The 60,948-nt window shown below is 33.2% G+C and overlaps 3 protein-coding genes and 1 non-coding gene across 5 annotated transcripts; 2 read left to right on the top strand and 2 right to left on the bottom strand.

Annotated features, from left to right (window-relative positions):
- Window positions 1-2,436: 2,436 nt before the first annotated feature.
- Window positions 2,437-14,673, bottom strand: LOC133187865 (zinc finger MYND domain-containing protein 10-like). The gene is made up of 13 exons (XM_061323258.1): window positions 14,503-14,673; window positions 13,089-13,197; window positions 12,778-12,891; window positions 12,141-12,274; window positions 8,351-8,432; window positions 7,460-7,548; window positions 7,230-7,330; window positions 6,957-7,039; window positions 6,647-6,736; window positions 5,082-5,207; window positions 4,769-4,890; window positions 3,033-3,158; window positions 2,437-2,825 (listed from the first exon to the last, which is right to left on the bottom strand). The coding sequence occupies exons 1-13, from the start codon at window positions 14,598-14,600 to the stop codon at window positions 2,738-2,740; spliced, it is 1,362 nt and encodes a 453-aa protein (XP_061179242.1). The 5' UTR covers window positions 14,601-14,673; the 3' UTR covers window positions 2,437-2,737.
- Window positions 14,674-14,964: 291 nt separating this feature from the next.
- Window positions 14,965-15,095, top strand: LOC133188097 (U11 spliceosomal RNA). The gene has a single exon (XR_009721279.1). It is a non-coding gene; the product is annotated as a U11 spliceosomal RNA (small nuclear RNA).
- A 2,288-nt stretch (window positions 15,096-17,383) lies between these two features.
- LOC133187864 (adipocyte plasma membrane-associated protein-like) lies at window positions 17,384-26,032 on the top strand. The gene is made up of 9 exons (XM_061323257.1): window positions 17,384-17,632; window positions 17,817-17,909; window positions 18,687-18,808; window positions 19,654-19,752; window positions 20,486-20,644; window positions 22,106-22,218; window positions 23,217-23,377; window positions 23,881-24,082; window positions 25,604-26,032. The coding sequence occupies exons 1-9, from the start codon at window positions 17,604-17,606 to the stop codon at window positions 25,814-25,816; spliced, it is 1,191 nt and encodes a 396-aa protein (XP_061179241.1). The 5' UTR covers window positions 17,384-17,603; the 3' UTR covers window positions 25,817-26,032.
- A 32-nt stretch (window positions 26,033-26,064) lies between these two features.
- Window positions 26,065-52,858, bottom strand: LOC133187517 (ras association domain-containing protein 1-like). Of its 2 annotated transcripts, XM_061322919.1 has the most exons (9): window positions 52,844-52,858; window positions 52,435-52,503; window positions 47,585-48,008; window positions 36,360-36,529; window positions 35,824-35,976; window positions 32,783-32,979; window positions 31,802-31,914; window positions 30,573-30,691; window positions 26,065-29,211 (listed from the first exon to the last, which is right to left on the bottom strand). In XM_061322919.1, the coding sequence occupies exons 3-9, from the start codon at window positions 47,967-47,969 to the stop codon at window positions 28,987-28,989; spliced, it is 1,362 nt and encodes a 453-aa protein (XP_061178903.1). In that variant the 5' UTR covers window positions 47,970-48,008; window positions 52,435-52,503; window positions 52,844-52,858; the 3' UTR covers window positions 26,065-28,986. The 2 variants fall into 2 exon arrangements, with proteins under 2 accessions (XP_061178903.1, XP_061178902.1); XM_061322918.1 differs by lacking the exons at window positions 47,585-48,008; window positions 52,435-52,503; window positions 52,844-52,858 and adding an exon at window positions 42,016-43,400.
- Between the last annotated feature and the right edge of the window lie 8,090 nt (window positions 52,859-60,948).

Below are 60,948 nucleotides of genomic sequence, written 5' to 3'. Positions count from 1 at the left end.
TTAGGAAAATCATTATATCATTGGTGATAATCTGTAGATGAACAATATAAGGTTTGAGAATTTTCATATTCACCCTTTAGGCAAGTGGATTTTTTTTCTTTCTGGTTGTTGTTGTTTAACAATAACATGATTTCCAGGACTCTTTTTACATTTTTTTCGCAGTTTAGAACATGATTAGATATGCAATAAATTTAATTGGGGACCGAGATTGTGCTACGTTCTTAACTTAACATTTTATTCTTAATTTGATACATAATGTTTATTAATGTGATTTATGGAATAATTATTTTTCTTCTTCACCATTTACTCTGGTACAAAAAAGAAGAAGATGGGAGAACAAAGTGTGGTAAATGCCTATGGCTTCAAACGTATAATCAAATTCAAATTGTGAACTAAGTATTTAGAACAAAATCTTATTAATATTATTCAAAGGTATGAAATTGGAAAAAAAGATTTAAGGATTTTTGAGAATTGAACCCAAATAATGAAAATTCTGAGTATCATTTTTTTTCTTAGAGACTGACACTTTTTTTCTTTTGTTGAAAAAGAGTTCTGGAAATCATGTCATAAAGTGTCCAAACTCGAAAATCCTAACTCCTGTGTGTGTGTGTGTGGGGGGGGGGGGGGCTTTCTCTTAATTATTTGGAACAATTTTTTTTAAATGCTGGAATTTCCCAGTGCTCGACCTTACAGCAACAGAAAGTGTGTGTGTGGGGGGGGGGGGGGGTGGGGGTACTAGCATCTAAATCAAAATTTACTACAACAAAAGACTTTACTCAGAAAAAATGGAAAGGGGGGGGGGGTGGCCGCCCTGCGTTCTACGGGCCTGGTAATTACTAAATGATGTATACTTGCTTCACAAACCCATCCAGAAGTAAGGACCCAGTTTGCTTATGAATAGTTTTACTTCATACCTCATTGGCATGGATTTTATGATATTTGTTAGGTCAAGTTTTCAAAGGACTATATTCAATAATGACAAGTATCTTCCCCCGAAATCAAACTTTGATGGAGAAATCTATCATTATGTTCTAAACCAGGGGGGTATCCCCAGGCTTGAAAGCATTGCTTATTTTCATCAGCCATGACACCATTTGATAGATATGACGTCAAGAAGTTGATGTAAATTCAAAATGTCAATGATTTTGAGAGAAAAAAGTGCATTTTAGGCCAAAATAAAAAATAACTTTGTTTCCCCTAACGCGACCGACCCAATTAAATCCGGCCGACTGAAAAGTTTTTTAAAGAAGATTATTCAAATATTTTTTTTTAAGTTTATCAACTTTTATAAAATACAATTTCAGCAAAACCCGTTCTTACCAGAAAATCAGAATGTATTTTCAAAGCTGCTGTCAGGAAAAAAAATTATTTACCTACCTACCTACCCAACTTCAGAATTTAGGGTCGGGTTAGGGGAAACAAAGATATTTTTAATGATGGCCTTACGTCGATGTTTTGATTAAAAGTCTTGTAGTATAAGGTGTAGAATAATATCAATAAAATATGTGAATATTGTTCTGGGGCAAGCTGCACTTTGTAAATTCTATATTTACAATTGAACAAATTTTGTCCATTTTGTCCTTTTCCTTAAAAATATCAGAAAATCTAAATAGTTTGTGATGTTACAGAAACAAGATTTAACGATGCTGTGAAATCACCAATTTTCGTGGGTGTTAATTTTCATTGTTTTCATAGTTTGAAGAGACCCACAAATTTATGTCCCCATGAAATATAAAATTTTCATCCTGCAGTATTATGTTTCTCCTGTAACCACAAAATTAATTCCCCTCGAACCAATAATTTGTCCTCAAACCATGAAAATTTGACTCCATGAAAATAAGTGATTTAACAGTAATTTAATTCCAAACTTTAACATTTTTTGCCAATTAAGATTTTTCATACAATATATACAATTGTGTACATTTCAATAGATTTTCAAAATTTTGCTATTACCAGGACAAAAATATGCTTTTACCGTATAGAGTTCTTTGTAAAAGAAAAAAAAAAGAAAAGAAAAAAAAGAAAGAAAAAAAGAAAAAAAAAGAAAAAAAAAAGAAGAAAATTTATCATGCAACTTGGGGTATTAAAAGAACCTCACCCCTCTAACAAAATAATAATGAAAAAAATAAAAATAAAAAAAGGAGGATATGCAATGTCAGGTACTTAAGTCTACAATACATGAATATCATCAGTACTGCATATAAATTTAACTAACTCTGAATTAGAAAATTGGATTAAAAACCTACTTTTACATTAAAAATAAAAAATAAAAAAAAATCCTTTCAACTGAAAGATGGATAGAATTTCATTCTTTGAATGGTTTCAATGAATGAACTTTTCCAATTATAACATGTAGGTTTATCAGTTTACAGGTATGGATTCACTAATTTTATTTTCAATAAATTAATACATATCAAATAACATTTCACAATCAACTTTACTCTGTAAGCATTAAAAAAAACAAACATCAGGTCTCTTATGATATGTCTCTCATTTGGGATTTATAAATAAATCTTTAATGAATGAAATTTAAAATATCCACATAAAATAATCAAATAAATGTTTACAAAATGGAGAGGTACACAGAGGTACATGTAGTCATAGGCTTCTCTGAAATGCTTTTAAATCAATGCAAGATGCTTGATTGTCAATCTGAAAGTAACATGACGGAAACATTAAGTTGCCTTCACAGAATGAGTTATCCCCCTTGTTTATGAAGTTTGGCCTCATAGTCCTATTATCCATTGGCCTTCACTGAATCATTAGCTTCTACAATCAGATCACAAGCTTTCTTGTGCTTTTTCCAATGAGAAACTTGACACTCCCTGAAATATGAAAGTTCAGTTTTAATGAAGAAACCACTTCCTTTCATATTGCCAATAAGCCAAATGCCTGCAGATTCAAATAATCAAATGTATCTAAAAAAATATATTCTATACATCAGGAAAACTGAAAAGGATGAAAATGTTCAAAAGACAAAAACAGATTTTGTACAAAACTATATAATAAAATTTTCACATATAATGGCTTACCTCCTGCAGTACCATTCGTTCTGACAGCGTGAACATCTTTTGGTGGCATCAGCTCCACATACAGCACATTTGGGAGGGTCTGTCAGTAATCCCTCCAACACATCAAAGTTATATGTGTCTGCCCATCTACAGGTGAAAGACAGATGTTTGATATACAATGGAATAGACATCACTCACATCTTTAAATACAGTCTCAAGTATAAAGGACTTATGCAAGGTATCAAGAAGCAAACTTAATTAATCCGATATTATGAATGAACTCACCAAATTTGCAAATAGTATATTAAACTTAACCTTTATCATGCATTTAAGGTTATTTTTAAAAATTTATCGATCTTATAAGAGTGCATGGTAACGTCAACATCTTTCAATAAATTTATTTTTTGGTTTTGGGGAGTCTTAACGAGGCCCAGTCTAATTATTTCTACCCTAGAGATTTTGATAAATTTTCTTAAATTAATTTTTAGTATTATATTTATTGTTTTATTTTAATAAGATTAAAAAAATCGAATGTTTACCATCTGGATTTCTTAGGGGGCCATCTCAAAAGTTGTCAAATTTTACTATTGGACCCTATGGGAATTTGTTGGAAAAGCACCAAATTATCACATTTTTCCATATTTTTTGTATTTCTGCCCTAGAGATTTCTTTTTGAGCCAAGTACATGAAAGTTATTGTAAAACGTCACCAAGGTGAGAAATTTCAAAAAAGTTGACAATCTAGGTTGGCGTAGGAATTATTACAAAGTTTATTTTTTCAATGCCCCTCTAAAATTGCCATATTGCGGTATATGTATAATTATATCAGTGCAGATGAATTATCGGCGCAGATGAATTATTTTGGTAAAAAATAGCAATGTTTAGATTGCTAGTATGTTTCTTTTGATGTTTTGTCAACAGTTTTTAGTAAAATATCCATGGACGTCTTGAATATGCAAGTGAGTCATGTGTCATTCTTCAGCGTCATCGATGCTTACAAAATCGGAAAACAGTTACGTCGTTAGAGCCATTTCAGCATTTTTTCCTAATTATCGTTGTAAAAGCACAATTTCAGACACATAGGTGTTACAGATAATGTTAATTTTGTATTAAAATCACAATGTTTGGGAAATGTGTAATGTCGCAAATATGACTGCGTGAAATTATAAAAGCTGCGCAAAGTCATCGCACTCGAATTAGACTAGGCCTCGTTAATATCACATGAAGGGTACCTGCTCATACTTCTCATTAGGGAATGAGCATCACTTCCAAAATAGCTCATTAATAAGCTCTTGACCTTTTGGTCATATGGCATAAATCAAAAGTTTTAATCTCTGTAATTCTTTTACCTTTGTCTCTACAAAACTGTTTTGTGTGTTAATTTGTAGATAAGTACTCATGACCTAAGTCCTCACATCACAGTTTTAAGTGTTATTGTGACCTATATTATTGCTGAAATCACTGACATCCAGACATCACTGTTATGTGTTAAATTATTGTTGTAGATAGATACTTGTGAACTAAGCCCCAACATTTACAGATATTGATTATGTTGAAAGGTACTTAGGACCTAAACTTTAACATCAAAATCTAAGGTGTTATTTTCAGATAGGTACCTACATAGTTTTGACTTGTTTTCTACTTAAATTAACATTTTTTGGCTGGAACTTTGACATCACTGCTTGAGTTTGTATTGTTGTATATACTGATGTCCTATTATCTGAGCCTTGGAATTGCTTTACTTTACCAGATAGTTACCTTTTGGCCTGGGCCCTGACATCACTGTCTGAAGGGTTAAAGAAAGTCTGGGACTGTTTCTTAGCAATCTTCTTCCATTTTCCTTTATTGTCATTCAATATTTTCTCTTTGATCTCTGGCACCTGTGATAAAATGCAGTCAATTTAAATGCATATAATAAAGAAAATACACATTGAAGACAATTTAAATCTGCTTTCTAGATAAAGTCAGACGAAGCATATGTATGCAGATAAACATAATGTCTGTTTTTCCATAACAAAATTCATTTAGTCACTAGGAACTGACCCATATGATGTATTAAGCATAACGATACCTGTTCCAGGATAAGTTCTCTAGCAGGGGCAGGAGGTTCCATCATGGACAGGTGCTCCAGATACCTCTGCATCTCAACCAAGATTGGAAGCTGGTCCAGCATCACCTCAGTCAAATGGGACCTTAACTTTTAACATAATTTATAACCTCAGTCAAATGGAATCTCAACTTTTAACATAAAATATAACCTCAGTCAAATGGGACCTCAACTTTTAACATAAAATATACCCTCATCAAATGAGACCTCAACTTTCTTAACCATCCTATCCTATTGTGTCCTATCTTGTGTGAACCCTATCCTATCATGTCCTATCTTGTGTGAACCCTATCCTAACATGTCCTATCTTGTGTGAACCCTATCCTATCATGTCCTATCTTGTGTGTGAACCCTATCCTAACATATCCTATCTTGTGTGTGAACCCTATCCTAACATGTTCTATCTTGTGTGTGAACCCTATCCTATCATGTCCTATCTTGTGTGAACCCTATCCTAACATTTCCTATCTTGTGTGAGCCCTATCCTAACATGCCCTATTTTGTGTTAACCCTATCCTATCATGTCCTATCTTGTGTGAACCCTAACATGTCCTATCTTGTGTGAACCCTATCCTAACATGTTCTATCTTGTGTGTGAACCCTATCCTATCATGTCCTATCTTGTGTGAACCCTATCCTAACATGACCTATCTTGTGTGAACCCTATCCTAACATTTCCTATCTTGTGTGAGCCCTATCCTAACATGCCTTATTTTGTGTTAACCCTATCCTATCATGTCCTATCTTGTGTGAACCCTAACATGTCCTATCTTGTGTGTGAACCCTATCCTATCATGTTCTATCTTGTGTGTGAACCCTAACCTAACATGTCCTATCTTATGTGAACCCTATCCTATTGTGTCTTATCTTGTGTGAACCCTATCCTATTGTGTGTGTATTCTATAATTTTTTCCATAAAATTTATCCTATCCTTGATCAGTATTTATTACATTTATCAGTTATCCAAGATATGTCTTTCATTTTTTATTGTTGTTGTGAAGGACCTCTCACACAGGTCTTCTTCTCTTTTCAGGAGAGGAAAGCATTGTCATCCTTGGCTAGCAAGGATGGGTTTAATTTTATGAAGTGAATGTATTCTTATTCTATCATCTCAAGAATAACATTGCGGGTACTGAATAAAAATGCGACAAGCATCAGTCATGTACACTTAAGATTTCTGATATAAACACATATAAAGGAAGGAGAACTGGGCCCCGTTTTACTAAAGAACTTACGACTAAGACCAAAATGTAATTTTGCAAATAAATCTCAGTTTTAAATTAATTTTGAAATCTTTATTATCTTTTTAAACAAATTTCTGGAGGATAAATTTATGCATACAATTTTAAAACAGAATTATGTATTTTGCAAGATTTGACAAGCACAACTAAAGTTTTTAGTCTTAGTCGTAAGTTCTTCTGTAAAACGAGCCCCTGGATTTGTGAATTTGTTTTGCATTTTGGAGGCTAATCAGTTCATATATTATTTACAATAGTTTAACAGATTTTGCCTTTCAGTTACAAGTGTACCTTGAGGATGGTGTTTTTCCTGTGGGTATTCAGGTCATACTTCTGTTGACATTTACCATTCATTAGCAGTGTGTACAAGGCCAACCAAATCTACAACAGGCAGAAAAAATATTTCAGTATTTCAGATCCAAGTCTGGGTAAAAAAATTGTATTTGTAGCAATTGTCTCTTTTCATATGCTTTTTTTTTTTTTTTTTTAAATTCAACGTTTTATACGTTAATTTGAATTTTTTTTTATAAACTTGGGCTCTGTTTAAAAATTATCAAAGTTGTTAATAAGTTGAGTGATGTCTCTAGGAAGACGACATTACCTGCCCTTCTATCTTTGTGATTTTCATGCTCTCTTCAAAGTTTAATTCCTGCCACTTACTGTCAATGAATTTGAAAATTTTTCCTACAGAGAAACGAAAAACCCATTCTTTTTATCAATTTCATCGTTTAATCAATTCTTAAAGTTTTAAAAGCATATGAATTTTAGAACTTCAAAAATGAAGTTATTTAATAAATTTTCCATACCCGATCAACCAAAGAGTTTGTCAAATAAAATTTATTATTTTATCCGATAACTTTGTACAATAGATTACCATTTTTCCTCCTTGTCCAAGGTGGGGATTCCGCTAGTTGAACTAACAGAATAGGAATGTCCAATGTATTTAACATCCTGGTCATTACACTTAATGGCAAGCTAAAAATAAATTATTACAATTGATTCATACATGTCTTTGATATGGTGAAGATTGACATCATTTTTCTTACACTGTGGCAGTAAAAGAACAGTTACACATTACTATAAATAATTAAGCTGTTTATTTACCTCTCTATACTGTCTGTTATGTACCGCAGAAGAGAAATCACTTTGATACAAATTTCAAAATTTAATTTCTTCTCCTGTTTCTGTAACTCCTGTAACACAAATGTTAACTGTGAATCCATACATGTTATATCAATTAGTTTTATTTAAAAAAAATCAAATTGTACAAATAATTTTCTGATTAAATACAATTGTACTGGCTTCAGTAATAAGCTGTGGAAAAGGAAACATTACTGCTGTGTACTCTAGTCCTTTATGCATACATTTACAAAGGTTATTTGTAAGGACTGGTCACATTATTAGTTGTTACCACCAAGTTTTTGAAGTCTTGCTGTCATTCTACCATGTTACCATTCTGTAACCACTTTGTATTTCTGAAGACTTACTGCTTCCTTACCACTGAGTTGCTCAGGACTTACTGCCACATAACCACTGTGACATTCTGAAGTATAACCACTCTCTTAACAATGATTTTCTAAGTACTACTGCCTAATTACCACTGTGAGTTTCTTAGGACTTACAACGATATTACCACTGTGAGTTTTTAGAACTAACCATTTAATTAATAAGTTTCTGAGGACTTACCACTATTACAACTGTGAGTTTCTGAGGACTGACCACTTTCTTAAAAAGGAGTTTCTGATAACTTACCACCTTGTTACCATTTTGAGTGTCTGAGGACTAACCACTTTTTAACAATTAGTTTCTGAGGACTAACACCATGTTACTTAACACTAAATGATTCTGGTGACATACCACTTTGTTTCCACTGTTAATTTCTGAGGACTTACCATGTTTTTAACAATGAGTTTCTAAAGAATTACACCATGTTACCATTATTAAGAGTTTCTGAGGACTAACTGCTTTATTAACAAGGAATTTCTGAAGACTTACTTCCATGTTACCACCATGAGTTTCTGCTGATAGTGTGGGATCATTAGGTTCATCCTCATCATCCTCTTCTGCACTCTCAGACCTAAATAGAATTAGAACATCAAAAACAAAAATAGAGATAGGTCTGTTGTACAAAAATGCCTCTCCCATGGCTACATAAACACAGAGTAAGAAAATGCAAAGGCAAGATCAGCAATAAGGTCAAGGCTAGAATTTTTTTTTTTTTGGGGGGGGGGGGGGCACCAAATTGTGTCTGTAAGTAAAGCTATATTTAGTTATTAGTTACTGTGAAATCACTAATTTCATGGGGGTTTAATTTTTCTTGTTTTGAGGTATGTATGAAGAGACCCATGAATTCATGTCCACCACGAAATGTAAATGTAAAATTTTATATACCGGTACACATTACTAAACAATTCTTCATCCAAAAAATCAAGTCCCCACATACGAATAATTTTTCTTCAAACCACAAAAATTTGACTTAACAAAAATATGTGATTTAACAGTATTCAACAAAAATTGATTCAATATATGGAAATATGAAATCAATGTCCATTGATTCAATCTGTATAGTAAATGAAGCTTGACAAACAGTGATTTTAGACTGCACAAAAAAAGTGATACATATGTACCTAGTGACTAGTATTTTAGCTTCTAGTTGATCAAATCAGGGATAAATACATGGCCATTAGTTATTTTAGCTTCTAGCTCATCAAATCAGGTATACATACCTGGCCACTAGTTGTGTGAGTCTCCTATAGCAGAAGTCAATCAAATCAGGTATATTTGAGCTTTATATAGCAGTAGTCAATTAGATCAGGTACATACGTACCTGGCCACCAGTTGTGTAAGTCTTCTATAGCAGTAGTCAATCAAATCAGGTATATATATACATACCTGGCCACTAGTTTTGTGAGCCTTCTATAGCAGAAGTCAATCAGATCAGGTATATACATAAGTGGCCACTAGTTGTGTGAGTCTTCTATAGCAGTATTCAATCAGGTCAGGTATACATACCTGGTCACTAGTTGTGTGAGTCTTCTATAGGGGTAGTCAGTCAGGTCAGGTATACATACCTTGCCACTAGTTGTGTGAGTCTTCTATAGGAGTATTCAATCAGATTAGGTATACATACCTGGTCACTAGTTGTGTGAGTCTTCTATAGGGGTAGTCAGTCAGGTCAGGTATACATACCTGGTCACTAGTTGTGTGAGTCTTCTATAGCAGTATTCAATCAGGTCAGGTATACATACCTGGCCACTAGTTGTGTGAGTCTTCTATAGGAGTATTCAATCAGATTAGGTATACATACCTGGTCACTAGTTGTGTGAGTCTTCTATAGGGGTAGTCAGTCAGGTCAGGTATACATACCTGGCCACTAGTTGTGTGAGTCTTCTATAGCAGTATTCAATCAGGTCAGGTATACATACCTGGCCACTAGTTGTGTGAGTCTTCTATAGGAGTATTCAATCAGATTGGGTATACATACCTGGTCACTAGTTGTGTGAGTCTTCTATAGGGGTAGTCAGTCAGGTCAGGTATACATACCTGGCCACTAGTTGTGTGAGTCTTCTATAGGAGTATTCAATCAGATTAGGTATACATACCTGGTCACTAGTTGTGTGAGTCTTCTATAGGGGTATCACATCAGGAGTATTCAATCAGATTAGGTATACATACCTGGTCACTAGTTGTGTGAGTCTTCTATAGGGGTAGTCAGTCAGGTCAGGTATACATACCTGGTCACTAGTTGTGTGAGTCTTCTATAGCAGTATTCAATCAGGTCAGGTATACATACCTGGCCACTAGTTGTGTGAGTCTTCTATAGGAGTATTCAATCAGATTAGGTATACATACCTGGTCACTAGTTGTGTGAGTCTTCTATAGGGGTAGTCAGTCAGGTCAGGTATACATACCTGGCCACTAGTTGTGTGAGTCTTCTATAGCAGTATTCAATCAGGTCAGGTATACATACCTGGCCACTAGTTGTGTGAGTCTTCTATAGGAGTAGTCAATCAGATCAGGTATACATACCTGGTCACTAGTTGTGTGAGTCTTCTATAGGGGTAGTCAGTCAGGTCAGGTATACATACCTGGTCACTAGTTGTGTGAGTCTTCTATAGGAGTATTCAATCAGATTAGGTATACATACCTGGTCACTAGTTGTGTGAGTCTTCTATAGGGGTAGTCAGTCAGGTCAGGTATACATACCTGGTCACTAGTTGTGCAAGTCTTCTATAGCAGTAGTCAATCAAGTCAGGTATACATACCTTGCCACTAGTTGTGTAAGTCTTCTATAGCAGTAGTACATCAGATCAGGTATACGTACCTGGCCACTAATTGTGTGAGTTTTCTATAGCAGTAGTACATCAGATCAGGTATACATACCTGGCCACTAGTTGTGTAAGTCTTGTATAGCAGTAGTCAATTAGATCAGGTATACATACCTGGCCACTAGTTGTGTGAGTCTTCTATAGGAGTAGTACATCAGATCAGATATACATACCTGGCCACTAGTTGTGTAAGTCTTCCATATCAGTAGTACATCAGATCAGGTATACATACCTGGCCACTAGTTGTGTGAGTCTTCTATAGGAGTAGTCAATCAGATTAGGTATACATACCTGGTCACTAGTTGTGTAAGTCTTCTATAGGGATAGTCAATCAGGTCAGGTATACATACCTGGCCACTAGTTGTGTGAGTCTTCTATAGGGATAGTCAATCAGGTCAGGTATACATACCTGGCCACTAGTTGTGTAAGTCTTCTATAGCAGTAGTCAATCAGGTCAGGTATACATACCTGGCCACTAGTTGTGTGAGTCTTCTATAGGAGTAGTCAATCAGATCAGGTATACATACCTGGTCACTAGTTGTGTGAGTCTTCTATAGGGGTAGTCAGTCAGGTCAGGTATACATACCTGGTCACTAGTTGTGCAAGTCTTCTATAGCAGTAGTCAATCAAGTCAGGTATACATACCTTGCCACTAGTTGTGTAAGTCTTCTATAGCAGTAGTCAATCAGGTCAGGTATACATACCTGGCCACTAGTTGTGTGAGTCTTCTATAGGAGTAGTCAATCAAGTCAGGTATACATACCTGGCCACTAGTTGTGTGAGTCTTCTATAGCAGTGGTCAATGAGGTCAGGTATACATACCTGGCCACTAGTTGTGTAAGTCTTCTATAGCAGTAGTCAATCGGGTCAGGTATACATACCTGGCCACTAGTTGTGTAAGTCTTCTATAGCAGTAATACGTCAGATCAGGTATACATACCTGGCCACTAGTTGTGTGAGTCTTCTATAGCAGTATTCAATCAGATTAGGTATACATACCTGGTCACTAGTTGTGTGAGTCTTCTATAGGGGTAGTCAATCAGGTCAGGTATACATACCTGGTCACTAGTTGTGTGAGTCATCTATAGGAGTAGTCAATCAAGTCAGGTATACATACCTGGTCACTAGTTGTGTGAGTCTTCTATAGCAGTATTCAATCAGGTCAGGTATACATACCTGGCCACTAGTTGTGTGAGTCTTCTATAGGAGTAGTCAATCAAGTCAGGTATACATACCTGGCCACTAGTTGTGTGAGTCTTCTATAGGGGTAGTCAGTCAGGTCAGGTATACATACCTGGCCACTAGTTGTGTGAGTCTTCTATAGGAGTAGTCAATCAAGTCAGGTATACATACCTAGTCACTAGTTGTGTAAGTCTTCTATAGCAGTAGTCAATCAGGTCAGGTATACGTACCTGGCCACTAATTGTGTGAGTCGTCTATAGCAATAGTCTACATACCTGGCCACTAGTTGTGTGAGTCTTCTATAGCAGTAGTCAATCAAGTCAGGTATACAGTCCTCTGCTGCTTCACAAGTCTCGCGGTAAAACATGGTGGTCTCCAAAAGATTCACAACTGTCGCTTCATGATAAAGCTACAAAAAATGCCTAATTTAGATTTTCTTGCTAACAAAGATAACCTTTATGACTTGTATGAATAGATACTAGGTTTAATATGAATGAATTTAAAAAATACAAGATGCATATACTGTATACAGGGAAATTTTTGCACCTGTTTTATTTTCGCCGCTTTCACCCTCTTCACAAGTGGGTGAATATAAAATGGGAAGGATTCATGGATGAAAGCAGTAACTGTGTATGTGGGAATTTAAAATCGGCAAAATGGTTTGTATGTCTGATGAGGCAAAAAATACACAGATTTAAAACAATCTTCAGTTATAATTTTTGAGGAATGAAAATTTCTTTAATTGAAAATGAGTTTCACTTAGTCCCTTAGACCTTTAACAATTAAAACTAGAAGCAAAGTATATATTTTCTATCATCCTTAATCCGTCAGAGTCCATTTCTAACGTCGAACAACAAATAACTTAAAAATTGTGTTCCACCCGACTGACAAAGAGTTTTACACTAGACATACCACCATATATAAGGGGAATGTTGTCCTTGGATTGAAGTTCATGTCGACAAGCTCTGGGAAAATCTTTTCTTTCCAAACTTCTGTTAATATCAGATCATGGACCACAACATCTACCTAACAAAACAAAATGTGTAAGATTAAGAAGAAAACAAAAGACCAAATGAAAATTTGATTTATCTTTCTTTCTATACTTCATAAAATTGAATTGTATACTTGTACACTTATAATTTTTTTTGGCCATGCTTATTAATTGTTCATTCATCTTTTCAGCCTGAATATCAGAATTGGTTTAGGATTTTTGATACACTTACTTTGCCACAAGAGATAAGAAAATCCTTAATGAATTCATCCTCCTGAGCTGTTGCATTAACTACAGCCTGCATGTTCAGTTTTTCCATGTTCTCATGTTGTCTACCCCATCTGTAAGATATGTACAATATTCATAATGCAGATTATCTTTGAACAGTCATCCCACTGGCACCTAATTTTTATCTTTTTATCAATGAGCCTAGTTGCAAAAAAAAAAAAAAAAAAAAAAAAAAAAAAAAAAAAAAAACCTACGTAGGATTTTTTTTTTATTTTTGTGATCTAGGGCTTGATTAGCAACTTATTGATAAAAAACCCAAATTGATAATCTCTGTGATATTCGCTGAAACTAAATATTTTGTATTGACGTTTTGAATTAACGTAGAAATGTCAGTACAATTTGTTTTAGTTTCACTGAAACTAAAAATTTTGAACTGAAGTTTCAAAGTAAAGTACAAAGGTCAGTACATTTGTATTTAGTTTCGACGAATCTCACGGAGATTAATTAAGAAGAACAGAAAATGCAAGTTATTACGAAAGGATCCAAGTCATGGCCCTTACATGTAAACAGGTCCAGCACAATCTCTTGATTTAGCTATATAGCTTGAAAAAGCTATATAGCTTTATTAAGCTATTCAGAATAGCTTGATTTAGCTATTTTATCACACTTTTTTCTTAAATGTGTTATTTTCTCAGCATGCACAAAAAGTCGCACCTTGGTGCAGTGATAATATTCAACCTTGAACTTTTCTGAAAATAATGCATGTAAAAATCACTCATCAAATTACGTCTCCTTAAGAGACTTTGTACTCAAAGTTCTAAAAGTTTTGGGGCTATATAAAGCAATTGATACAGTTACTTCTTCATTGAAATTAAAAAAGATGCCAATTATGGTCAACAAGATAATTGATTGGTAATAATTCAGTACAATGAGAAGCAATCATACTTATCCACACCTCAACGCACACAAGGTGGTCTACAGTTACTCAAACAATGGAAATTCATCTTTTGCTTAAAAGTATTCAAATGTTAGAACCATCTTTGAATTAGGTTGTTGTTTTGATAGCCCATAGTACATATATGAATAGTCAAATACTTGCGACTTTTTGTCTATTTCTTACAAAACACATTTTTCTGAAAAACTGCACATAAATAGCTTTATCAAGCTATTTTGAATAGGTTAATAAAGCTATATAGCTTTTTCAAGCTATATAGCTAAATCAAGAGATTGTGCTGGACCTGGTAAACCGATCCACATCAGTTCCAATGGAAAAGATAGTGCTAAATGTTACAGAATAGAAAGAATGTAACAGGCCAGAACATAGCTCACATCTAGACTCTCAGATTCATAGAGGTGTTCCAACACCTAGAAAAAAAATTATCAGCGTCTATGACAACGCCGAATTTTTTTTAACTTACTCTCTTCCTCCGACATCTTTTATCCCAAATTTCACAAGATGTTCTACGTAAGCTTCTGCTTCGACAGACAGTAGGACTTGTGTACCATCCGAATTCATGCTTAGTATCTAAAATTCTTGAACATTCCAACCTAAACAAATTCCAACAACCAACGTGCGAGTTCTTGTTGTAAACTTCCTGTCGAATTTGAATCTCGAACCCGAACTTTTTCAGAGTAAACACAAATATTTCTCTCCCTTATGTTTAGAAATGAAATATAATAAATTGAAATTTATATCATAACTGTTTTTATAATGTCAAATTTTAATTTTCGTTTAATATTATCATTCCGCTTAATATTTAATTAATGAATTTTATTTGATAATCATTTCAAGGAAGATAAAATTTTATAGTCTTTAAGAAAAATACTTGAAAGGTGTAAAATATAAATTTGGCCACGTCACATTTTGCTTTATTTATAAATAAAAGGGCCTTTGTCGTGAGTGACACATGGAGTCCGTGAGGATTTCGTGCGGAATCGCTATCAAGAGATTTCGGAGGCACAATTTGTGGCGCACGGTGGCAGTTAGTGCTCATACTGGCCTGACGCCCCACCGAACAATAAAACATGTAGTAGTTTTCTTATTCTCAGCATACAAATCCTACCAATGCGATTTGTATAAAAATAGTATATTTGGATTGAGAACATTGAATATATGACCCCACTTTTTTCCTAGTTTATTCTTTTTCTCTCGATTTGGTATGGGAATTTTCATTGAAAGACCGGTTGTCCTGCTCCTCACCACTTTTTACTGAAGTACGATGAAACCGTCACACGTTAATATATCATAAAACATTTTTTTTTAAAGAAAGGAAGGTTGCTTCCTAACACCCCCCCCCCAATAGGATTGTTGAGTTGGGCCAGTACCCCCTTTTTTCTTTCTTTCTTTCTTTTTTTTCTGAAATTCTTTGCTTGTCCATCATGTTCTGGCTAGACCCCCCCTTTTCTACTTAAAAAAGAAAAAGAAAAGATGTACGTCTTCTGGACACTGAAGTTAATGTTTTGAACACGATTTTCAAGAGAAAAATGAATAACCATACTTGACAATAATGCTTATGTGAAGAACAAATTCTCTATTTTTTTAACTTATTATTTACACGATTTTTACTTATTTCTTTCGTATTTTAGTTAGGTTTGGTGATGGTGTGGTTGTTGGAGCGTAATTTGGCTGAGGCACAAAACTGCAAGTGTTGACAAAGGTACAAAATTTTTTTTTTCCCAAAGAAAAATGCATCAATTTGCAATTAGCATCAATAATGCAATTTTTGTTCACATTCTCTCACACATTCACACTTCCCCTCATGAATAAAGTTTTTAAACAAGAATGAAATATTCAATAAAACGAACATAATCATAAAATATTCAATTTAGTAGGTAATTTTTGATGGCGCTTTATTTTTAAAATTAATACACACACACACACAAATCCAAACAATTAAAAAAAAAGCACACACACAACAAAACAACAATATAATGCAACAGGAACCAGTCTTATTGCAAGATGTATTTCACTTAGTTTAGCTAATACTGACTATACTCTAGTTGCTCTGAATTTGATCTTAATCATTTTTGAGAATTTGCTCTCCTAATTTGCTTTCTAATCTTCACCAATCAGGCTAACAGGAATGATTTTGAACGTTATGGGGGGGGGGGGTGTCAACACTTCCAATTTGGGGATTAATTAATTGTTATTTGGCCAAAAAGGTGATCTGTTCATATCTATATCAATTGTTTCAAAAAAAGTCGTGTGAGAATTGCATATTCATTTGCATATTTCCTCTGTTTTTGTATAAATTGTACAAATGATTTTCTAAGTCGAACAAAGGATTTTAAAAATCGTACAAACGAATTTCTAAATCGTATAAACGATTTTTTTTTTAAATTCGTACAAACGATTTTCTAAATCGTTCAAACGATTTTAAAAAAATCATACAAACATACAATTACAATTACAATTCGTTTATTGACCAATTAAGGGCCCTCATGGGGCAAAAAGAAAGTACATTGTTAAAATGTATATAATGATTATGATCATACACACGAAATACAATATACATATACAAACATATTTCTAAATCGTCCTGTGCTTGTTCTTATTTTACACAAGAGACGCGTATAATCTAAACTCTCATTAGTGAAAGAATTAAGTCTAATTTTCGCTTTTTGAAGGGGAAAAAAATTTACGGGGAAAGTACCCCTCCTTAAATCCACCACGGTGTACCGACATTTCTATAGTGTGCATGTATAAAATATACAATCGTGTGAAAAGGAAAATAGTATGTACAGACACTTATTTTAAAATCATTGGAGTATTGTGCATGTAATCAGTTTTTATAGAATAACTGGTCACCCTTAAATTATTTGCTAAAATTTGAGTTCACAATGCAGTCTGAAAATGGAACAAAGTTTACACAAATGTATGACAAAATATGCTCCAGTAACTTTTTGAACTCGAATAATGCGTTTATGAAAGTAATGACTTTATACATCTTTAGAAACGATTTACAGACGTCATATAATTATACATCTTTATCCGTATAATGTGATCATCGTCATTTTTTATGAAACACTTCTTAAACCCCCAAGGGACTGCGTATCACCAGAAATTGGAGTTGATATTCGATAGGCAAAGTGACCGAGTTCGAGATTGTGTGTATTGTGATTGCTGACATGGGACAAATCATGCCCTTAGGTGACCAGACGATCTGTTGGGCACCGAAGGGGGCGCAGACAGGCCGCTAAAGAAAATATTTTTAACCACAATTAGAGTGCATGCAGTCATATACACGTGCTTTTTATAAAGTTAACGTAGTTCATCGTTCACTGGGACATTACTTTAAGTGAGAAAAGAAGATGCTTGAAGTTCAGAAAACTGAGTTGAAATATACGTTTTCATGTCATGGCAGTTTTACGTTACATAAGTTTTAAAGGGGAGGGTTGACTCGCATACCTACATACCTACTGAATATGAATAACATCGGACAGGGTGTCATAAACATTGGCCAGAGGTAATGTAAACTGCAGAAGTGGAGAGGAGGCCTAAATCTGAACTGGCCAGAAAATGATGCATCGTCTTACTTCTACCATGGGGTGAGTCTCTCTCTCTCTCTCCATTCTCTCTCTCTCTGCTGTAGAAATCATACGTACATCTTTGTAAAATAGTACTTTAACGATTGATGCTCTTCTATGTAATGTAATTCAATTAGTTATCATGTGTTAGAACATTTATTTTAATTAAAATGACTAAAACTATTACTTTTTTTTTCCCCCTTAGATTTGGGAAGACCTGGATTTTACCCTTTTTAACATTATGGTTAGCTGTTTATATTTACAACATTCCTTCTCCTATTCACCCCCGGCCTTACAGGTAGGTAGAATACTTATCTGTGTTACATTTTTCATAAAATAAAGAGATTTTGAATGAATTGATGAATTTTATATACATGTATGCCGTCCACTTTCATAACAATTATATATATAACTGGGGACAATAGGTTGATTTTCAAGGGTTGGGAGGGGGTGGGGTGGGGGTGGGAGAATTTGGAAATGAATAATATGTCCTCAAAAATGTTGGAAATAATCTTTTCCTGACTGGTGCAACTATACCCCCTTCCCCTCAGTGAAATAGAGTTCTAGAGTTTGGAAGTTTTTCCCTTTCTCTCTTTCTCTCTATTTCTTTGCTTGTTAAACTTTTTCAGTGTAGATGAAATAGATGAAAATAAATAATCTGTTCATAAATCTGTCCTTTTAGTATTGGCATGAAAAAAGGTAATCGGACTTGAAAAAATTTGCCAGCCCCCCTTTCCCCAAATCATAGGAATGACATTGTATATGAATATATTTATGAAACTTTACCTGCTCACTTAAACATACATGTATAAGTATTATAAATATATTTCCAATAAATTATATTCACTGTAAAAATTAAGATTTTAGCATACATATATGTAGATAGGAAAAAAAATCATAATTTTTAATGCAAATGCAATCAATATTTCAGAACTGACATCTATCCATAATCCATAAAACAGAGACTATAAACAAATTACAAAATAAGTTTTGTTTAGTAGGTGTATGTTGTTTTTTCTTCAAATTGGTTTCTTTTATCAAATCTAAAAGTACATAACTTCTCTGTCTTTGATAGTTATCCCAAACCTTTGCCTGAGTTAGTGGGACCATTGACAATAAATTCCTACCTTAAGAATGCAACAAGGGCATTTGAAGGGGAGGTTACTGGCCCAGAGTCATTTGCAGTAGACCCTGATGGTAAGATAAATTATTTATTGATGTGTTTTTTTTTAGCCTTGATCAAAAACTTTTAACTTATTAAGGTTCATAAACCCTCTGATCCCCTAATATAAAATGTTGCTTTAACTTTTATGATTTTCCGAACGAAATGTATTTTATAAGTAAAATACAAACAATTGTATCATAGCTTGTGGGGCAAAATTGAAAAAAAAAAGACATTTCAATTTGACAAATCTATAAAGGATTAATAGACATTTATGTCATTAGAGTTATCTCTCTTATCAGAGTATCAATGAACCTTAAAATTTAATATTGTCTTTTCTTACAATTGTTCAACACATTTTAAAGCATTTGTCAAGTATTTAAAGGTTAAGAAAGGTAATAAATTATTGATCTTTAAGGCCAAATAAAAAAATATGTGTGGTTCTGGTTACCCGACCTTCCCTATTTTATACCCCCGACCCTAAACTTTTTTTTGGCAATTTTCATATTTTTTCCGGAATTTCACCCGATTTCCATCAATGGCTCCAGTTTAAGTTTCAGTTTCAGCAATGACGGCCTCCTTGCAAAACATATTGCAAGTGTTTAATAGTGTTAAATCCAAAGCAAGCTAGCATGTAGGTGTCCCCTACCAATATTGACTAGTATATTATCACACCACATCTAAATGCCATTTGCAAAGCAGTGATAGGTATTATTTAGAAAAAATTAAGAAAATCATTTTGTTAAAAAAAAAAAAAAAAAAAAAAAAAAGAAATCCCTACCTACCTACCCTAATTTTTTTGGAAGTGTAACCGGAACCACACATATTTTTTTGTTTGGCCTAATATAGTTTTTATATTTCTCTTGATTTCCTCAATAAGGAGTCCTATACACAGGATTAGCTGATGGCAGAATTGTGGGATTCAAAGGGGAACAACTCTGGCAGGTAACCAGGACAGGAGAGTTCCACCCACAATGTGGTATGTGAAAAGCAGAAATTGACTAAAAGATTTACTAAGGGAACAAAAAATATACCTTAATACTGCTGTACATCTTAAAGTAAATTTTCAAATTTCTGAACTTAATTATTATCCTTTTGACTTTTTGTCAATAAAATATGTTCAATTCATATTTTTCAAGATCATTATTACATCTGCCATAAAATTTCGAAGAGTTAGATTATGCTTTCTAGATGAATAGCAATGGAAAATCTGGAAACAGCTGGTGAATATATTAAGCTATAAAGGGCAATTGAAAGAGGAATCCATTATTTATTGATAATAAGTTTAGAGGCTGATCAATCTGGTTAAAGATATTAATACAAAAGTTTTCCTTTAACATTAAAAAATGACCAGGATATTTGAATAATCATTGCCATAGTTTGTTTAATTATTAGTCAACTATGTCATACATTTGAAATAAGTGTATTTTTTATGAAAAATTCTGTCTGATTGTCAGTTTTGCATATACATGTATTTACAACTTAAATTTTGCCACATTGAGGACATATAACTATTACTCGTTACTATACTATACAGGGTATTTTTTTAACACCTTTGGCCAGAGATGTTTCGTATAATTCTTTGTTTTATCTTTTGAAATTGCTAAAATCAACATTTGAAGTTTTCCGATTGAAATTTTATCACGGCTCTGATGAGATTACCACCATAGTAGCTAGCAAAATTTGAATTATCATGTAATGATCTTTTGAAGGTACGTTTGAGCTTGAGCCCATCTGTGGGCGGCCTAAAGGAATGAAGATCAATATGGCAGACCCATCCCTGCCCCTTATTGTGGTGGATTCCTACAAAGGACTTTTACAGGTGGACACAAAAACTGGTGACATACAAGTCCTAATTCCAAGTACCACAGGTTGTTAAAAAAATGTAGGATGAAAATACAGTAAAACACAATTACAGCAAAGTGCCAGGGACAAACAATTTTGATTCACCAGAAACGTAATTCATTATAATATTTGATGAGTAAAAAGAGGTTTTAATCTACAGGGAATGAAAATTACTTTGCTTTAGGTGTGAATTCATTATAAGTGCATGTGTTTGCTGCAACTGTGTTTTACTGTATAATATATTATATTTTGACCAATAAAAAGAATTTATTATATAATATTTCTATCATTTTTAGCTCACCTGAGTAGGAGTGAAACGGTTCACCGCGGTATCGATGCACCGCGGTATTTTTTCTCGGTTTGATACACGGTGCAAAATCTCTAATTTTCGGTTCGGTTCATTTTTCGGTCGGGATCGTTATTCAGTCGGGTTTGGCATAAGGTATAACACGTTACTCAGTATAAATAAGTATAGAAAACGTAAATTTTTGATGACTGATAGCTTGTAAAATAATTTTTGACAGTCAAATAATTTTAATCAATTTCTTCTAGTCAATTTGCAAATAAAATTCGTAAAATATGTGACTAGATTTAGAAAAAGAAAGCATAAAACAACGTAGAATTTGTTTCCTTCTATCAAAATGTATCGTATCGAAAATAACCAAACCGAGACAAAATTATACAATACGTATCGAACCGTGAAGGAGGTGTATCGTTTCACCCCTACACCTGAGCCAAAAGCTGAAATGAGCTTTTCTGATTGAAGTGTATCAGGTGTCTGTCTGTTGTTTGTGTGTGTTGTCTGTAAACTTTCAACATTTTCAATGTTTTCTCCAGAACCATTGAACATATGTGAATAGGTTGAGGCTACAATAGGGGATCAAAGTTTTACAAGGGAGTATATAGGAAGAAATGTTTTCAAGACAAGGCCACTCTAAATCATTATTAATAGGCAAAACCTGCCAAAGTTATGTGGAATCAGTTTTGTTTTTAATTATGATCCTGGGGTTAGGGGTAGGTGGGCCAAAATCAGAGATCCAGATTTTACACAATGCATGTTTACGTGGAAAAAATCTTTCTCCAGAACAGCAGGGTCATGTTAATTGTATTGATATTGAAGCATACATTTGTACTAATGTTGAGGGGATTATTTTTTATCAACTCATACTCTCTTAGGGCTAGATTTTGTTGTCAAAATTCCTATGAAATTGAAGGGCTAGGGACATTTAAAAAAAAAATGCTGATGAAGAACAGCAGGGCCAAAATGACTCAGGTGAGCATTGTGGCTCATAGGCCTATTGTTGTATTGATGACTTTAAATTACCTATTTAATTATATATAAAACAAAGTAATTTTAAAATTGTAAAAAGTATTTTTATTCTCTACTGAGTATCATCATATCATCACAAGCAAGTATTGTGAAACACTTGTTATTCCTTACTGAAATATATGGTATTGAGTGGAGATGTTTTTTTTTTTTTTACCAGGAGTAAATGGTGAGCCATTTAAGTTCCTGAATGCTTTAGACATTACAAAGGATGGTGTCGTATACTTCACAGACTCCAGCAAAAAATGGGATAGGAGGAATTATCGATATGAGGTACCATTGAGTTTGATGTAATGATGTGTTTATTTAAACAAAATGTTTGAAATACACACCAAACAATAATGTTAATATCAATAATTCGCTTTGAACTGAACATCATGCCAGTGTATTGATTTGCTTCAAAAATGATAATAAAAGGTATCAGGTTTAAGAATCATGAGTTATTGGCCCTAGAAAGGAATTTCTGTGATAAAACAATCTGTCAATTTTTTCCTGTACAGTTATAATTAACAGATGGTCATAATTTTTGATTTTATTACATCATGAACAGTGCAGAAGGAGCTCAGTACACATTTATATGATAAAAAAATGATAAAACTTTTTCGCTGCTCTTAAAACCCATTAAGTATTCCACAACAAGTATTTTATTGGAATGATCAATAAAATTAAAGCATAAGTTTACATGTTTATAATTAAAAAAGATGTATAGTCAGCTTATTCTCTAGCAAGCTGAATGGTAATGTCAATCATTTCTGTCCCATTTCTTTTAAGGTTCATTGATATTCCAATAAGAGAGATAACTCTTAATGACATAAATGTCTATTATTCCTTTATAGATTTGTCACGATAAAATGTCTTTTTTGTTCAATTTTGTCCCACAAGCTATGATATGATTGTTTGTATTTTACTTATAAAATACATTTCTTTTCGAAAAACATAAAAGTTGAAGCAACATTTTACATGAGTGATCAGAGGGTTTATGAACCTTAAGGCTAGTTTTGATGTCCGAACTGATCTAGTTCTCCAGTTGTGTTATTCTTTTTACTAATCAAATGCCTGCTGGAACTTCAGTAAACATTTTTTTTTTATGCAAGGGCATTGATCAGAATTGAAAATAAAAATAACGTGTTTGATGGGAATTTTATCTTGCCATCCTTTAGTGGAGTGTTTAAATACATGTACTTTATATACTTTTCAGAAAGTTAAAAATAGAGAGAGAGAGTGGGAGAGAGAGAGGATGAAACATTAAGCATGAATCAGATTTTTTCTAGGTTATAGAGGTCAACAGGCAAGGCAGACTGATTCAGTACAACACAATTACCAAGGAAATCAAACTGTTGCTAGACAACCTGTACCTGGCCAATGGAGTGGCTTTATCATCAGATGAGAGCATGCTGGTCATCGCTGAAATGAGTGCTTGTCAGATACGGAGGTCAGAAAAAGTTTTTGTGGCTCCTAATTAATAGTCCCATTCTCTATCGGAGATTTTTTTTGCTATGACACGATGAATTTCAAGTCATTGACATTATTTATTTATAATGAAACAATTCCTTTGTAATATAACACCCTTGGCTATTTTAGCTAGCAAAGGGATTTTGGTTCACTCTGCTCCCATATATGGAATAAGAAAAGGGGAGCAGAGAGACTATAAAAACCCTTGACTTATGAAAATGCATAATATGTAAGCCTAATACGAAATACTAATTTCCAAAGAGGAGGAGCCCAGCAAGTAAAAGTTGGGAGGGGCAAACCATTCTCTTGCCTGTAGCATTTTATAAGTATTTTGAAACCTCCATCTAGCGCTAGCAAACATTTCTGTTGGAGGGATAAGGAATTTTGACGAGCGCTCGCAAACGTTCGCTCTGTTGAACAGGCCTCAGATATATTGAGGTCAGTTCTAGCTTAAATTGTAGGTGTGATTATTTTTTCTTTTAGATATTTCTTAAAAGGTCCAAAAGCTGGCCAGTCGGAGGTATTAACACAGAATCTACCTGGATACCCAGACAACATAAAGCTGAACAGTCGGGGGAATTTTTATCTTGGATTGGGGTCAGTCCGGTACAAAGGGGTCAGCCTTCTGGGACCATTTTTAGACCTCATAGGACCTTATCCAGCCATCAAAATATTTCTTACAAAGGTAGTTCATGTACTGCACACTGTCTCTATATAAATGTACCAGTAGTTAAGAAACCACTTCACGCTGTATACTAAAAGAGTTGTAATTCTGTTATAGAGTGATCTGCCCTTTAATCTAAATAATTCAATTTGTAATCAGTAAAGGATTCCTAACATTTTATTCAGCCAAGAAAAAATAATTAAAGCCTTTATTTGTTTGTTTTTTCCCCGTGTTAGTAAGCAACAGTAATTGTTGTCCGGGCTTGAATTTTTCCTATACGGGTTAGGGACTAGTGCCATATACTGTAAATTACATTTTATTCCTGAGAACTTTATTTTGGTGTAATTTGCGAGCCGATCTGCTTGCAAAAATTTTATTCTCGCACCCGTTTTTATCTTTAAGATTATTTACAACTCTACCATAATAAGCATGAGTGAAAACTTTGTCTTGCTTGTAAATAGCAAATAACTACAAAAATAGGTGTCACGAAAATTTAGTAACCTACAGTATTTAAATGAAATAGATACACTCAATATTTACACCTTTATATGATATGACTTTCTTGATGTCAACCCCCCCCCCTCCTTTTTTTTTTTTTATTGAATGGAGGTTCCTTAATTTAATACTAACATAATTACATGGTGGCAGTAAGAATCAACAGCTATAGAGCATGTAATGATCTGCTTAAGAAGTAAGATTCATTCTGGATACAACCAGTCTTATACCAAAACAAGTAATTCTAATGAACAAAACTAACTCCCAATGTTGGTGCCTGGTAAATTTGATTTCTTGATCCATAATTATTAATCTATAACACTAACAGATCCAGGATTCCTTAAAAGGACAAATCCCCAGAAGCTCCCAGATTTTAAGTCTTGTTTGAGATCAGTTTTATGGGTTATTGTAAACATTCTTTTCACGTACTATAAAAGCAAAAACTAACAACTAAAATATTATTTATTCATCTTTACTAAATTTGGGGTCACAAAAGGGTCCACCCCCTCTAAATCTGACAGTGTATGATAAATATTACATAATAAATTCACAACAGTGCTTGAAAGTCGGGCATTAACAAAGTACAAAAAAGTATTTAATGGAAGAAAACATTAACTATTATATGCATTATGTACAAGCATATTATACTGGAGATGTGACTTTGAACTTACAACCTTTGCTGTAATTTTTAGAGAAGACAATCAAGTTACAGTCCTAACTATAGAGTCACATGTCTGGGTTGAATTCTTTAGAGGAATCTCCCCTTCATCAAGAGTATATCAAAATTTGGACATTTTAGCAGTTTGTTTATTGATTTATAACTTCTATTTCATTTTCATGTCAGACATGAATGCTTTTGAGAGTTTTCTCTGCCCTCCTTATATTGAAATGTACCACCATCAGCATATTCATTACTGTGCAAGTACATGTAGTGTGATCTACGAGTCAAGTTTCATGAATTAGCATCATTATTGAATGTAAAAGGTACACTGCATGTACTTTAATATACATTTGTGCCTATAGGTATTAATGTACTTTGTATTTTAGATCACACCTCTAAGAGTCTTTGACATCTTTATGCCAAAACATTCCATAATATTAGAAATTGACACTGAAGGAAACATTGTTAGGAGTCTACATGATCACGGAGCCAAGGTTATCAAAGCTTCTGGGGAGGGGTTTGAATTTAACAACACCCTGTACATTGGAAGTTTCTGGACTACTTATATAGGTATGCTAAACTTGACTCTTGTGAAGTAACTTTTGTTGTAGTCTATACTATACATTTTATGGCATTCAGCAACATATGTCACACCATATTGACATGTATAAATTTTGTAATATTCATGTCCATTGCATATATGTGCCAACATTTTATTTATTTTATAAATTTCATGAAAATCATCCTCACCACTGTCACTCTAATCATCATCACGTACCAAATGGTTACTGCTTTAAATTGTATAACCAAATGTACAAGCATAATAAAATTAACGAGAAACAACTGGTGATTTTTGTTTCGTTTTTATTGTTTTTTTAACAGGTTTTTTGCTTGAAAGTAAGGTACAGAGAATTCAACAATATATGTAACAAGATCCATAAAGCTGTGGTTACTCTGATGATACAAGGTCATGTCATGACCTTTCAAGGTCATACTTTGACCTGAATTAATAATCAATGATATCGTTAACAAGTTTTCATTTGTAGCACATGTACAATCTGTTAAACACCACTGCACTCAAAATAATACAAGGTGCAAAATTAATTTTTACTCAGTCATTCCATAATAAATATATGAGCCATTTTTTCAATTAAAGAATCATTCAGTTAATTAGAGATCAAAGGACCACGCTGTGTACTTTACAGCAATTACAGAAATAAGTATTAATATATTCACATCTTCTGTTTACATATAGGGATGCACTAATCATGCTAATAGATAATACGACTATAATGATGATGATATACATATATTTTTTTTTTCCAAAAGACCAAGAAAAAGACCTAGCTAAAATCCACCTCACCACCCCAAATAAAAAATCAAAACCAGACAATGTGCACCTGTGATGACACTTGTACATGTTTGATGAGAAAAACATGAATTTTGTAATTCATGAAAATGATAAATATTGACAAAAAATGATGCAAATCATGAATTAATGACAATAAATACAATAATAAATGCAATTTTATTATTTAAATTTATCACTGGCACTCGAAAATAATTTTTTCCACATATACTATAAATGTGGAATACCTCTTAGTGATGTGTGTCTGTGATGGAAATCAAATGCTAGCATGAATAGTCAGGGCATGGTCAACATACAGTGTACCAATTATACCGGGAATGTAAGGCAAGCTATTTACTAAAAGTGTGGTGCGTTTAACAAAAGGTCTGTTGCATAAAATATGTGGACACAGAGTACTGCATTCACTGGTCAAAATAACACTGTGACAGTATACTACAACATAGCTGAATGTAAAATTTCAAGATGTTTTCTATCTAAAGAAGACCTTGGGATATGATGAGTTTCCACCAACTGATTTCATCTTTCATTATCTGTCTGGCATCTAGAATTTTTTCCCCAATTCAAGAGACACCTGTTAGGAAAGGAAATGTAAACATGCTCCCTTCCCTTGTGTCATATATAAACAAAGCTCCCATAGCCCTGATTACACATCAGCTGATTTCAGCATATTTTCCCCCCTAGCTGGTTGCCATGACAAATGGCAGCCATTTGCAATTTACCACACAGATAGTGAAAAATATCAAATGGTGATTCTGTATATTTGCAAGATTAATATAAAGTATCAGAATCTGCTTAAAATTTGAACTACTCATTGTAAAATCTTAACAGTTTATAAATATATTGACAATGTGTGTTCTGAGCTATAGTAGAGAGAAGGCACTTTAGAGAAAACATCTGCTGTAAAAATAATAGATAAGTCTATTATATCATACATTTTACCCTATGCAACTCCAATGCTATCCTATGCAGGTATATTGAAGCACAATGTGTTTTGTGTGAGCAAGCTGTGGCAGTATTGTGTGATTAACATCACCACTTGTAACAAGGGGATCTTTTTCTAAGTATATGTAGACACATTTTTTCAATTACTGATTTCTCCCTTGACTACCTATCCAAAGCATCAGCTGCATGGACAGTATTTATATTCAAAAGATGAGATGGGATATAGGTATATAAAGGTTCAATGCAGAACTTTGGCATCGCATGCACCTGGAACACAGGAAGGGTTGACACAGATTTGATCTGCATCCAATATTATGCCAAGAATTCAGGGTGCTAAGCTATTGACATGATTGAGTTTACAGATATTTGAAGTCCTCAATTTTTCATTCTTAATTCGATTAAATGTGAATGTTGAATATGTATGGGGTGAAAAAAAAATCTCTGGAAGGCATCTTAATGGCATTTATATGTGAAGTCTACATAAGGTGTACATAATTTTTTTTCCGCAAATGATTCCAGAGAAAAATATCACATTTAGTGATGCAACAAGTGTAACACAGAGCTGCCAGCTTACAGAAAATATGTACATGTATTTGATTGTGCAAAACGTTAGAATCCAGTACCCAAAATAACATATAACATGAGTAAAACGTTAATATCTACTCTTAATATCATTTACCCAAGTTTCACACTTAGAAGTCAGTATCCTGAAATTGGTGGCATATTTGAATCTGTCAATCTATATAGCTTTACTTGACCAGAGACGTTTTTTGAGGTTAGAATTTAAATCCCGTCTTAATTTATTTTTCCCAGCTACAAATTGATAAGTCTATTGGCACCTCTACACATAAAATGTTTACATGTAATACTGAATGATGATGCAGGATGGAATTCTACTGGAAGAATAGGTACAGCTCTAAAACAATGAATTAAATCCATGTTGCCCTAAAAAAAATCATCTATAAAGAAACAGAGACAGCACTTATGATTGATCTATACAATGCTGAGTATACTTATTATTTTACAATGTTTTGTAATTTTTTTTTAGCATGACTAGTCTCTGATGCATGCATATTATAATCTATATCTTATATATAATATAAACACTATACATAAATAATGGCCCTGACAGCCATTTTGGAGATGGGAATTAACTGTCTCCAAGCGAGTTCCAAAACGCAAAGTGCTAAAATAACATCACAGTGATTATTTTTTTTTGGACTTTTCATCTCCAGATTGGGAATGAACATTTACACATTTAGGCACTACACTGATATCATGTCCATATCATATTAACACCCGAGGTATGAAAGAAATTGAATCCAACAAGTTAGAGAACCTCATTTTGATTGATTCAGTTCTGCACATAATGTAATGAGGCTCCCTGATTGGACAATTTTATATCACATGACAAAAGCACCACATCCTCGTCTGAGGCATCACAACCTTATGTACAAATCATGAAGACTGGGCTAGCGGATGATCAGCCCCCGCAGGACGGATGTACGAATCCCTTTTGCTGCCAGCAGCCTGCTGCTTCTCAATTCGAAGTTCTTTGAGTCTTTGCTGGACAATCTTCTTCATGAATTTATACTTGTGTTTAAGTTCTGTTAGGTACTCTTGTTCTTCCCTGTCTAGTACTCGCAGGAAGTTACTTAACTCGGGTAAACTGAAAGCCTCCCACTGAAAAGTGAAAATAAGATAGTGTTAATGATGTACCTTAAAAAGCTTATGATTGTGTAGCAGCATTCTATTTGATCTTCCGAGTTTGCACTTGCTACGACACCGACAAACATCACCTTGACAAAGTATGAAATTTAAACATGCATATATATATAGTTGCAGGTAGCTTTTATATTAAATGTTGGGACAGACATTCATACAAGATGATAAACACTCAGTTCAAAAATATCTTGGGTGTGATCATTTTCTTTAACATCGGAAATAAAACTCATACAAGAAGAATAACCAAGAAAAACAAATCCTTTCAATCTACTTTCAATATACATGGTAGATAAGCAGCGATTTCTTGCTTTTTATCAAGCTAATCTGCCTGTAAATAAATGACTAAACAAATCCAGCGTCTTTGTTCTTGCAGTCCCTCAACAGTTTGAGAAAATCGGAAAGATTTCAAATATCATCAGTTAAACTTATACTGTGTGCAGGTATTTTTCAATATTTCCCCAAAAAATTATCTATACCTCTGGAGAAAATCCAAATTAATTTTTTGGCATGCTTCAAAACAGCAATCATATCATATATGCAAATGGAAAATTTGTACTTTCTGATCAATGACTTCTCCCTTGCCTTTGATATAAGGAATGCCCCCTGTTATGATCTGGGGTTACTGACAAGCTAAGAGGGTTTCCTAATGCTGAGATTTATAGCTACATTGAGGCACTATCTTGATTATTGTCTGAGCAATTTGTTTTGGACAGGTGTCTGAAATCTGGCAATCTGATTCCTAAATACTAAAAATCTATGTGTAGACCCTGAATTCTTCTGTGAGTGAAAAAAAATGAACTCAAATGCTTAAATGTGAAAAGTTTTAAAAGCACACATTTCTGACATGTTATGTGGATTACAACTGATAAATTCAAATAGTCTGGAGATTTTTGACAGCTTTATGAAGTCAATATGAATTTTGGAAGGATTAACTTGCTATTTATGATGTTACTTTAGAACTATAGAACTAGGCTCTGGGGCCATAAAACTTCGACAAGCTCGCTTTTGACCTCAGTCTCACTTTTACAAAAAGATTGAATTATAGTGAAAAAGTGACACTAAGAAAAGAAGTGAGCTCATTTCCAGAGCCAAGCTCCTGGGCCATGAAACTTAGATGAGCTCACTTTTGATCTCGGTTTCACCTTTCCACCATAAATTTCTATTGTGTAAGTGAGATTGAGATAAAAAATGAGCTTGTTTAAGTTTTATGGCCCCAGAGCCAGGTTTTTAAAGGTTTTAATGTATTTTTGATAGACTTTATTAGCTATTCAAAATGGTAACAAACTTCAAAACTTGTGGTTAAAAAAAAAATTTCTTACATCAATTTCACCATTTTCGTTTTCCTGTAAAACGAAACGTGTTCTTTCTATTCTGTCTGAGTCCCAGAGTAATGATACATGGAGTGGGTATTCCGTCTCTTGGATCCGCCGAAGCTTGGCTAAAATAAATAAGTAACATAATATTACTTATACTCATTTCACAAACAAGATAGTACATAAATCTCAGATATCAGAGATGAATGCATAGTAGATTTTTGTTATAGCTGATAAAGTGAGGTAAGCTAAACTCATTCTTTTTAAAGTCTGTCATTGTAATGCCCTTTTGACTTTAATAACAAGGCCACAGGCCTTGAAAATAAGTAAGACTTCAATATACAAATGACTTTGTTTAAAAGGACACTGAATGATATTTTAGATGAGAAATATATCAGGTTTCACTGTGAATAAATTCTCTCTCCAGATGGTTCAATAACCTTTTACATTAGCATGATAATGTTTAATAATAGAAATATGAAGCATCAAACCCTCAAGTCAGTCTTCCTAAGTAAGGTCAATACGGTACAGTAAACTTTCAGAATTAATCTCCTCATGAAAATTTCAAGAAAATCTCTGGTCATAGCTGCAAGTTGAGTCTCCTATGCAAACTAGATCACAGTTTTCATATTTCAGTCAAACAATCAAACTGCTGATGAAAATAGCTGGAAAATTATTGCTAAAAAATTCATCTGTTTTATTTCTATGCAAAAAAAAAACCTCTTTGGTTTAGATACCAAGCTCTCTGAAGAAAACCCTGTGTCTTATGTCTATACTCACACATCATGTATTCAATGTTTTTCTAAAACCTAAATTACGTCACAATTACGTCAATGGCTCTCAGAGTTAGGGATAATTATCTGTTACTTCAATTTTTAAAACTATTATAACACATCTTAACCTTGATAGGTTCCCCAGATTATTCTATTTTTATTCTTTGATTTTAATCTATAAGGCACATCACACGTACAATTTATCACTACCAAGGAAGCTTACAAATCAAACAGAGGCATGTTCCAGTCTAGCTGGTGGCCTGATGTTTTACATACATACAAGAACTTTCAACCCCCATTTTGAATTTTTTTTAGTACTGGTACATTGTATTTAGCCAAATTCTAGAGCTGAATGTGCAAACATCCTAAACCAATTATCTTGAATCCTATTCATATTAAATGACATTACCTTAAAATCTTTTCACCTAACAAATTCTTTAACAATAAGTTAGATCCACCTACCTATTTTGCCTTTCTCATTCAGCTCTTGCTCATACAAGGCAAATTTTCTGGGATTGTCTAAAATATGGAACTTTTTCAACAACATGGAGATCACGTCCTTTGTAGTTTCATCACTGTAAAAGAAATACCAATGTGAAAAATATGCAGTCACTACACATATAAAAATTTATATTCTGTCCCCAGAATTTTTAAAATAATCACCAACTTAATAGAACAATTTAAATGCATTATATCTAGAGAAAGGTTTAAATTCTTCCTTGTGAATTGCATGGATACATTTCCAGGAAATACAGTATGTATATATACAAGACATGCCCAATTTGTACATAAATTGAATACAAAGACTTTTAAAAATAACTACATGTACACATGCTTATCAGTAACAAGGTTCAGAATATTTGTAACATTTCTAGAAAACAATATTCTAGAGGACGGTTTTGTTCAAACCCATTAAAAAAATTAGTTCAGTTTAAAGGAAGACTGTTATCTTTGACAGATTATCTCATATAAGCTGGTCTGCTTTCCTCTTTTACAAGTTCTGCAGGTACACGACTTAATGGGAATCTCCTCCCTAGAAAGTTTGGTGTGTTTTAACCCCATCAAACACAAACACAGATCTAATCTATGCAATAGAAATGGATTGTTTTCACTGTAAATACCTTATAATTGAGTTAATTATTTTCCTAATCAGAATAAAATATCCCAATTTTAAAATTTAACAACAAAATAGGCTTATCAAAATGGATTCAAGATATTAACTGAATCAACTAGGTCCAAATACATGCTCTATGGAAGTTAAGAATTTAAAATGTAGAGATTAAATCAATATATTTTGTATGGAATAGGGTTTGCAAGAGGACAGAATAAAATATGATCTACCTACACCATGTACGAAATGGAGAAGCCAAACTCCTAGCCCCACACCCACAAGTCTAGCAGAGTAACTGGATTATATAGTCCTTCCTTTTGATGGTCCCTTACCTGGTAATATGGATGGACTTGACTGTGTCCCGGGGCATGTAGAACGAAATAGTCTGGGTGTTCTGTTCCACGATGTGCTCATTGGTCAGGAGTTCGTAGACAGATGGGGGTCGTGCCCCCAGTGACATACAGATAGGTCGTACAAGGTTCAAGGTCACCTTCACAAAACCTTGGAAAGTTTCACCCTTTTCTGTATGCTGCAAAAAGTAATTTTAAAAAAAAATAGAATTTGTTTTCTGTAAATTTCTACGATCTGGATTTTGTTAAATAAAAACATTCTATCATGGGATATTGGAATAAGCCACACACTAAAACTTTCATTTTACAAAATAATATGCTATGTATAGGAATAAAGATGCAGTCAAACACTGCTATGAAGGTTTATTTTACTGCAATTCTGTGTACTAAAACCAGCTTTTGACAAAATCATTTTCCAACTAGAACCATAATAACTTGAAGCCACACAAGGGACCAAGACAAAAACATTAATCTGAGAAGATGACAGGGATACAGTGATGACACATGTGTTACGGAAAAATAAAAATCGGATTTCTCCAGTCAATATGAGAAACAATGATATTGTAAAATAAATTCAATATGACATGACTGACTCATCAAAGTACAATGGGTTCTAAAGCTCTCAATAAAACTCTTCGAGTCTGTCAGGTATTTTAAATACATGTATTATCTACTACGTTCTTATAGAATCTAGAACAGGATATGAAAGATTTTATTGCACTTAGGTATGCTTTCATTTTAGTTTAAAAGCAATGTCGTTCTTGTTATTGGCAATATGATACCCTAATGCAATATAAAAAGTTAGATATCCAAATAAAAACACAGTAAATTTGAGAACTAATTAGCATAATACAGTATGTCAGTCTTTTTAGTTTAGCTTTCAGTTTCATATGTAGAGAAGCATTGAAATAAACTTGTACATTTAAAATTTCAATGATGTGTACAACATGTATATAATTTATTGTATGAAACATCTGATGGAGTCCCATTCTTACAGGACAAGTGAGAGCTCATTAGATACATTTATTCAGGTGTTTGTCCATTAGGTGAGGAGATTTTCACACTTTATGCAGCTATTCCAAGTGATTCACCACACAGTGTATTTGGCAATTCTCCAAGACTTTTTTCCCTGTATGATAACTTGTAGATATTATATGCCTCCCCACCTTCTGCCAAGCAATGTTTGGATAATCTGAATAGGGGGCATTGGAGCACCAACAAAGCAACAAATAAGCTCCATACAATATAAAAGATACCAGTAGATATCAGTGATGTTTGACATTGCTTTCAAGTTAATCAGAAATAAATTCTATCATTTCACTCAAAGATTCATTAATACTACCAAAGATGTGACCCATTGCCCATGAAGTAAGCTTATTTTGACCCACATAACCCTGCACACTGTACACCAAACCATGCACAATTTTCAAGATAGATTAATCTAAGAGGAATCATAAATAAACTGAATGGTTTAATTCAGGTCTTTGAAAGTTGTTTCTGTCAGATGAAATCTTTGTGACATGGAGAATACAAACACTGACAAGCAAGCTTTTAACTGACTCAGACACACCATATGTTTGTCATTGACTCTGTCTGCTTGTTTGTGGGTTTGTTAACCTCTGCTTTTTTTTGAAACATCTGTCCTCTTCCCAGGGTTCCAAAGAAACAAAGACAACCACAAGAACTCAACAAGGAGAATGACAAACCTTCAAACTTGTTTTGATCTGTATGAGTTCTGCTGCAGCTTAACATCAGCAGAAATCTACCAGTGCATTGTCTGCATTCCACTCTATGCATGTTCGGCATGTCAGCAGTACCAAGCATGTTTTTTATTGCCAAGAAAGAATTATTCAATATATATACCTCAGTCTTTCTTTAAAAATTCAAGAAAATTTTAATTTTACCTGCCCCTTTTTTTTTTTTTTTTTAGACATTCAAGAGAATTCTGAATTCATGCATGATAAGCCATTTAATCATAATGTACATGTACCTTTTGTCTTTATGAATTATAATCTAACATGAAATTTGTTTTATTAAGATGGTCTTATGAATTTCTAAGGTTTGGTTATTCAGTCACTAATTAGCATGCAGGCTAATTCCATGTACTTATAAAAACTTTTATCTCTTAAATCACATAAATTAATAATCAAATCCATGTACGATACATTTCGATTCAAGATTAGAATATAAACATTTTATCCTCTCAATATAACTCCTGCTTTTAAAATAATTTACAATATATAGCGAAAACAATATGTTTGCTAGAACCACCTGTTTACTAGTGATTATAGGTTTGCAATCCAAAAATTTTCAAAATTTTATTGCTGCTTAAAGTTTAGAGATAAATTTCAGCTTTGGCATATAATCATAAAAATTCATTTTTGTGCCAAAAAAAATATCTTGGATCTGCCATCATTAGTTCAATGATCTTGGCTGCTTTATCTAAAGACCAAAATTCTATTTCTACAAAGATTTCTAAGAATTTTAAGCTCCAAGTAATTTCAAAAGTTTTATCAGGACCATAGGCAAATCAATCTTGGTTTCAGTTTGAATAGATCACATTCAAATTTCTGAGAATTACCCCGGTAGTCAATCTACTTCTCCCTATCCTGCTTATACTTTTTTAAAAATAGAACCATGTTTAAGGTTCACTGATACTCTGATAAGAGACATAACTCTTAATGACATAAATGTCTTTTATTCCTTTATAGACTTGTCAAGTTGAAATGTCTTTTTTGTTTAATTTTCCTATGATATAATTGTCTGTATTTACTTATAACCAAGGTGACCTTGAAGTGCAAGGACAAAGTAAATACATGTGGTATGATATCATCTGTCTCAAATACCCTCCTGACTGAAACTGAAAGGTGAACTTTTACCTGCACAATCTGTACAAACAACTTTAAAATCTGTGTCAGTCTTCAACACAGTATACATTTCTTAACAGCACCCCCCTTCCCCTTTATAAACTGGTAAATGTATGTATCTAAAGAGGAAACCAGTTTTAGATATGTAACACTTACTAGTTTGAAATCAGCCCCAGGCACCAGTGAATTATATTCCTCTAATTTCTTCTTCAACTCCTCCCTGTTGAGAGTGGCCTGGCTTGGTTTTCGTGGTAACTTGTCGTCGGGGATGGTCCCTGACCTGTAACCACTGTCCGTCTCATCCTTCTCCTACAAGAAGTCCAAGAATGCTCAGGTTGTACAGAGACACAGAATATATTCTATCCATACAACTTTTTCTTGTAATCTTTACATTTAGAAACAATATTAAGAATATTTTATATTCTCTAAGCATGTGCCACCTCATCTTCAAACTTCATTTTTCACCTCTAGCATGTAACTTGTACAAAATGACACTGCCAAAAATATCTATGAACCTTTGGTGATCTAATTTTATTTAATAGCACATTTTAATTTTTTTTTCAACATTTAATCATATTTCTGAGCATAATTGATAAAAATTTCCCTTGAACATGCATGCAACTGATTTTGAAAAATTTCCGCAGAGTTGTTAATCTACTTCTCCATGCCCCTTTGAATTTTATCTCACATACATTTGTAGCCTCCGAAGTTGTCTCGTTGCTGGCACTCTGATTAACATCGGAGACATTGGGAAGTCCCTCCACTTCCTGGGAGGAGTCGTCTAGAGGAATTCCGTCGGGGGAGTGTTTACAGGGTAGTCGCACTAACTGTGCACACTTTTGGTGGCTTGTAAAATGACAATCTGTAAAGATTTCATCAAGTTTTTAAAAAATCGATGTGTTACTTGATCAGAGCACTGATTGTAACTTAATAGATATAATTATACAGAAAACTGTGACTCTCAGAGAGACAAAAAATAGAATTCATTTCCAATTATCAAGTATTCATTACATGCAGCTAAAATTTGATCACCACAACATAGATAATCATGGAAAAATTTACACTAATAATCCTCTTATTCCAATTTGTTTTTGTTGAAGTGATCATAAACATTAAATCAGTGTAATAACTTCCTCCCTCTTATGTAGCAACAAATTATAAAAATGTACAATTCCACGGATATAATTCTGTCAGAAAGATATATTCTAGCCATTTCTAGGTGTATCTGATATCTATTGATTCCTCTTTTTAAATATTTTCCAGTTAGTTTAACAAATAACTTGTAAAACATATTCTGCCTCCTCCCTGAAGACATTATCAACATATTTTTAGTAATGACAGAAAACTTTTTTTGGAACTTATTTTGATGTACTCAGAATGGGTCAGGTTTAGTCAATTTAACATTGTTTTTATTCAGAATGCTGCTATGCAAGAGTGTCCGCTATCGACCTTGACATTCTGAGGCCTTATTAAGAATTGTTGAATATACAGCTAAGGAAAGGAAATATGAATTCCATTCTATAACTGAAGTTTGTATCAAACATACAGTTAACTCTGAATTAATTAATTTGTACAGTCAGCTTTATGGAATGGAAATATGTAAAGCAGATCTCAACTAATTACAATAAAGGCACCAAATATGGTAAATGTATTCTAAGCATAATATATGCTGACCCATAATTAATGAACAAAAATAACTTGAATACACCAGTTATTATTCACTAATGTCAACCATTCAGTTGTGGGACACTTTGATGGCACTGTATGAACCATTCCACTCTACACAAAGTCATTTAAAAGATGTAGCCCATTGAATGTACTACAAATGAATACAGTAAAACTTGTCTAATCCAGACATCACTTGGTTCCATAGAAATTGGCTGGATTGGACAACATTCTGGATTAGACAACACATGGATTTTGATAAATTGAATTTAATGAAAGGGACTTAAAGTTTACATTTTGTAATAGGCAAGATTTCAGAATACACATCTATAGATTAGACAAGTTTTACTGTACTTCATATTAAAATTACCACCAGTAAAGCACACAAGTTCCAATTTTTATAAAACAAATTATATATATATATATATATATATATATATATATATATATATATATATATATATATATATATATATATATATATATATATATATATATATCAATCATAATATATATGGATTTTGCTTGATTGAGACAAGTTCACAAGTTCTTCATGGACTGTGACAATCCTACACTCACTTCAAAACTCTCATCTAATGAAAAGAGTAACATTAGCTCCCTCTTTACCACCATTAGGCCATTGTATTCACTTTGCCCAGTAACCACTGGTAATTAGTAGCACAGACAAAAGTAACAGAAATATAGGGAACATCTGGAAACAAATAACAGGTACAACAGCATTGTGGGCTGTGTGTCTGACAAGGGTTGAATAACACTACTGACAGCAGTATATCTTTTTACTTATCTATTTTATAATGTTATGCATTTTTTATCAAGTCTATTTTAAGACCATGTAGTTCTATCTTTCAAATGAAAGATTTATGGGATTAATAATTCAACAAGACAATATTAACACTAACATCTTTAATAATCTTATTAAACAATTTTTTTTTTTAAAATATAGGTATTCTGATATGAAATTGGTTAAAATTCAAATTATTGAAGTGTGCCTGTGTCACACTTTTCTTATCTGGCAGACTGCATGTTTTTAATGGAGTTTCCTGTAAACAGATAACCCTATATACCCTTGTTTCTACACAGATTAAAGTAACCCAATTAATATACCAAAAATAAACTCAGAGGCATCCCAGAAATAAAACAAAAATTTCAGAAGTTGTCTAAGAATAAAGGATGTATCAAAATCATTGTTATTTCTGAGAAACTGTGTTAATTAGGAGATACATAGGGATTCCATGAAGACAGTGGTATAATCCCCTAATTGACTGACATTTTGGATAGCTCAATTAATCTATACCAATATGCTGATTTGCCCTAGCTCAATTTTGGCATAATATCAGGGAATTAACTTTCTTTGTAAGTCAAAATTTTGGGCTTTGTTTAATCACGTCCAGTGGCGGATTTAAGGGGATGGGGCACCCATTGCCCCCCCCCCCCCCATTGTCAAAGTAAGTGTTAATCAGAGTTTCGTCGAGAAAATGTAAAAATTTCTACTCGGTAGACCTCATTTTTACCCTACAAAATCTCTAGAATCCAGGAGCTTCACCCCCCTGGACCCACTGTTGGCCTCAAGGCGGCTCCCAGACCCCTGCCTACTTTTTGCCTCCCTCCCCCCCCCCCCCAACTTCAATTCCTGGGTCCGTGCCTGACTTCATGTTTGTCTCACTGTTAAATCTGTAGACATGTACTCCTATCATAGTGTATGCTGTTCTAACTATAGCTTACAACCATAAACCACATCTTCCTATTCCAAATAACCAGTCTCCATACCACTCTACATCTATAAAGCTAACAATCATAAACCACACCTTCCTACTCCAAATAACCAGTCTCCATAACACCCTACAACTATAAAGCTTAGCCAGACAGATAATTCCACACAACAAAACCTACAGATTAGATACTATATATTGTTCATTCAAATATTAGCTTTGATATCCCTTATTAACCACTTGAAGGGATATCGGTTATGATGAACCTGATGATTCAAGACATATTGTAAACATGTAAACACCTTAACATGTTGACAGGATCCTCCAAAGAGACCCCAAAATCTGATAAGAATCTCGGGTTCTTCTAAAGAGACCCCAAAATCTGATAGGACCCTCAAACAATGGACCAGTAATCTACACAATATTGTCAAATGAGAACATCATCAATTTCTATTCAAGTTATTGTCGAGCAATTATATAATACTAAAATAAGCTGATACACCTAGGTCTCCCTAATAAAGCCAATCTAGGTTAGTCATTCAACCCACTTCCCCTGATTATAGAAGAAATATGAATAAACCTATCAATTAATTTTAAAGTACCTCCAGAATTAACATTATAGTCTGGGTTCGTTCAGTTCAGTCTAGGGAACCGAGAGAGTTTATAATGCTTATATATAATTACTTATGTAGATTTACTGGTGTAAGCTAGGTCAATTCATCCTCAGGTTTTCATATAATATTTTAGTACCGGTAACATCATTGTACTCTTTGTCGTATTGGAAATGAAAAATACTGGAAACTCATCCATCACTTGGAGAAAAAAAAAACCCACCAGGAAGATGAAAAAATATTGAGGGTAAAAAAATTCCCTGAAAATAAACCTTTATTAATTATGGTACATATGTATAACATATCTGCTAGGAAAATTATCCATTTTTTTTTCAAGGAAGTTTTAAACATGTATATATGCATGTGCTTGTATTGAAAATGGCAGCAGTATTCACTGAATATGAAGTTCATACACCTCCTTTACATCTAGCTGTATATAAATGTTTTACAAAATTTACACCAAAATTAGAACCATTATTGGACTGAATTTTCTCATTATTGCTATTCAACTAGACAGTACCTCCTTCCACCAGTTTTTTTTTTCTGTAGCTGGTTTGAGAATTGCCAGACATTTTACTATGGACATGCTAGATGCCAAAGGCACCTACCATAAAATAGAGAAAGATAGAAACAGCCTTAATTATAGAGCAACATCAATGAACCCTTCAAACGATAATTACACACTAGATACCCACTTACTCCATTAATGGCAAATACTTAATCGCATCAAAGAAGCTTCAAGACAGGATATGACCCCATGAACCCACTTGTAAAATGCATCTTGGTCCACAAGGAATTTAGAGGGCAGACACCTGTATTTAGTGAACATTGTATAATAATTTATCTGTTAATCATTGTATTTAACCTTGAAATGAACTCAGAATAATGTGATTTACTTAATGATAACTGTCTTCTATGCAAACATAGCTAGTTCCTATAGAATAATTATTAATATTAACTAATTTTTATCAAAATTGTTCTTCATGCAGTCATAAATAAAAAGTTATCATCCAAATCCCATTTCAAAGGTTGTATAATTTTTTTTTAACTTAAAAAATATTAAGAAGGTTTCTTCTAAAGGAAACTGCCATGGAAACCACACAATGAATTTATTTTTTGAAGGCTGTTTAGAAGACCACTGCAATATCACACCACTGACTTAAAAAAAAACTTAAAACTGTCGGTCCCATGCCAGTACAGGGTTTTTTTTAGGGGTCGTAGGGGGCCTGTAATAGGCCCCATTCCCAATGGTAAAAAGTGTGTGTTTTTCCCAATTTCATCAAAGAAAATTCCCAAAAGATGATTTGAAGCATGACATTAAAGTCAAATAATTCTAAATTTTGTAGAAAGAATAGCAATTACAAGTTAACTGATTTTCAATAAGATTTATTGAATGTAAATAAGTCAATAAATGCCTTGCAAGTAAAGAAATGGCTCATATTTGAATTTTTTCTAGAAAAATGTGAATTATGATATTTTTCCCAATTTTAACTAAATGTCGTTAATTTTTCCCAAATGGAAAGGCCCAGGCCCTTGATTTTAAGACCTAGAAAAAACCTGCAGTAAAATCACTGGAACCATTAACTTATAAACCCAGGCCTAACTGGTACCACAGGGCAGCATGTAGAAACCACAGGTGGTGCCTTTAGATCTTTATCTGGTAGATGAACACCTTAAAGCTATTAGGGTAGCCATTAAGAAAATTAATCACTGTACCAGATTATGCAATATTTATAATCTGATAATCATCTGAGATTAACTCTACATTATTCATGAAGCAGATTTGTATTTTCTGTGATAAGGTTGCTTCTGGTACATCAAGTTCATGCCTCAGTCAGTTTTGTTGATCTGATTGCAAACACCTGAGTTTACCTATGTATCTACTGTGTACGTAAGTGTGCAGATATGCAGTTTTTCAATGGGTCCCCTAGGGTGCAGCGTTATCTATGAGATTTTGGTGAACATTCTTAACACATTTGAATGATTGACTTTTTCTGATCTACCTTTGTTTGCTTCAGCTGTTAACAATCACTTCCTATCTAATGCCTCTATTTACCTGTAGTCAAAATGATGTAATAATCTAAGGTAAATAATACAGTCATTATGGAAAGGAAATGAATGTTCAGAAATTCCATAATCTCTCTGCCTGCAGAGTGATGCCAAACCTAATTTATACTTTTAGCTGTTAAGGATGCATGAAGTCAATGGTAATACATGAAATAACTTGTAATTTATATTATGTAATGCAAATGTTCCTGCCATCCTGCCTTTAAGTAGTCATGTGCTGTTAATTGAATTATGCATGAAGTAAACTGCAGGTTTAAACCCTTGTTAAAACTTACCATGACTAGAATTTTGAGCACAGGGTTCTGAGCATGAACACTTTGGTACATTGTTCACATTGCTTGGTTCTGAGCAACATTGTACACAACCTGAAATATCACTTTTAGAACGTGAACGACTTGGTACATTACTATTCCATTCCACATGATTCTGAATACTATTCACATTACTAGGGTCCGCAGAATAGAATCCGGTATCACATTCGGAGTAAGTATGAACTGTGTTAAGACTTGAACAACTCCCATAGTTCCCTGATATGTTCGAGGCTGATGTGGACCTGTTCTTGTTCAGATGACTAAATATATAGTCCCATTCTCCACCTGAGTTCCATAGCCTATGTTCACCTGCTTCCAACATGGCATCATATTTCTTTGTAGGGTCCCTATCACAGATTGCTTGTAGTTCCGACACAATGTCACAGCCAGACTGTCTGTTAATTCTATCGATCACACGAGATCTACGTTTTACCTTAAATGTCTGAAATTCCCTCTCAAACTCAAGAAAACTTGCATCATTGTCAAAAAATTCTGTAAACATATCCTCCTCTGGGTCATCTTCAATGTCACCTATAAATAACTCATCATCTAACACAATGGTTTTGTCATCGTCATCACTGCTATCGCTGTCATCGTCCTCAAACCTGTTCAGGGACAGTCGAAGCTTATCCGCACTATTTGAGAACCTTTTACTTTTAAAAGTCTCAAACACTCTCTCAAACTCCTGGAAATTCTCATCACTGTTGAAAAATTCCATTAACTGGTCTGTACTTAGTCGACTCCTTCGTGCTTCTGCCGTGGCTTGTCTAGCTTTCCGCTGACACTCCGGACTACTTCCCTCTCTTAATTCTTGTTTTAACACACGAAAATCTAACAAATCCTGCTTAAAATCCTCAAAATCGTCTTCATCAATGAATCCATGCCTCAGAGGTCTAAACTTAGGCGATGAAGCAATATCTTGAAAATTGAGTTTGAATATCTCAGACTGCAGAAAATTCCTGGCCGCACTAATGCGCCTGGATCGGTTCAGCTTATTGGTTTTCTTACGGAATGGAATGAATAATTCTCTGCTATCTTCCATGCCTCACAGTGCCTGAGACATCCACTGAAGTTGAGCTGAATGAGCACATCATAACACTTGCTTCAGAGCTATCCTGGTGAGAAGAGGGGATTTTATCTCTTGGGATAGATTGATACAAAGCTTAGGAGGCTTGTAACACCAATCACTGACTACTGATCCACAATCTCACCACCATATCAACAGAGATGCTAAATTTAATGGATCCTGAAGCAATTCTAAAAATACCTGATTGAGACAAGATAATTTCTACAGCTCTCTTGCCCTTAGACTTCCTATTCCCTTGAAACTAATCACTTTCAGTGTGTTAATTAGAAATCAAAGTTTTAAATTTTTTTTTAACACATTTCCTTCAAAGATAAAACTCCAATACATGAATCATGTCCTGAAGCATGAATAAAAATTAACACAGCAACAGGAACTGTCCAACTTATAGGTGGAATTTCCTCAATCTCTGTCACCCATCACGATTTGCCTGGTCGAGTATAGCACTACAAACATGTTACACACATACACAGACTAGTACCACCCTAATCAATTCAGAGTTCCTTCTTTCACCTCAACAATATACAGCCAATTACAAAAGTCATCAATCTTTTTCTTTTTCACTTGCTGAATCAACAGTGCACACTTGTCCAGGCTCCAACTGTCTAGGATGAAAAATATGTTTTTAATGTGCAGCAGTACAAGGTAAGGTTCACAAGCTGCTACTACTAGTATTATAAAACTGCAAGACCCTGTTATGACTGTGTGCGTGTGAGTACACAGTCAGGCCAGTCTTGTCTATGATGCTAATGTTGTCTGACAGATCCCCCCTCCTTGTAATGTTATGTCATCCCCCTTAGCTTTCCTGTAACAATAACAAGCACAGTGTGTTAGATCACACACTCCAACACCAGATGTCCTAGCACCCTTCAGTGATTGGGTATCCTGCAAACTGTTTACAAATCACAGTACAGGAGAAAATGAACAATTAAAAAAGTTCTGTCAATTTTATCCTCATAAAAAACAAAACAAAACAAAAAAACTCTTTTTCAGGAAATCCAAGCCAATAATTAATAATTATTTTCAAAGTATTTTGTTATCCTCCTGTACCAGCTAATACAATGGAAAACGGTTCACAGAAATTCCTGAATTGGTCCCTAATGATCACCTTCCAAACTTCCTTGTTTAACTAGATTACAGAGTTCCTCCAGATCACAGACTCTGAAATGTCTCAGTCTTTTGATGGGGAGATCTTGTTAACTACAGATACATTTTACCTGATTAGCTGTCAGTCTAACTATAAATATCCATCTGTCTTTAGGAAGACTACACACAGAATATAATTATGAACATGAAGAATATTCAGCAGCAGCAGAAAAATTTTCTAACTCAGCAAAAAAAAATATTTCTAACTTGATCTTGTTTACCACAGAGAAATTCCACAAACAATATCCTCTTTCCTTAATTAAAATCCTCCAGGTTTAAACACTTTACGTAATCAATCACTGAGTATTAAATCTGATCTTTTCCATCTGTTGAGATAAACTATAGCACCAGCACCTTGTGTTATCTTATGATGTCACTGCTATTAAATGTTAGTGGTCCCTGGTAAACACCTTTAGAAAGGTAACACTTATGTTTCTCTTCGAAATCTGACACAGTCCCGAACAGGTGAATCACTCGGATCAAGTTTTACCAGCACATAAACACGCGAGTCATTCTGTTTATTTAAATCCCACGAGAATATCAGCTGGAGTATGTATTATTTTTAAACTATGTACGTATGATTTAGTTCAACCCAGAAAACCTTGATGTGGTTCTATGGACAGCTTTTCTACATCTCAGTTATACACTAGATGACCTTGAAAGTGAAACTCCTTTTTAAAATTTTTTATGACATGATGACACCTTGACACAAAGACCTTTGTTTGAAATTTAAAACTGCCAGAGTTATCTACTCTTTCCATGAGCAATCAATAATCAGAAATTTTGAAAATTTCTCTCATAAATATATTTAAGCCCCACTTAATGTATTCTATCCTGACTTTACACATATTAATAAAATGAAATGAAGAATCAAGGCAAAGGAATGCAGATCTAATGAGAACAAATAGAAAAATTTAAGGTGTGTATGTGCATTGAATTAATCTTTTTAAAAAATGAACTGGGGGTCTTTTCACATTGTGTTATTGTTATGGACTTATTTTCAGTTCTATAGAATTAAATATCTTACCACTATATTCATGTCATTCATGTGTGTAGACAGTGGAATTTCCTCCACTAATACCTACATACCATGAAGCAACACTATTTCACCAAAAGCAGTATTTTTTTTTTAAGACAGGGATTAATTATTTCTGATTTCAGGATTAAGATCATCATTAGAAGAAGATTACAGAGTAACTACAATAATAAATTTCATTATTAATGCCCTATGTGTCAGGACTATCAATCTGCTAGTACTAATTGATTGTTACTCTTTGTGATACTATTTCCCCTGGGGGTCATCTGTCCATTACTCTACCCCTCTGAGGGAGCGAGACACGTTTTTATCAGTGCTGATGATGACATGTGGTCATGGTGTGTTTACCAATTTCACATCCTATACAATAAACAAAATATTTCAATAGCAAACATCCAGATTTTCATACATGTTTTCTATACACCTGGTCAAAAAAAAAATACAGTCAAAACTCATTATCTCGAACTCAATGGGACCTGCAAGGAAAAACTTTGAGATATCCAAGGGTTCAAGACAACGATGATAAAATACACAAAGAGAAAGAGTGATTGGGACTTCATATGACTTCAACATATCCATGGTATTAGAGATATCAATGTTTGAGAAACCAAAGTTCAACTGTATTTGAACCAATAATGACACTACAGAATGGCTAATAGACTAAGCATGTAAATATTGAGTATTGTGTGCTGTGACCATGAATATCTTTCTTTAATAAATAACTGAGCAGAAAAGTAACTCCAAAATCTGTGATACATTGTGTGAAAATTTCTTCACTTTAATTTAATAAAAACACATATGTCATTTAAATTCAGAGCCCTTTTAATATCTCTATACCTACTAGAACATTTCGATTTTGAATCCCTTCTCACATTTCTCGCTTGACCCATTGTTTTATATGTATTATTATGGCTTTTTGTACCTCATGTAACATTTACATGGTTTCCAGAGAATAAAGTGAACTGAAACTTTCTTTTTAAATTTCAATATACATAGATCTATATTATTATAAATTTATAATGTATCAAATTTAAAATTCTCTACATTTAGCAGATCATCACTCATTTTAATTGTCCATTATTTGTTAAATAATCATTATTGGTACACACAAAAAGCTGTACATTTTTTTAATGCAACACAATGAGAGAATTACATTGTAACTGTTTAAATCTTAGTACACATGATAAGTCATTCAATTATCTCTTGTATATATAGATAAATACTTGTTTCCTTTTTAAAATACTATATACTATGAATAAACTTGTGAAAAAAGTGCAAAGATTAATAATTTTCTTGCATTTGTATGGATACAGTAATCTGTTTAATAAAAATTATATACAATAACTTAATATGTAAAACAACACTACGTGGAGGTGTAACTTGTATATATGGTGTTAAAATTTTATGACTAGCAGAGTTATCTTTCTTTATTGTGCTTTACAAAGTACCTCGCAGTCAGTTTAATGTAGTAGAAGTCTGAAAATAATGATGGAAAAAACTTGAGACTTGGACAGTATGATATAAATGAAAAACTGTTAAAAGGGGATAACTTGACAAATATTGTCATGTATGAATAACACCAGTCTGAAATTGGATATTGATATTAAGGACATTCTCCCTGTTGCATTCAAGTAACCCCCCCCCCCAAAAAAAAACTGTCTACAATACTGACACATATGAGACATTTATAAAACAAGTTTGATTCTAAATAAAGTAAATCATCCAATGTTGAATGTAAAATGAACATTTAATTTTTTCTTAGATAATACAGAATCATGCTTTTAATGTTGAAAAGTCGCTATTTTGTTATTTGCAGTGTACTTTGCCTCTAAGAAGGTACTTCAGCTGTATACTGTCTCTGTATAAACAGTTGTACAGATTGGCTGATGTTAACATATGATAGCCTCTGTTTTAACTAAGGCAAGTCCAAGGAACTATCAGTATTTCAATATCATATAAAGTGGCCATAGACACTGGTTTACTTATAGCCCTCACAAATTACAAGGATTTCAAACTATAAACTTGATCCAAAGACCTTTGAAAACATTTTTATGCTATCAATAACTTGGATCTGATGTACATATTGTAATGTTCATGCAATTTTGTGTTAAACGCGTACCTAAACATTAAAAAAAATGGCTATTTCATGAGAAAACTACTACATAAAAATATATGGTAATTTAAAAAACCAGGAAATGGATGAAAATAAAAACCTGCTACATGCAAAACACAGACAACAGCTTGATTTCTGGTACATGGGTACTTACATTTACACCGTAGACAGTGCTTGTAGAGTCCCCAGATAAAGTCCCCACACTCATCACACCATGTAGGGTTAGACAACTGCTGGAGCACAAAATCATGGCCCTTAATCAACAGCTCCACATGTCCAAAGTGGGCCATCTCAATGTGGTCTCCAAATTCCACCCCTGTAGAACTTATATCCACCGCCTCCGGAACTTCTATGCTTTTCCGCTTGGATCCACCAATAGCCTCCATGAAGCTGGAGAAGACTTTGCCCCAGCCCCATCCACCTCCCCCATTCATATTCCCATACCCTGGGTTGGGCACCCCTTGGGCCTGCTGGCCTCGCCCTGAGACAGCCTGTTCCATCTGGTCATAAAACAAAGACTCCAAGAAGTCTCGGGCCATACAATGTCACATGTTGGCTTTCCGTCTCTGTACTGCTATCTGTAATAACATTATACAAATGCCATTAAAAGTTTACAATCTGTTAAAAAAGTATCTTCCAAGAAGGTTTCTTCAAAATAATCCATGAATTTTCTACACTATTGTATGGCCATTTATTGGCTTATCCATACTTCACAAAGTCACTCAGTAACTTTGATCACACTTCACAGACAAAGTATTGTACATTCCATAGTACATAATACACATTAATAGATTTCCTGAATGTGAAACTACATTTTGTATATATATGCTTTGACACAATAATCTCCATGTACATGTATATATTTAGTACATGTCACATACAACTGATAATCATACAATAATTACGCAAAATGTAAACACACACAAAACACTGTATCACATTGTCACTACACAAGTACGTTCTGGAACACATCCGTTTATACAATCCTATCTCCCCCCAGCCACTATAAACCCTGTCTATCATCTTTCTTAACAGGAAATCTTGTCCTTCAAAATATCAACACTTTATAACCTCTCTATACTATATACACATTGTGGGTGAGCACCTCAGGGATCAAGTTTCTTTAATTTGAAAGTATATATTTATATGTGTGATGTTATCGTCCTAAAGTTCGACACATATGTATCAATTAATTTTAAGAAAAGCACATTTTAAATATTTTCCCTCAAAATGTCTTTAAAATCTAATCAGGGACAAAAAATGCTGTATGATAAACCTCCTTCACATTTGTAATTTTACAATGTAAAATGGGTATATCAGATCCCTCAACTTTCTGTGGGCTCAATAGCATATGAACCAGAAGGGGGGTGAGAAATTTTCAATACATGTATATGACCAACTCCACTCTTGGCCTAATTAAGGGACATGATTTTTAACATTTTGATAGAAGGTTATAGCTGTATCATAATCATACAGTTTGCCTGCAAAAATTTCCTTGAGTATTAATGATTTTCATAATTCTGGTAGACCTAGATTTTCATTTTAATAATATAAACAGACCAATTGCTAAAAGTCCACGAGTAAAGATTTTAAAGGTGTATTGTTTTTTTAATATACCCTTGTATGACCAAATCAACCCAGTCTACCATGCTACTCAGAAGATATGAAATTTTAGAAAGTATTCTTGAAGAATAATCATTGTCGGATACTGGTGATGAGTAAAATACGAGATCACCCGTGGGTAAAGATTTTAAAGGTGTATTGTACTTTTTAATATACCCTTGTATGACCAAATCAACCCAGTCTCCCATGCTACACAGAAGATATGAAATTTTAGAAAGTATTCTTGAAGAATAATCATTGTCGGAAACTGGTGATGAGTAAAATACGAGATCACCCGTGGGTATCCGATGATGAGAATAATAGTTTATTGAATAATCATTAACTGAACAGTGAATTCATTTTTAGTCAATTCTTCTAGTCAATTTGCACATGAAGTAACCGTTTTTAGTGAAACAAGACATAAAACAACTTGAAATTTGTTTCCTTCAGTCAAAATGTATTGAGAATATTAACCATACCTGAGAAAATTTTAAAATTTGTGTTAATGTAACATGAAGGAGGAGTATCGCCCCCCCCCCCCCCCCCCCTCAATATCCCTTTGTTTTGAGTATAGATATTTTAAGTGTGGGACTGGAACTCACTTGATTTGAAATATTGATTTCCAAAATGTACCTTTTATAAGTGTTTATTCACTAGATTAAGAACTATCAAAATCAACATAAGGCAAAAAAAATTAATAGTCTTGTTTCCTGCTACCCGACCTACCTTATTTTTTGCACCCGACCCTTAAGTTTTTTTAGTTTTGGAAGAAAAAAAAACAGGGAATTTCCAAAATCCAAAATTTTGTCGTTCTGTCACCGTAATTGGTTTCCGTGTTAACACAAAACAAGCATTTCGTGAAATTCTTGTTTTAAATATGGACTTTCATAAAATACCACTTGAGTTGTGTATAAAAAGACATGAAATTTAATTTTAAAAGACTATATTGACCTGTGACATGTTTAATTTGATCTTGTATTAGTTCATATCCAAAAAATGCCATCGGAAAAAATAAAATAAAAAAACAAAATAAAATAATTTTCCTACCTAACTACCCTACTTTTTTCAGGCTGGTAGCAGGAAACAAGACTATTATTTTTTTTGGCCTAAGTTAATTTTGAGAAAAATCAGAAAAGGCTGAATTTCAATGAAACTGTTTTGCAGAGTGACATCATTTTTTGCTGTCAGAAATAAACTAGTTGCTATGATTCTGTTAGAAAACTGGAGTGTCTGGGTAGCAAATTCCTGCATTAAATTTCCATTTTTTCCCCCTATAACTTAGGATAATTTTCAGAGTAAATTTAGTCTTATTTCTTAGAGGGACCATGCAGAATCAAATTCTTCCTTTTTTTAAAACAAATAAACATAGAATAGCCATGCATGACTTTTTAACTATGAATGATTCAAATGCCAGACCTCAATAAAAACAGGCTACCCAACTTTATTATAGTGTTGTCAAATTGGTTGAAAATCAGAATCAATTAATCGGCAGCAACGGTTGACTCTAATTGACTGATAATTGGCCAATAATCGAATCGGTAACTATTTGTATAAAATAGGCACTAAATTTTATATAAAATGTAGAAGCATAATAGTTTTATGATAATGTAAGTAAGAGTGTATTATACAGATTAAAATTCTAAATTACAAAATGTGGTTTGATTATCAATTTCAGTTATAAGATTTACTTGACCTGGGTAAAAAAAATCAAGTGAGAACTTACTGATCATAATATATATATCAAAATTAACTTAATATAAGGCCAAATAAAAAAATATGCATTTCCAGTAACATGCCCAAAAAAATTAAGGTAGATAGGTAGACAATAACTTTTTTTTTAAACTTTACTTTCTATTTTGAAAGCATCAGTTAATTATTCAATAAACTGTTTTTGTCATATATACATACACATTTATAAATGTACATACACAACAAAACAAATCTACTCTTTAAAACACTTGAATATAGACATGTTTTTATGGTGTCTGAGACATGCATTTTATTGACTGCAACATGAGAAAACTGTACTTGTGAACAAAAGTACACTTCAAAATCCAGATTTGGAATAAAAAGTTGTAGGATTGGTGGGTAAAAATTAGGGTCGGTCAGGTTACCAGAAACAACACATTCTTTCTAGCCTAAACAGAGATGCAAATCTGGTACATGTGTATATTAAGTGAAACTTTGTTCTCCTGTTTGTAAGATCTCTTTTTTTTTTCTATGCTCACAAGACCTTAAAAATAGCAATATATGACTTTCATACAAACGGGAGGTAACTTTAAAATTCTGACTTGGTGATCAACTTTTTATTAGAACAAGGACCTATATATATGCATGTACTAATATAAGTATATAGGTCCCTAATTAAAAAGATGTAAAAAAAATCAAACAAAAACAAAAATTGGTAGGTAAAAAAAGGGGACGTTTGAAAGGTAAAATCTCTGTGGTCTTAATTGGTTTGAATGCTTGTGGATTACCGGTATGAGGCATTGTTTATTCGCTGAATCTCTGGGTTATTCCTAGTAAACATGTACATAATAATTATCTGCCCCTGTTAATTTTGCAACATTGCCAACACATGGAATGGGTTCTATCAATAAACCATGTCAATATAGGAGAATATCATTTTAACAATAGAATGTTCTATATATGCAAGCCCTTCTGATCAATACAATCAATGTACTGCTATATTGTTCCACTCTAAGTCCCATGAGCCTAGATGGACTCAGGACCCCTGGTGTTGCGAGGATGATATTGTAACAGAATTATTTAATATTAATTTAAAATCAAAATATAAAACCAATAAAGACTGTTCTGTCTCTGAACAAACTACTTTATTGTGAAGTGTAGCAAACTTCCTTGCCTTCATGAAGAGTGTTATAAAAATACTCCCTAATCTATCATAAGAGTAAATAAACCATTCTAACAGAGACTAAAACTGCAAAAGTTGTTTACAAGGTTTTCAATCTCATAATCGCTAAACTTTGATGTCTAAACCACTCAACTATGACATCACTGTGTTACAAAAAGACAAAGGCAAAGGGAAAATCAAAGGAAATGTAATAAACAGAAAATTCAATATTTTGAAGTTGAACATGAAATTTATTTCACTTGTGAGATAGGATTTTTTAATATATTTTTACTCATGCTTTATACTCTAGAAAATATCAAAAAATCTTGCCCCATTCATGAAATAAATTCCATCTCCAACACAAAACATTGAATCTCTTTATAATATACATATTGCATCACATAAACAGATACAGTATCATTGGACTGAATCAAATTGACAGTAAAATATTAATTAGTATGAAGAATCTGCAACAATTCTACTAAACCATAAAACAATCTCAGTCAAAATTTATTCATGCAGAAGAATATATATAATCTTAGTTTACTTACATTGTTACCATAACATAGTTTCTACTGTCAATCTTTCACATGGCGAAATGCAGGGGAAGTAACTCTAAACTGAATTAAAATAAAAGTTTTCTCTTGAATGTCTACACCAACTTAGCTGATAGCCGTAATTCAGTTCATAAAGTTTGATATTTCATAAATATTTGACTGATATGTATCAAGTTTTGACAAAATATGAAAATGAAACAAAGAACACGCCAGCAAAATATGACTCAAGTCAACTTCCGTTCTAAACAAAAACATGTTCCAACATAAATGTAAAGAATATATTATGAATACACTTCTCTTTCTAACTTTGTTTCTGTGGCGTCATAATAGACATTAACAAAAGATTACCATTAGGACAAAAATTCCCAGTTTTTAGTCAAATATTTGAAAAAAGGTTTCGTACCTAAAAATTCCACTTCCTGTTCGCCATTTTATCCTTCCGAAAATCGCACCTTCCGATGTTAGAGAGTTCCGAGCACTTTTAACGCGGCAAAATTCAAATTTTAGTAGAGTTACGTGGAACTGTTAAAGGTCATATGCAAAATATGTATTTCCTTACAGGAATGATTTTTATCTTTTAGTTGTGCGAAAAAAATAGTAATTAAGCAATTGAACTGGATCAACCTTAAACTCAATATTAAAAAAAAAAATATTGACATGAATTTAAAACATGGTTAGAAAATCAATAATATAATCATGCATATTATAATGTCAAGTATATGTACAAATAAAGTTCAAAATTAGAAACTTTCTGAGCTGATTTTAACATTTCAAAATTTGAAATTTGAATGAAACAGAACAGAATTTTATATTAAATTGTATCTCAGATTTAAATATTCATTAGCTTAACGTAGAACCTACGTCGTATGACGTCATACTGAGAAAATTAGTTTAGACTGTCTTTTTTGGTGCTAGATCCATTATGACGTCATAATTAATTTAATGTTACTTTTTCCCGTACTTTCTTCAAGAATGTCTCATGTAATGAAGTTACACAACTGTGATAATGTGAATGACATGCAACTATTTTGAAGGAAATCAAAAATCCTAAGAAATCTAAATAGTACAATATCTTGATGAAAAGTGTCTGAGTCAAAGATCTGTTAAAAATTGTGTGTAAATTTTGTAATGTCTATCATGAAATGACGTGCATTCCCTTTCATAATTATTTGTTAATTATTCATAATGGTTGGTGTATAATAATAATGTTTCCCGAAAATATTATCTTTTTAAATAAAAAAAGATACATATTTTTGATAAATATTCACATTGTAAATCTGAACGAAACCCCAAAACAGTAATTTAATAATTAAATCCTGTGTAAGTGCAAAAAGGTCAACAAAAGAAGTATGGATAAATAGAGTGTTCTCATTCGTTTGCGGGGAAAGGTATATATTTTAATCTCTTTTTGTAATTATTTGGGTGTGTTCTTCATCATATTAAAGATTGAAAACATTCTGACAAAGACTTTAGAAAAATATTTACAAATTTAGGTGGTTAATTGACTCAAAAAATATTGAGCACATTTGCCTATATTCGTTTAAATGTGGACTTAATCTTTTATGTCAGTTGAATAAAAAAGAATTTATTCTTGAATAATATTGCTAAATTTGGTTCAGTTAATAAAGTCTATAAACGATGATGTTTGAAGAAGTATTTTAGTGATTTATTATATTCTCACTTATGACCAGTACCCCTAAAAATGGCTGAAAATATGTAGTCGCTGTGTAAAATTATCCTTCCAAGTTGCACAGACTGCACTACATTTAATAACAAAGAAACATGCCATATATTTTTAACTGATTGATAAGCGAGAGCTAATTTATCATTTTGAAAAGTTTGAAAATCTTGTGACAAAGACTTTTCCGACATAGGTTCTACCTTAAGACTTATAGATTGTATCATATTGTCTCAAAAATGATAAACACATTTTCTCCCCCCCCCCCCAAATGTTTCTGACTATTCAAAAAACAAACAGTGTTCAAGTTGGAAAAGTAAGGTTGTGTCACAGAACATTGTATGTCCTATAAAACCAATAAAAATTATAAATCTGACAAATTATCACCAACAGATGAGTTTAAAATGAAGCCTTTCGGAGTATAAACAATAAAAAGTGATATAATACAATATATAATATACTTTTCATATACACGTATCTTAAAGCAGAAGAAGAATATCCATTTCCTTTGAAAAAATTGTTTCTATTTATTGATTGCTCCATAACTTTGATATGAACATGGGGATTATTAGATCATAATGAGATGACCTGGCGTCATCACGCGTAGCTAATTTTAAATTAGAAATGATATGCAAAGACGGGCTGCCGCTGGTTACAGTAAAAACCAAAACAAATTAAAATCTAAAACATTAATATGGTCCGGAACATTGCAAAGATCTCAATATTTATTTAAAAAAAAGGTTGATATGCAAGTGTATATTTTTTCTTTCTCAGTAAAAGTTATGCCGATTCTAAATTTTCAATATTTTATACCCCATGCATATGGTCCAAAGGAAAAACGGAAAATGAGGTATTAAAATGCAATTAAGCGACTTCTACTCTATAACTTAAACCAAAACATAACGTGAGCATAAGAACAACGAAATTTACAGAAATACGTTCAGGTATGTACAGGAATAAAAACAGATTTCAAGCGACTCAAAAGCATCGTCACTTGTAGAAAACAACTTTCGATAATAAATGTTCAGGTTTTTATGTCCCGTAATCGAAGATTCGGGGGCATATAGTTTTGCCCTGTCCGTCCGTCTGTCTGTCCGCAAAAACTTTAACCTTGCCCATAACTTTTGATTGGTTGAAGCTATGACTTTCATATTTCACATTTGTATTCCATGCGACAAGACCTTTCTTAGAGTACCATCATAAATGACCTTTTGACCTTGACCTTGGAGTTTGAACCGGTTTTGCAAAATTTTACCCAACATTAACCTTGGTCATATCTCTTGAACAGTTGGTGCTTTCATACATCACATATGTAATCCTTGTGGCAAGACCTTGTTTTGGATACCAAGAACTTTGACTCTTTGACCTTGTCCTTGGAGTTTGACCTATTTTTAGAAAACTTTAACCTTGGCCATAACTTTTGAACAGTTATTGCTAAGGGTTTCATACTTCACATATGTAATCCTTGTGACAAGGCCTTCCTTTGGATACCAAGAACTTTGAACCTTTGACCTTGACGTTTGAACTGGTTTTGCAAAATTTTACCTTTGCTATAACTTTTGAATAGTTGGTGGTAAGGCTTTCATACTTCACATATGTAATCCGTGTGACAAGACCTTACTTTGAATACCAACAACTTTGACCCTTGAACCTTGACCTTGGAGTTTGACCCACTTTTAGAAAACTTTAACCTTGGCCATTACTTTTGAATAGTTGGTGTTAGGGCTTTCATACTTCACATATGTAATCCTTGTAACAAGACCTTACTTTGGATACAAACAACTTTGACCTTTTGACCTTGACCTTGGAGTTTGACCTACTTTTGAAAAAATTGACCTTGGCCATAACTTTTGAATGGTTGATGCTAGAGCTTTCATTTTTCACATGTGTATTTCTTGTGAGAAGGCCTTTCCTTGGGCACCATTAATTTTGACCATTTGAGCATGACTTTGATGTTTGACTCACTTTTAAAATACCTTAACCTTTTCCATAATCTTTTCAAAGGCTGCTGCTAGGACTTTCATATTTCACAGGTATATTTTTCGAGACAAGACCCTATTATGGGTACTAACATATTTTATTTACATTTGAGAAAGTTTGACCTTCGCAATAAGTTGCCATACGGGGGCATCAGTGTTTCACAAACACATTTCTTTTAATAACTACCACTGCTCATGCAGTAAGTTTGTCACTATTTCGACAAGTGTAGAAATTGGTCATATATATATATATATATATATATATATATATATATATATATATATATATATATATATATATATATATATATATATATATATATATATATATATATATATATATATAAAATATATATATATATATATATATATATATATATATATATATATATATATATATATATATATATATATATATATATATATATATATGACCAATTTCTATACATAGAGATCAATTATTAGCAGGTTGAGACTTAGTGCACATAACCTTGCCATAGAAAAAGGGAGACATTTGTCTATACCCACAGATAAAAGATTTTGTAATATTTGCAACACAGGGGAGATTGAAGATGAATTTAATTTTCTATTCAGCTGCCATAAATACAATAATTATAGCTTAACTTTTGAAAGGAACTTGATGAATTTTTTTTCAAGGAAAAATATCAAATATGTCTTATACTCAAAAAGTTAAGTTTTGCTTTAATAGCCATTGTCCAGAAATACTGAAAATAACACACTCACTTATTAAAAAATGTCTTGCATCTAGAAATGATTGAATTACATAATTATTATACAAATGATGTGTGATTTATAATTATGTATAGCCTCACATTCTATACTAAAATATTGTGTATTTATGTATGAACAATCGATTTTTCTTATAATGTGTTGTGCCTTTGCCAATTATTGTAATTGTGTTTGTGCCAATAAATATTTGTGTATATATATATATATATATATATATATATATATATATATATATATATATATATATATATATATATATATATATATATATATATATATATATATATATATATATATATATATATATATATACATTCAAGGCACATCATCAAAAATATGCAAAAACCGACCAGGAATAAGGGTTTATTTCATTTACATTTCCCACCAACCTGGGAGCACGTGATAAATATTGTATAAGCGGCATCGCTAAGCGCGCGCATAACATGAATTACATGTACATTAATATATAGTCATTAATCCTTTTCCTTAAAAATGTCCTCATCATGAGATCTTACACACCTCCCACTCATCGTGGGATCATGTCATGAAATACGTTTTCAGGAAATAAATACATGCACTTATACTAAAACATATTTTGAGAAAATTAAGTAGGATGGGACATTCATAGGAAATTATAGCCCTGGAAATTTGGCACATTGACACATTCTAATTAAGCTAATCATAATAATAATTTAGGGAAAAATAGCTCTATCGATTGAAAGAGCATGAATCCGTTTCCCAAAACAGAATATATTATATCGCTTCTTATCTGATAGCAGAAAATTTAAAGTATACCATTTTTACAACACAAAGATATATGTATTGTTTTGTTTTTTGTGATAAAAAAGCTATGTTTTTATGTTAAATATTGTACGTGTGAATCTTTTTTCTTTAGTTGATATCTACTAATGTTTTTAATATAACCTCAACTGAATTAGAGGCTATGGTGAAAGTTTGTCTGTCCTTCTGACAGCTTTCACACTTTCGACTTCTCCAGAACAACTTGGTCCCTTGCTCAGAATCACTGAGTTAAGGGGTTGAAATCTGTTCATTGGAAGAGATATGTCAGCTTCAAATGCAAGACCAAAGTCTCATTTGTGACTGTGGCTCCGGTTTGAAATCATAATGGTCTAAAAGTTACAATTAGTTTGCACAATTTCTATAATTTCTTAGTTTTAGCTTTACATGCAGAATCGTGTAGCTTGATATTTGATAGACTTCCATAATTTTTATTCAGAAAAAAAAAAAAAAATGGAGGATTTTAACATGTTCAAAGAATTTATGAAATATTTCATTTTTAGTATTCATAGCAACACAACTGAAATATAAATATCGATTAAATAAATTATGCATTAGATGAAGTCTACTTGTGTAAGTTTTTATTTAAATTTCATTAATTGTTCCTCTGTTCACACGTATAAAAGTTTGCTTTAATCTTAATGATTTCCCGAAAGAAATCTAATTTATTATTAAAATGCAAAAATGGCCCTTTATCTTGATACATTGTAATTGTCTAAAAGAAAAGTACATGTAGTCGTTTATCTGCACAAAATGAGTTATCTCTCTTATCAGAGGGTCATTGAACCTTAATTGAAACCGACTAGCATATTAAACAAATCCACAGATTCATTTTTTTTTGGCACCCAAGTATAACGCATACATTGAAATTAAAAACCAAAAAAAAAAAAAAAAAAAAAAACAAACAAAGAAACAACAACAACAACGACAACCATATTCTTGAAGTGCACCAGGGTATATTGAACTCAAATCGAAGTGAAAGAGCAGTAGTATTTTGAAATAAAATATTTCAATGGCGTAGCTAAAACTGGAACAAAAAGGGGGGAGGGGTACATATTATTTTTCATGTAATATCATTGATCAATGATTTTGACTATTTGTCTTTCACTTGGCCTAAGCGGAAAAGAAATTAAAAAATTATTACAATACTTTTTTGCTTTTCTATTTTATACAACTATATGTACTCGATTTATACTCGAAATGAAAACATATATAGATGACTGAACATACCCATATTGATGTTTTCTGGACATAGTGTGTATTCATGATATAAATACAGTAAAATATATAAAAGAATGCTAACTATATTCTAATTCTACTTTGTTTTTGACCAACATGGACCCCTTCAAGATTTAAATAATATTTTTAATGCACAATATACTGAATAAACAATCTTCAACTTCATGTATTTTGGCAATTAAAAAGTCTGTATCTTTCAAATTATCAGAACCCTGGAGTTTCTGGGGTCTTTCCCCACTGGGATCCCATCAGAACCGTGTCCATGACCAACTAGGGATCAAGACCCCCCCCCATCCCCTCCATTATTGTAGTGTTGTTGTGTACCTTGCAAGTTTTACTGAAAGTGAAGCTAAACTAGTAGTAACGTCCTGAGAGAACTTTCAATTTTCTATTTTAGTATCAATAACAACACCGTTCCTTGAAATAAAAACCTTTAGACAAAATAACATGTCTAGCTGAATCAACCTGTATATTAAGTTTGATTGAAATCAGATCAAAATTGAAGGAGGAGACTGTCACTATATGATTTCGAGAAAGTGCACGTAGACGTGAAAATTAAAAAAACTTTTTTATGCATGCAGTACTTTAATGGATACATTTTAAGTAAGTGTTCGTGTATGACGTCTGTCGTAAAACCTCATATATTTTATCGAACATGCAGTTACACTGTCACAAATGCAGTTATTATTTCCAGTGAAAAAAATATTTGTGCATGAATATATTGATGGGATTATTGATTAGCCCCCCCCCCCCCTCGAGAAAGATAATAAATAAATAAATAAATAAATAAATAATAACCGATCTAACTTTTTCAGTGTTTTTGTTTATTTGTGTCTGTGTGGAGAAGGGGGGTGGGTGGGGGGGGGGGGCATTAGACAATGTAAGCAACAATTTTAAAAAATCATAATTAAATAAATGGACAAAAGTCTAAAACCTATTTTATTGAGGGGTGGGAAGAGGGTGATGTGTGGATATATTTTTCCGACCTTTGAATGAAAATTTCCATCCTTCCATACCAAAAAGACTACCAGTACCCAAAATGTGAGAAGGGGAGGGAAGATACATTTTCTTTTAATTCAAGTTCATCTGCATGAACCGAAGGCTCAAGTGGAAGGGTGTCCGGCGTCTGTCTGTTGTGTGTCGTCTGTCTTAAGTCGCGTGTCGTCTGTAAACTTTACACATTTTTGACTTCCTCTTTAGAACCACTGGACCAGTTTCAACCAGACATGTCACAATACATCCTTAGGTGAAGGAGGTTCAAATTTGTTCATATGAATTAATGTCAGCGCCTTCTTTCAAGGGGAGTTAATAGAATTGGTGAAAATTGAACGACATCTTTAAAAAATCTTCTCAAGAACCACTGTGCCAGAAAAAATGAAACTTTGATGAAAGCTTCATTACAAAGTGTAGGTTTGAGTTTGTTCAAATCAGGAGCCCCAGGGATAGGATGGAGCCACAGTGGGTGATCAAAGTTTTATATATGAATATATAGGGAACGTATTTAAAAATCTTCTGAAGAACAGCAAGCTCATATTTATTTGGAGTATAGGTAGTGTAAATTCAAGTATGTTCAAATCATGACCCCCAGGGGTAGGGTGGGCCACAATGGGTGATCAAATATTTTCATAGGAACATAAAGGGAAAATCTTTAAAATTCTTTTTCATAAGAACAGAAAAGCCATGACAAGTCATTTTTAGCTCACCTGAGCGGAAGGTTCAAGTGATTTTTTCTGATACATAAGAGTATATAGAAAAAAAAATAAATTTCCTCTTCTCACATCAAGAGTAGCAAAGCCATTGTTAGCAATATTTATATAGAAAACATCCTTAGGTAGTGTAGATTCTAATTTGTTCAAATTATGATCCCCGGGGGTAGGGTGGGGCCACAATGGGCGATCGAATGTTAGCATAGGATTAAATAGGGAAAAATCATTTTGAAAAATTCTTATTTTAAAGAACAGCGAAACCATTGTTAGTCTTTTTAGTTCACCTGAGCCGAAGGCTCAAGTGAGCCTTTCTGATTGAAAAGTGTAGGCGTCCGTCTGTCAGTCGTGTGTTGTCTGT

This window comes from Saccostrea echinata, unplaced genomic scaffold, assembly GCF_033153115.1.
Source record: "Saccostrea echinata isolate AGI-Se365-2 ecotype Australia unplaced genomic scaffold, CSIRO_AGI_Sech_v1 ptg000015l, whole genome shotgun sequence".
NCBI lineage: Eukaryota > Metazoa > Mollusca > Bivalvia > Ostreida > Ostreidae > Saccostrea > Saccostrea echinata.
Note: the sequence above shows the minus strand (reverse complement) of the source record. Positions and strands in the feature narration are given on the sequence as shown.

What these genes read in the sequence shown, in the direction of transcription:
- LOC133187865 (XM_061323258.1), bottom strand. Translation starts at nt 14,600, where the DNA reads ATGAATTCGGATGGTACACAAGTCCTACTGTCTGTCGAAGCAGAAGCT. An exon ending in CTCATGGTGGTAACATGGAA is followed by an intron (nt 7,549 to 8,350) that starts GTAAGTCTTCAG and finishes TTTGTGTTACAG; the next exon opens with GAGTTACAGAAACAGGAGAA. An exon ending in GTCAGGGCCCAGGCCAAAAG is followed by an intron (nt 3,159 to 4,768) that starts GTAACTATCTGG and finishes TTTCACCTGTAG; the next exon opens with ATGGGCAGACACATATAACT.
- LOC133187864 (XM_061323257.1), top strand. Translation starts at nt 17,604, where the DNA reads ATGATGCATCGTCTTACTTCTACCATGGG. An exon ending in ATTCACCCCCGGCCTTACAG is followed by an intron (nt 17,910 to 18,686) that starts GTAGGTAGAATA and finishes TGTCTTTGATAG; the next exon opens with TTATCCCAAACCTTTGCCTG. An exon ending in ATTTGCAGTAGACCCTGATG is followed by an intron (nt 18,809 to 19,653) that starts GTAAGATAAATT and finishes TTCCTCAATAAG; the next exon opens with GAGTCCTATACACAGGATTA.
- LOC133187517 (XM_061322918.1), bottom strand. Translation starts at nt 43,093, where the DNA reads ATGGAAGATAGCAGAGAATTATTCATTCCATTCCGTAAGAAAACCAAT. An exon ending in GAATGAGAAAGGCAAAATAG is followed by an intron (nt 30,692 to 31,801) that starts GTAGGTGGATCT and finishes TATTTATTTTAG; the next exon opens with CCAAGCTTCGGCGGATCCAA. An exon ending in ACGAAAATGGTGAAATTGAT is followed by an intron (nt 29,212 to 30,572) that starts GTAAGAAATTTT and finishes TTCACTTTTCAG; the next exon opens with TGGGAGGCTTTCAGTTTACC.